Source organism: the organism of the source record quoted next, unplaced genomic scaffold, assembly GCF_019419815.1.
Source record: "Pyrus x bretschneideri cultivar Hongxiangsu unplaced genomic scaffold, Pyrus_bretschneideri_v1 Contig18, whole genome shotgun sequence".
Taxonomy (NCBI): Eukaryota; Viridiplantae; Streptophyta; class Magnoliopsida; order Rosales; family Rosaceae; genus Pyrus; species Pyrus x bretschneideri.
Window position 1 is genome coordinate 3,791,585 of NW_025999479.1, and position 55,247 is coordinate 3,846,831.

At 37.9% G+C, this 55,247-nt stretch overlaps 3 protein-coding genes and 2 pseudogenes across 3 annotated transcripts in view; 2 read left to right on the plus strand and 3 right to left on the minus strand.

Annotated features, from left to right (window-relative positions):
* Positions 1-2,069: 2,069 nt before the first annotated feature.
* Positions 2,070-3,836, plus strand: LOC125476238 (annotated as a pseudogene).
* Positions 3,837-7,284: 3,448 nt separating this feature from the next.
* LOC103955654 lies at positions 7,285-8,663 on the plus strand (annotated as a pseudogene).
* Positions 8,664-12,091: 3,428 nt separating this feature from the next.
* Positions 12,092-13,908, minus strand: LOC103955661 (40S ribosomal protein S6-like). Its single transcript, XM_048581843.1, has 3 exons — positions 13,025-13,908; positions 12,602-12,852; positions 12,092-12,409 (listed from the first exon to the last, which is right to left on the minus strand). Exons 1-3 carry the CDS (start codon positions 13,152-13,154, stop codon positions 12,239-12,241), a joined length of 552 nt encoding a protein of 183 aa, XP_048437800.1. The 5' UTR covers positions 13,155-13,908; the 3' UTR covers positions 12,092-12,238.
* Positions 13,909-23,376: 9,468 nt separating this feature from the next.
* LOC125476214 (serine/threonine-protein kinase SAPK2-like) lies at positions 23,377-26,031 on the minus strand. Its single transcript, XM_048582056.1, has 9 exons — positions 25,749-26,031; positions 25,581-25,655; positions 25,229-25,330; positions 25,013-25,066; positions 24,821-24,913; positions 24,646-24,738; positions 24,416-24,520; positions 24,211-24,309; positions 23,377-23,868 (listed from the first exon to the last, which is right to left on the minus strand). The coding sequence occupies exons 1-9, from the start codon at positions 25,866-25,868 to the stop codon at positions 23,590-23,592; spliced, it is 1,020 nt and encodes a 339-aa protein (XP_048438013.1). The 5' UTR covers positions 25,869-26,031; the 3' UTR covers positions 23,377-23,589.
* Positions 26,032-49,226: 23,195 nt separating this feature from the next.
* LOC125476175 (lanC-like protein GCL1) overlaps positions 49,227-55,247 on the minus strand; it is a 6,321-nt gene continuing 300 nt past the window's right edge. The window contains exons 1-5 of the mRNA XM_048581958.1: positions 55,150-55,247; positions 54,712-54,911; positions 54,075-54,186; positions 50,454-50,924; positions 49,227-49,853 (exon numbers count right to left, since the gene is read on the minus strand). The exon at positions 55,150-55,247 is cut by the window's right edge and continues 300 nt beyond it. Of these exons, the coding sequence (XP_048437915.1) occupies positions 49,512-49,853; positions 50,454-50,924; positions 54,075-54,186; positions 54,712-54,911; positions 55,150-55,247 (1,223 nt within the window). The 3' untranslated portion in view covers positions 49,227-49,511. The remainder of the gene's footprint in view (positions 49,854-50,453; positions 50,925-54,074; positions 54,187-54,711; positions 54,912-55,149) is intronic.

The window sequence follows — 55,247 nt, forward strand, 5'->3', positions numbered from 1 at the left end:
ATGCGACATGAACTGATTCAGGGGTGCTGATACAACTCATAGAGTTTCTAAATACATTAAGCTGCGCTGCCGTTCACGACGAAATGATCTTTTGCTTAAAAAGTTTGTAAAACATCTTTCGACAGTTCGATTTGTTTGGTTGTCGAATTTCTGTTTTCTTTTCTAATCCTGTGTGTAGTTTGTCACTTCCGGCTTGGCCTGTGGTCGTAGCCTTTTAGCTTATGCAGTGGTCAACCTTCCTACAGGCACGCACCGGCCAGAATTAATCTATCGATCTCTGTATAATCTCAGAAAAAAAATTGAAGTGTTTTTCAACTTGACGCAGCATACACTAAGGGAAAATGGAGCATTCAGCATAGAGTCACGAAGCAATACATTTGTTCATGAACAAATATATAAATAAATGAACTGAGGACTTATCACAACTTTAGGAATTCTTTTAAGGAAGGGATCTCCAATTTTTTATAAAAATGGGATTATTTGTCGGGTCCACACTAAACTTTAATGATTCGAACAGTATATTTTTCAAGTTGCACCTCATAGCAAAATATTAGTCAAATCGAAAATGTTTAAGACATCTAATTGGGTTCAAAAAAATTAACGAATATTTTGTTGTATAAAAAATAATGAAATTTTATCTTGATAATTAAATAAGCAAATAGTTTCGAATTGAATTAAATTTTTGCAAAAATGATCTATGAATCGAGACTTACAAAATAAACAGTTCGGATTGTTGAAGTTCAATGTAGAGTAAACCCCATACCTAATCTCTATTTTTTGAAAAAAAAATGAAGATCCCTTTTAAAGGGCCTGCACCAACTTTATGCATCTAAGAGCCGGAGAACTACTGCATCTCCCACCCTTCCTAGATCTTTTATCACAACTTTATACATGTAAGAGCTGGAGAATTACTGCATCTCCAACCCTTCCTATATCTTTTACATATATCACCAATAAAAATCCCCAGCCCCATAACTGGTACGAATCATTTTACCTAGTAAAATTCACGTAATTTTCGTCAATGAACCGCCAGTCACAACAATCCTCACATGCAGTCTTACCTGCACGTGGAGAGCCAAACATATAGATAGAGAGAAACGAAACACATTGGTGCATGCGAGGCTATAATACCGTGTTAGACAACCTTCAAGCTTTTACGCAATGAGCCGACAATATATATCCAACTTGAGAACAAACTCATATAATTACAGATAATATTATAATTAATTCTTTATTATTATTAAAGAATCAATCCATTCATAGTAAGATAAGAAATGATAGTAAAAAAGGAATTAGTGATTGTTAATCTTCTACTTTTAGCTCAGATGCTGTTGGGAGATGAATACTATAAATAATGCCGACTTCAGGAATAGTAAGCCGAAAGTGTGTCAACTGTGAACTGGGATACATATCCACAATTTTCAACGTGCTCCACTATTGACGATCTGGAATTTTTTTGAGATTTACTGTTTTGGATTGGATAAGGATTGAGGACCACTAAAGTGATTATTTATGAGTCGCCCATTTGTTCAAAACTTCAACTTTCTGAATTAGTATCTATTCTCTTATTTTCTTTATCATCCAAACCACATGCGATGCACACACTACATTTTTACATTAATATATTGTACGTCTCAGTTAAATTGTTGAATCAAACATGATTAGATAAAGTTTCGAATGTAAGCTAACTAGTTTTATATTTGATTCATTTAAACACAATGATAAGGCTAAGAAAATAAATTGAGATCAAATTCGTTATTCAATAGATTCAATATGATATTACATTTATAAGTAAAGAAAAATATTATTAAAATGTAGTATTAAGCGACTAAAATGACTTACTTGTAGTTCATGAAGTGGAGAAAAGGCTATCAAAACTTGTTTCAATATGCAATAAGCCGAGAAGGATTCCACCATTATTTTGACTTATCTTCGCAACCTTTCTGGATTAGTCCAATCAGTGACCATTCCAGTCAACCTCCAATTGAGTGTATATATATTTAAATCCTGCAGTTTCCATAAATTCAGGAGAAGAGCTGTTTTTTTTTTTTTTTTCATTTTTTTGGGTAGAAACGGAATGAATCATTTCACATCCATTGTTTCTTTCTACTAAATCTCTGTACATGCATATGATGCAGCCCACGAGTTTAAAAAGCACCCCACCCCCCACACAACTGAACCAATTACCCACCTGCCTACCAGTGACTAGTGCCTGGAGAATTCTCAATGTCTCCTCTCTTTTCACTTCTTCATCCTACTCATAATAACCGGGGCCACAGCGCAAATCCGCCCTGGTTATTACTCGGGAACCTGCCCGAAAGCCGAATCCATTGTCCAAGATGTCATGAAGGCAGCTCTGATCCGAGAGCCACGGAGTCTTGCCTCGGTCATGCGCTTACAGTTTCATGATTGCTTTGTCAATGTAAGTGGACCATAAATCACAACATTATTTGCTTTCTAATTGATTAGTCCTAATAGTTCGTTGTTAATGATGAATTAATTAACTTGGTATTATATCTCTATATTAGGGTTGTGATGCTTCATTGTTGCTTGACGACACACCAACCATGCTAGGAGAAAAACTAGCCCTTGCAAACATTAATTCACTGAGATCTTACGAGGTTATTGACAAAGCGAAAGAAGCCTTGGAGAAGGTGTGTCCAGGAGTTGTTTCTTGCGCAGACATTATAATCATGGCATCTAGAGATGCTGTTGCTCTGGTAATAAACTTTCTTATTATCTCCTATATACATAAACTTATTTTAAGTCCAACGTAAGTTTTAAGGTCCATTTGATTAGCTTTATCAACAATTGAAAATTTAATGCTACTTTGTTTGAGTTTTCAAAAGTTTACTTTTAGTTTTCAGTTACTAAAAACTGATAACTGAAGTAAAATGATTGCCAAACATGCCTCAGATTTTCACACACAGTGTTGGACTGGACTACAGTTAGTATCGTCTAATCCATATTGACCTCCGATGTCATGTACCAAGCGAACGATGAGAATCTTAACTATGATTGAAAGAAGTATAATTCTGATCTTATGTAACATGATTATGTAATTATTAGACAGGGGGGCCTTGTTGGGAAGTGAAGTTAGGAAGGTTGGATAGCTTAACAGCAAGCCAAGAAGCCTCAGACAACATTATGCCAAGTCCAAGATCCAATGCGACATTCCTCATTGACCTGTTTGCCAAATTTAATCTCTCTGTTAAAGACCTCGTTGCGCTTTCGGGTTCACACTCCATCGGCAAAGCTCGGTGCTTTTCCATCATGTTTCGGCTATACAACCAATCTGGCAGTGGCCGGCCAGACCCTGCCATTGAACCAAAGTTTAGACAAAAGCTAGACAAGCTTTGCCCACTAGACGTGGACCAAAACGTTACAGGTGACCTAGATGCTACGCCTGTAGAGTTTGATAACCAGTACTTCAAGGACTTGGTTGCCAGGAGAGGTTTTCTCAACTCGGATCAAACGCTTTTCACGTTTCCGGAAACGAGGGGATTTGTGAAGCAGTTCAACATCGATGAAGGAGAATTTTTCAAGGCATTTGTGGATGGGATGATAAAGATGGGTGACTTGAAGGTGGATCAGCCTGGGGAAGTAAGAAAGAATTGCAGGGTGGTTAATAGTCGTTCTTCTAATTTTCCCAATGAATTCTAGCTAGGGTTCTTGAGGAGATTGGACAGTCAGAAAACAAATAACATTATCATATATATGATCAATAATGCATCAATGTTGTAGAAAACTTTATGCTCCATCGAGGACATATCGTTGTCCTAGACTTTATAAAAAGAACTCAAAGTTAATTAAACAATTCCAACCAAAGTCTCACATGTGTTCCATATAATATATATTAACAAGGCAATCCTTTTTCGTATATCACACGATGAAGAATTTATCAAAACTAATCGACATTCGCCTATAACTCACAGATCGCTTTCTCACCAACAGAAATCAAATGGAATATTGCTGGATACATTAACAAAAAGGTTAAAAGCAATTACCACAAGACAAAGAAAGCCAAAAAGCTCGAAAAATTATAATGATGATATAAGTAGGACAAGGATACAGCTGACAAGTAAAAAAATCCAGGAACAAGAACTCATCCAACATAATTTCCACGACCTTCCTGTCGTTCTATCAAGACTCAACGCCATATAAACACTAACCGCCATTTCTGTGAAGTCTCTCAAAATCCAACCCTCACGCTCATTAAATAAATACTCCAAAACTTTAATTTGTAAATTAGGGTTTCAATAAAAAGTCTTCCAAAACCGTTTAATGTAACTTCGGTTCCGTTCGGTTTTCAAACCATGGAAATTGAAACTGAACCAAATAACTTCAGTTCAGTTCGATTTTTTCCAGTTACGATTCAGCTTTCGGTTCGATTTTTTGATTTTTGGTTTTTCGAACCGACCTCTACATGAGGCTCTTCTTTCTTGTATTTTGTCTGAAACAACTGCAAGATGTGAATAATTCAAACCTAAATAGTCTTAATAATGATATCCATTCCTATCATCATTGGTATCATTTGAAGATTAAATTTGCACAATTCTAATTAAATTTCATAGTATTGTTGACCCTAAAAGCTACACAATTTACGTGGTGCATAGGTCGAGTACAAAAAGTTTGCTACGTTCTTCTGTGTCCTTGAATATTGATGCGGCCATGCCAATTTCGCTCTAAGCTCCACAGACTAATACCTCTAAGTATGGTGGTATGATAAAATAAGCTTCTGACTTCTGAATCAACAGACCTCAGTCGTGGAAGGGACTACACATGACCTGAGTCCTAAAACCTAAAGACAAGATTATGCAGATCACTGTTAAGTTATGGATCCTCTGCACCTAGGTTCGGCAACTTCAACTATATTTTTGAAAGTATAAGTGCACAAAATTTGTATCAAACTGTAGGAGCAAACTATACGGTGAAAGTGGTTCGACTGCCTGAATGTCACTTGAGAATATACAGTCATATAGAACACTTCACTTTGCCAAGAAAGCTAATGAAGCTACCTCATTCAACGAAAGAATCCAAGACTCTTCGACAGCTGAGACTTAAGAAAGATAATCAGTAGAAAAAAAAAAAAAAGAAAACTTGATGTTTAACCAAGCTGTTAAGACTCATAAATTGAACTGATGCCACAACTCTAGTGTTGTTTAACCAAAGAGTCATCTACGCTAGTTGCCTATGGAAAACTTTGTTTAACCAAACTGTAATCGTCTGTTGGTCGTCCGCATATATATCAACCCAAATTTGTTTAACCAAAATGTATTTGTACTGACAAATAGTAGAGCAGTTAGTATTTTTCTCAAAGTGTGAGAGGTTTTGTGGAGAGCGTTGTGTGTTTAATGAGTTCAAGGTCATTTCAACATTGCAAATCCTCTTGTATATATACAAATGAATTCCTTGATGGCCAAGCCTACCGGGTAGCAAAATTCTACCAGGACTATGATTCATAGTAAATATCTAGATGCATTTAGCATTATCTTGACAAGTCCTTCGTTTGGTGAAACTCTACCCCTATCAAGTCTCATCCTTCGACTTGAACTAGGACTCTTAACTTAGTACCCTTATGTGTTTAATTCATACCTTATCCAATCAGCCAACAATTTTGACCCTTAGAATAATTCAATTAGAATCTTATCGAAATCATCTTGATCCTTCAAAAGTCCTACTTCATTAAGGACTCAACCGAAACGTAATCTAATCCTGAATTTCCAACGATCCTGCTTCTCCTAGGATTCGGTCAAACCACTAGCATTTGACTTTTGGGACGAGTTCTTCATCACCTGGGATGAACAGTTCAGTAATGGGCCGAGTCTTGCATCCTTCTTACCAAGTTTATTCATTCTCCGTCCAGAATGTCGTTGTTTGTATATTAAGGTACTTGAAGTCTTCTCTTGAAAATGAAATAAAATTACCAAGAATGATAGTTTGAATGGTAAAGGTTAATACATATGCATATTGAACTGGATCAATTGAATAAAGGTGGTCTGGTCATTTCATTTTTTAGGAAGAATCTTGTTATTTGGCAAAGCAAAATGAAAAAAGTTGGCTATATGAGAAACTTAATGAGATATTTGGTTTTCAAACAGGGATTTAATGAAGTTGTATTGTGACAATATAGTGGCATGCAATATTGCTCATAATCTAGCTCAACATTAAAAGTTATTGAAGTCCCACATATGAAGTCCGAATATCAACTAGGAGATTTACTTGCTAAAAGTAGTATCGAGCCAAGCATTTCACAGCTTACTTGTCAAGTTGACCATGACTGATATCTATTCACCAAGTTGTGAGAGAATGTTATGATAGTTGCGTGATTGATTTGTATTGATTTACTTTCTTTTATAGTATTCTATAATTAGTAAGATTCCTAATTAGTTATATTAGGTCTCTCTCTCTCTCTCTCTCTCTCTCTCTCGCTGCACGTGTGATTGTTATATATACCTCCAAATAATATAATCAGAAAGTTGTATCATGACATATTCCCAACCATTCATATCATCGTGAACAAAATAATGGTGGGAAATATTTGAGTTGTAATTTCAAAGGTTCAAACTTACCTAAGAAGGTATAATTCCCCTAAATGGTATACTGATAAAAATAAAAATAAAACTGTATTTTCTTGGTCGGTTTAAAAGGCTATTCTCGAGCCACTAGGTTTTATTCTCACCAATCACCAAAAACAATAAATTTGCAATTCGAATTTCAAACAGTAGTCTCTTTGGTTGGACTAGCATTTGGATGACTATTAGGTTCTACTTTAAATAAATTTAAACTAAGTTGTGAAATTTAAACTAAATTGTATCACCACATTTGGAGTCAAATATAACGTTATACTAACTTCTAATTTTTTATTTTTTTTATAGTTGGAGATAGCGTAATCTCTGTTTCTTGTGTTTGATGCTCTGAGCTGGTGAATCTGTTTGACTGTGGCCACTGGCAGGGTAAAAACCCCATAGCCCTTCCGAACTCGGAAGAAGTGGATAATCGTGACTTGCCACTAGTTGTCCCCCTTTTGGAGAAAAAAAAAAACACCGACACTAGGAAATAACGTTTCACATACACTTTATCTAGACATGTTTTATACGGTTCTTTTTCACCACACATATTTAATTATGGCTTTTAATTTCTTTCGATTTGTTCAATCAAATGACTAATTTAAAGTAAGGTGTCCAGAAAGAGAAAAACAGTGGGCGTTTAATTATTTCCCTTTTTCCATACATGCAAATGAGGCATCCAACAAGTTTATAAAGCCCCATGTGCAATTCTAATTTGAACCAATTTATACACAAATCTGCCTACTAGAGAGGATTGTCCGAAAACTTCAATGACTTCCCTCTTTTCTCTCTTCCTCCTACAGTACATAATAATCGGGGCCGCCGTGCAACTCCGACCTCATTATTACTCCGAAACATGCCCGCAGGCTGAATCTGTGGTTCGAGATGTCATGAAGGAGGCTCTGATCAGAGAGCCCCGGAGCCTTGCTTCTGTCATGCGCTTCCAATTCCATGATTGCTTTGTCAATGTAAGCAAAAACTAAATACACAAATACTATATTCCCTTTTGATCGATTTAACATTCATATAATATAGGGTTGTGATGCATCTATGTTACTTGACGACACACCAACCATCCTTGGAGAAAAACTAGCCCTTGCAAACATAAATTCATTGAGATCTTACGAGGTTGTTGATGAAGCAAAAGAAGCCGTAGAGAAGGTCTGTCCAGGAGTTGTTTCTTGTGCAGACATCATAATCATGGCCTCTAGAGATGCTGTTGCCCTGGTATTGCACTCTCTTCTATTTACACAAATCAAAATACTACTAATTGCTCGATTTAATAAATTTCTCTTCACAATGTTAGAAGATGTCTCAATCAAATCCCGCTTGTATAATCGACAATCTATAAAGATGTAATGACATAATTTGTGTTAAACAGACTGGAGGGCCTGATTGGGAAGTGAAGTTAGGAAGATTGGATAGCTTATCAGCTAGCCAGGAAGCCTCAGACAACGTTATGCCAAGTCCAAGAGCCAATGCAACCTTCCTCATTGACCTTTTTGCCAAATTTAATCTTTCGGCTGAAGATCTTGTTGCCCTTTCTGGGTCTCATTCCATTGGCCAAGCTCGGTGTTTCTCAATCATGTTTCGGCTATACAACCAATCCAACACTGGCCAGCCAGACCCCTCCATTGAACCAAAGTTTGCAGAAAAGCTAAACAAGCTTTGCCCTTTAAACGTGGACCAGAACGTCACCGGAGACCTAGATGCTACGCCTGTAGTGTTCGACAACCAGTACTTCAAGGACTTGGTTTCTGGGAGAGGGTTTCTCAATTCGGATCAAACGCTTTTCACATTTTCGGAAACGAAGGGATTTGTGGAGCAGTTTAGCAGTGACCAAGAAGAGTTTTTCAGGCATTTGTTGAGGGGATGATAAAGATGGGAGATTTACAGGTTGAGCAGGCTGGGGAGGTGAGAACAAATTGCCGGGTGGTTAATAGTCATCATCCTGCGATTGCCAACACATGCAAGAGAATTGAAGGAATCATAACGTTTGTATAAAGACATGAACAAATGAGACAAGTGTTTGTTTAAATGCCTTCAATGAATTAAATTTTGGGGTAAAGTACAAAAAAGTACCTCAACTATTGATGTCACAACACTTTCATACCTCATCTTTTAAAATTGACAATGTCATACCTCATCTTACGAATTTGTGCTAACGTTATACGTTCTGTTAGCTTGGCGTCAATTTCTCAATTAAATGCTGATGTGGCTTGATCCAGGGACCCATTTTCTATTAAAAAATAAATAAAATATTCTTAAAAACTAAAAAAAAAAATCATGTAATAATTTTTAAATATTAAAACAACAGTTAGAAAAAATGCAACCCAGAAAGAAGAAAAACAGGAAGAAGAAAAGGAAAAAAGAAAAAAAAAAAACCAAACCAAAGCAATTCCTCCCCCCCCCCCAAACAAAAAAAAACCCAACCCCTACAACTCAGAAAGAAGGAGGAAAAAAAAAAAAAAAAAAACCCGAACCAAACCCAGTTCCTCCCCCCCCCCAAACAAAAAAAAAAAAAAAAAAAAAAAAAAAAAAAAAACCAACCCCCTACAACCCCGAAAGAAGAAGGAGGAAAAAAAAAAACCCCGAACCAAACTCAGTTCCCACCACACCCCCCCCCCAACCAAAAAACCCAAACCCTGCCAACCCCAAATCCACCACTCCTACCCCATCACGAAGGTTTTCCAATTCCACCTCAACGGGATCTGGGTTTTTTTTTTTTTGGGTTGTAAGTAGTGGGTGCAGGTTTAGGGAAGACGGGAGAGGGGAAGAACGGAAGGGGGGTCGGAGAAAATCGCGAGTTTTTTTTTTTGGGGGGGGGGGGTGGGAGGGGGGAAGGAAGATAAATTGGTTTTTTTTTTTTTTTTTCTTCTTTTTCTGGGTTGCTGGAAGGGCTGGAATGGGAAAGAAGATGAAGATGGGGGAGAAGAAAGAGAAAAGGGGGGGGTGTTAGGGAAAGGGGACGTGAGGGTTTTTTTATTTATATATATATATATATATTTTTTTTTACTTGTCTTTATTATTTTAATATTTAAAAATTATTAAATGATTTTTGTTTTAGTTTTTAATAATATTTTATTAATTTGTTTAATAGAAGTCAGCATTTAACTGAGAAATTCATGTCAAGCTAACGGAAGGTATAACATTGGCACAAATTCGTAAGATGAGGTATGTCATTGTCAATTTTAAAAGATGAGGTATGAAAGTGTCGTAACACCAATAGTTGAGGTAGTTTTTTGTACTTTACCCTAAATTTTGATATTTCGTCTTTCCCATAAGGACATTGTTTTCTCATAAGCACATTGTTCCATTGTTCCACTTTTTTACTTCAATTTTTTTTTTTAAGCAAAACGATAGCATTTTATTGATAATTAAGAAGAAATATCATCAACAAGAATATCCTGGGGACAAGGATTGTCTGCCCTCCCACTTCCGATGCCCTCTTATTTTGTGTGGTCACGGTTAAGCCACGTCAATATTTTATATTTTTTTTCCTAGAGATAATATGACAAAAATGAATAGTAATATAAAATGTTAACGTGGCTTAACCTTGACTACACAAACAGGAGGGCACGGGAGGGCAGACAATCCTTGTTCATATCCTGGATAAATTACGGAAGTTGGTCAAACCAAGTACAATTTAAATTGATAATAAAATCCATCTTGGCTAGTCTATGAGCCACACCATTATCACCCTGACGGATTTGAACAAATTTAGCATGAGCCAAATCAGCTAAGATGCGAGGTCGGGAGGAGTTTTCAATCATGCTCTCGGTCATGGTCTCCACGATCAGCAAATATGGCAGCAGATTTTGTCGCGAGGAACTTGTCTCCGGAGATGTGCAACTCAGGCTGGGTGGTGACACCTTCATCTTCGCTTGTGGGTATTCTAAACAAAGATGGTCTTCCATGTCCTCCGTAGGGGGTGTTTTGTTGTGGTATCTGGGAAGACACTGAGAACCTTTGTGGCGGCGTTTGATGTTTCCCGTTCTTCCTTGTTCTTGTTTCTGGGTGTGTTGGGCACCCTTTTGTTTGTTTCTTGGCCTTGGGCCTTGCTGGTTCTATGAAGTACTTTCTACCAAAAAAAAAATAAAAAAAATCAGCTAAGACGCTTTGAAAAGAGTCATTCCTCTTTATGAGATGACGTGACATCAAATCACTATACAAATGTCATAATCTAAACTTCTGGGGTTGTATTTAATTGAGAATTTGGGGAATTTTATTCTTTTAATAAATTTAGGGTATTCAATCACGATTTTAAGTGATTGTCTGAAATTCAACGTGTATTTAATCAGAATTTTAAGATAGTTTATTAAAATCTTTTAGAAATTTGAGTGTATTCAATTAGGATTTTAAAAAAGTTTATAGTATTCCATCTGCATTCAATTAGGAATTTATTTTTTAAAAGTTGAGGAATTTGAGAGAACAAAGAGATTTCGTGGTGTATTTTAAGCATTAAAAAATCTCATCTCTCCCTCTAAAATTTCAAGAGAATTGAATAAAAAAATTCATAGAATCTCTAAAAAATGAATTAAATTCCATGGATTTATAAATCCATTAAAATCAAAATTGAATACATCCGGTCTCTTAAAAAGTATCATTTAATTTGAGACCGTTTCATCTGATTTTGAAACCGTTTGGTCAACTCTTCCTCTGTATTATGTCTAAACATCATCTCTAGAAAATTTCATTTAATTTTGAGATAGTTTCATTTGATTTTGAAACCACTTTGTCAAACAAGTTGACGATAGTAAACATTCTTTAGATTAAATGATTTTTTATAAAAACGACCTTAGCGTCATGATAAAGAACGATTCAAACTATGACAGTTGAGAGGTCTTAAGTTCGATTCTCATTAAAGGCAAATTTAAACCACATTATTGATAACTCATTGTAAAGCTAAGCCCACCTCCCTCTCCTTAGTGTAGATAATATCGTTTGTTCAAAAAAAAAAATATTGATACGTTGCCAAATAAGAACAAATGGCTTCAATAGTCCTGGACTACTAAAAAGATAGGAGAAATGAGCAGCGAAGCTGAGAAACTTTTCTTCAATCTTCACCTTATATTTCACGGACTAGTCCCAAACTAAAAAGTATTGAAGACAACCCCATTTTTTCTTCATTGTGCAGAAAGCAACATTTTTCACATATTCCTTGCTTGACCTTTTATTTTGGTGAATTCCATGTGCCAAGATATCACCATACCATATCAATACTCCCACATAACAGACGCAAAATAACACTATACCATAACACAATTAAGGGCCAACCCCCTTTCCTAAACAGAAATTTTCTTCTCGGCCACTTCTTATTTTTCAAAAATCAACGGCGGCCAAAGAGACCGATACTCTACATGGTAATGCAGCTACGGGTTCCCCACTTCGATCAGCTAAAAAAATGAACAAGGAGCATATGCTATCTAACGTTACAGTCATCTCATCTCATGCATACAGAGAATAATAACCAAGAGAGATTGCACAATAGAGGACAACTGAGAAACACCGAGAGAGACAATCAAACATGAATACCGCAACAAAATTGGAAATGTCAAACCACTTCAACATGTTCGACATCCATCGTAAACAACCTAAAATACCTTAAACCATCTATGATGCCCCTCCGCTCTTAACTCATTGATAAAAACCTCACATGCTCCAGCGATCTAAACAGTAACAGATGGCTTAGAAGCACTAGAGAGTCTTGATCTCCTCTTGGCTAAGCTCTCACTACAGCGCTCTCGCTGCTCCTTCGACCTTGAAGCATGGAGCTTTCGGTACTCTGCTACCTCTGACTTTGCCTTTGCCAGTCTCTGAATTTTGGGAGCTTTGCTCGTCTCCTTGCCGGCAAACCATAAAAAATTGCCGGCAAACCATAAAAAAATTAGAGAGCACTTAAAAATAAAATAGTGGCTCGTATCGAACTAATATTAAATATGAAATTTATATTGACTGCCTAGGTAGCAGAATTCTCTCCAAGTTACTTTAGTTCTGTTGAGTGGAACCAAATTTATAAACAGACAAAAAACCGACCCACCTTTTTTGTTTGTGAATGTTCTGCGGTAAGTGTTGACATACTTCCTCACATCATCTTCCTTGGTGAGGTTAAATAACTTTCGGATCTTTGATGCCCTCTTTGGACCTCTCATTCTTGGCTTTTCAACATCAGTCAGTCCAGGGAGGTCTGAGTCACCTTTTTTAACAATGACGATGCATCCACGAACAGATTTCCTTCTTCCTTCCCCATTCCTCCTTCCATACCCACAGGAGCATGGGGTTCCTAAGCAAACAAAATACATCAATCAGTTACATTGCCCAAAAGTTGAAACCAAGAGGTCTACAAATTAGCAATATAGAGGAAACAACCGGAATTCTCAATCAACTGCCCCCATCTCGCTAATCATCTCCCTCTCTCTATCACAGACAAATTGGTAGATTATAAAATAACATACCTCCATGGAGCAAAAGGCGAACACGGCCTGTGGTTAACACTCCTTGCTTCATACGAAAGCCTTGCTTGTCACAGCCTCCCATAATTTTAAAAAGGAAAAAACAAACGTAATAAGTATGCTTTTGTAACATGAATAGAACTTGAGATCTTGCAAAAGAAACATAAAAAAATTTAAATTTGACTCCATTAAAGCTAATTACTTTTTTTTTTTTTTTTTTTAATTTAGCTTATTTACCCGTATATCGATGTGGGCTTTTTTTTTTATTTTTATGTTCAATAATTCATATATGTTCTTCTCTTTTGTTCTTGGTAAGTCATTGAATCCAAGTGAAAACATATACAACCACATAACCAATTTTGGTTGTTTTTTCCTTTTATAATACAATTCATTTTGGGTTTTTTTTTTTTTTTAACAAACGATTTTATCTACCTGAATGGAGTGTGGTGTGTTTAGTCTCGCAATAGGCTAGTAATTATGTGGTTCAAATTCGCCTTTGTCGAGAATCGACCCAAAGACCTCTCACATACAAGTAAAGAGAAATAACACTAGATCATAGTACTAAGCGATTATTTTGAGGTTTTAGGAAGAAAAAAAAATCATTTTTTTCCATTTATAAACAGAATTACGGGCTGAATTTGGTAGGAGAGAGAAGTTAGCTTTTAAAAAACAAGGGTAATATCGGAAAAAGAATAATGAGTTTCGTAAGGCATTAAGAACTTAGTTTTAAGTGCTAGTGGAGTTCATGTGGTTTGATGTGTGGAAAAGGTAAATTGGAGACGGTAAGGGGGGAAGAATGAAGATAGCTAGCATTCCTCAATTTGAAAATAGCAATGCTTATTGAAAAAGAGAAGTGATTTCTTACACATTTTTAAGTGATTTTTACACACATCTTTTAACTTTTCATACATCCTTTTTTTTTAACCATTGGATTGAATAAATCAAACAAAATCAGCAGTCATGATTAAACAGGAATATGTAAGAAGTTAAAAATGGTGTGTATATTTATCCTTTCCCTCAATAAACTGATCATTTAAGAATCCCTGATAATTAATGTATTTTTATAAAATCCATGATAAAAGTCTCACGTGCTCCATTAAAATCTATGTAGAATTCAATCAAATCCACTTGGATTATATAGAAGTCAAGTAAACTCCCTAAAAAATATATTCACTGATTAATTTGATACACCCCTCTAAGATTTTAAAAAATAAATTTCCACTTGGTATTAGAGAATCCAAAGGTTTATTGTGAAAGATCTGAAAATTTAGATAGTGAATGCAAATAATTAAACAAAATGTTGGTGCGGCCAATAATTAATTAAGCAGCTGATTCAATCAACGTTCTCCAATTTACCACGAGCAACTAACCATTGGACTTGCAATAGCGATGTAAGAATAAATGCTTATTGATGAACATATGATTTTGTCCACTCTACTATACATGTATGCTTACATCCAAGCCAACAGAATATCAAAATTTACAGTTTTGTTCTAATACAAACCATATCGCGGCGCATGGGGGAATTCAAAACACAGAACCTCAGGTGCAAGAATAAACGCTTTTAAACGTTAGGGCCACAAGTCGTTATGAAAATTTTGCAAATTACAAACCTAAGAAGCAACAGCCTACAATGGAAATGCCAGTTCACACCATTGACCTAGACAGCAAACTTCTAAGCAAAGTAAAATATACATCACTCTCTAAAGAGACAGTTTTGTGGAGCCAAAAATAATCAAGAGGCGACACGTGGATTTTTGGGCAAAAAGGACAAAATTACCCTTGAGGAGCACCGGAATTCCTACGCGTGAGCAGTGGACAAACATCCCACAATCAAGTCAAAAGTGCCCAAAATAGGTAACAAATTCAAAGTTATTTCATCCATCCTCATCCTATATTTTCCACAAGATAATTATTTCATAACCTTCAAAACATTCCATATAAATTGAGTCAATTGGCTAATTAATGGATTTATTCCTAATTAATCCATTAATTACCAATTAAATCACTCATTTCACACAAAAATACCCCAAAGGGCCGGCCACCTTTTCTCAAGAGAGGGACCGGCCATGCACTATATATTCAACCTCCTTTCCTCTAAAAACCTAGGTCTTGACTCTTGCTAAACATTCAAAAATTCTCCAAACACTTTTCTCTTAAAATTCTAACTTTGGCATCAGAGGTTCTACAGCCAAGCCACCCCCCCCCCCAAAAAAAAATCATCGTGCGCGAGTGTGGTTGTTGGCCTTGACCAAATGTGTTATTTGTTTTGTAGGAGCAATTTTATCCAAGATCAAGGAGGAAGATATTTGCATCCACAAATTGGTGCTTTCATTAAGAGTTGAAGTACACACACTCGTAGAAAACTCTCGCATAAAAGGTTTTTCTCTATTGTTTCTTGTCCATTTGTATATTTTTCGTACATTCTTATTATTAGAATTTTATATTTGCAAAGATTCTTTGATAAAACATAAAAGAGAAATACAATGGCTAGAAATTTAGAAAATTCCCCAAGTGAAAATTCCAATATTCAAGAAATGGGACCTCGGCTATTCACAAGGCTATATGTGATCATAGGTGGAGCGGCACCACCGCTACGGGGCTCCACCATGGTAACCACCGCGGTGGCCACCACAGCCACCACAGGCCAAGCCGTGCCATCTAAGTAAGCCTAAGCCATGCCATCTAAGGCCCACGGCACCAAAACCACAACCCAAGCCATGTCACTCCAAGCCCAAAGCGTTGCCAAGCTGAGCCCTAGCCTCGCACCCACATGCGCCACACGCCGAGCAATCCACTCTCATGGCCTAGCCTGCTCTCACAACCCCGTCTGCTCATGTGGCCTTCCAAGCAGCCCAAATCGATCCAAGATTAGTTCAACCATCCCAGCTTCAAATTTTCGGACCGACGATCGAACTGGGAGCATTTTCACCACATTTTTCTACGAATTTGACATTTCCTAACTCAAATGTTGTGCCCGGAGTCTACCACACTTCCATTGCTCAAGGAGATGCATTCCTTCCAAGCTATTCCAACCCAAATGGAGAAAAACACTTGTCTCAACAAGTCATAAAGTTGACGAGCACCCTCGCACAGCTGACGACCTTGGTGAACCAGCTCTTACAGCACATCGAGATGCAACGTGACCCAAACGAGGTGTCTCGAAGTAGGACAAGGGCAAATAAAGAACCTCTCCAGCAACGTCCCAGCAAGCAGCCACTCGACCAGCCACGAACCGAGCATTCGGGCAATTTACTCCCGATTGGGCCCTCGTGATAGCGCATACTCCCGTCTTAGTGCGTAAAGGAGCCTGCACTCTCGACTAGGCCCACGGACGAGTGTACATTCACGATTGAGGTCACACTCCGATAGTCAACATGAGCAACCTTCTAAGCAAAATGTTCATTGGCAGCTAAGCCCGCAATGAGTATCATTCACCTTATATCGGAGTAAGCAGCGCAACGAACGGAAAGAAGCAGTCACTTAATCTAGCTCAAGTTCAACCAACAGCCTACGAAGAACTTGCTTGCCTACTAGGAACACATCACACACACTGCATATACGGCATAGACGAGCCAAACACATAGAAGAGCAGCCTAAACCAGCAAGTCACGACTAGGGGCAGCCGAGAGCTCCGCTACCCCAACAAAGGAAAATTCAAGAAGAAGTAGAGAGATTCTTGGATTGCGCAATTTCCAACGTAACGAGGTCACCAACAAGGCACTACGACGGAACATAACCAACATAAGCAGGTCACCCTTCAGAGACCGATCGAGCGGGCAGAGCCTCCATACCAGTTCAGCATGCCACATTTCACATCTTTCAAAAGGGATGAAGACCCGGACAGACACTTAAAACACTACCGAAGCCCAATGATCCTTTATTGAAACAATAACGATCTCATGTGCAAGATATTCGCAACCACTCTACAAGGCGAGGCGCAAGATTAGCTCTACACCCTGCCGCCACAATCTATCCGGAGTTTTGACGAACTTTCTTTGGTTTTCACCAAAGAATATTCATGTTATCACTCAATCAAAAAGAAGTCCGACCATTTGTTCAACGTCAAGAAAAACCCAAAAAAGTTGCTTCATGACTATATGAAGAGGTTCAAAGCAGAGAAGGCAAGGATAGTCGGATGCAACAACTCGATAACTAGAGCAGCCTTCCAAAAAGGACTTCAAGCAGACGACCCGCTATTCAGAAAATTGATCATGAAAGAAGATCTAACTCTAGCAGACTCTTTCGCTCTGGTAGAGAAGCATGTACTTTGGGACAACGCTCGCCAATACACATTCAAGGACTTGAAGAAGTATCCGACATCACCTCTCTACTATCCAAACTGGAAGTTAAAGAGGACTTATTCACATGTTTGATGGTATCTGAAGCAGCAATAAGCTCTACCATCATACGAGAAGAGCTGGGGGCCCGACTACCTGTATTCCATAATTCAAAAGCTCTACTCGATGTTATCAGAAATTTAAAAGCTAACTTTAGTGATAGTTGTTGCAACCCCAAAGCTCAAGTTTTACCTTTAAACGCATGCAGCCATCCTCATGACGCATTATTCTGCCCAATCCAGACACGTAACGATAAAGGTGTAGACCCTGGTGGATGTAAAGTTTTCTGACAAACGCAACAATTCGGCCCAAAAGACACGCCAAAGGCAAACGAACACTGGAAAGACATACTCAGAAGCAAGTTTCGTCCTCGTCGCCCCAAAAGATTCTACATAGAAGCAACATGTACCGGCAGTTGAGCACTACCTCCTACTGCGTATCACACGGCCCTAGCCGACCTTTGCTCCATAATTTAACTCTAGAAGAGTCCAATACCGGCAATTAAGCATCTTCTGCTACGTGTAACATTGCCCCAGCTCCACAACTCCCTACCATGCATTCACAACGCAATAGAGCAGCCCAACAACGTCCCAAAGCTAGCCGAGCCCGCCCTAGCCGCGCCTACTCTACCCGATGGAGACTTCTAGCATTTGCATGTCAATGGCTCATCTGACTACAAAGGTTCGAGAGCAGGCGTAGTCCTTGTCACCCCAGACGATTTAATACTTGAACAGGCGATCACTCTAAACTTCAAAGTACCCAACAACAAAACAAAGTACGAAACCCTACTAGCAGGCCTCCGAATGGCAAAAGACTCGACGGCAGACAGCGCTCACGTGGATGCACTAGCCAGCCTAAGCTTTGCCCTCGACCACCAACTCAAACGCTTTATCTCGGAGGAATATCTAGACAAGCCAAGCATAAAGGCAAAGCCAGCATCCGAGGTTTCATAGGTTCGTACAACTCCAAACTGGCAAGATTCCATTGTAGACTACCTAGTCAATAGCATATTCCCCACGAAAAGATTGGAGTCTAGGAAGCTGCAAATCAAGGAAGCACGCTACTACATGTGGAACGGCATTCTCATCCGAAGATTCTACACCAGACCACATCTCCGCTGTCTAGTGCATCTCGATAACTTGAAGGTTCTAAGCTCAATCCACAAAGGCATTTATGGAAATCACTCCGAAGGTCGATCCTTAATACATAAGGCTCTTAATGCAAACTACTATTGGCCTACCATGTACCAAGATACTACGGAGTTAGTACAAAAGTGCAACCATTGCCAACGCTACAAGCCGATACCAGCACTACATACCAGCGAGCTATACCTGCATACGAGTCATTGGTCATTCATGCAGTGGGCAATCGACCTGGTAGGACTTATGCCGCCTGCTACTAGGGCAGAGGCATGATGATCGTGGCAACAGACTACTTCACCAAATGGGTAGAAGCAGAGCCCAAGATGACCACAACTTAAACGGACATAGAGCACTTCATATGGAGAAACATCATATGCCGATTTGGCATCCCTCAGTCCATCGTCACCAACAACTGCCCACAATTCATGGGCAAAGATATGGCGAAGTTCTTCCAAAAATATGGCATCAAGTAACATATGTCCATGCCGAGATATCCTTAAGGCAATAGGAGGGCCGAAACATCCAACAAGATGATCCTCAACTGCCTCAAGAAATCCATCACCAACAAGAAGGGAAAATGGATAGACGAACTCCCCGGATGTCTTTGGCATTTGGCTTAAAAGTAATCATTCATCCCAATGTCATCAAGCCTACCAGCAGCAGACCATCACCCGCATCGCAGCCTACCAGCAGCAACTCCTTTCCAGCTACAATAAAAATGCCAAGATTCGACAGTTCCAACATAAAGATCTAGTCCTAAGAAAAGCCTTCATCACTGCCCACAGAGAAGGCTCCAAAAAGATGGATCCCATATGGGAATGTCCGTACAAGATCAGCAAAATAGGCGGCAAGAGTAATTATACCCTCGCCACCATGAAACGACAAAAAGATCGAAAAGCAGTGGAGTGCCTACAATCTGAGGAAGTGCCATGTATGACCTCTCACTACATCAAAGCCCGAAGACTCAAGCAGCTCGACGGGCACCACCAAACAAGCCGAGGATTATCCAGTTGTTATGCAGTTCCTACCTTATAGCTAAGTTCTCATTCGTTTCACTCATTTTTCAATGAAGAATTCAGAAGTAATCACAACTTGGCTTGGTTGTATGCTTACAACTGATCACTCATGCACTTCAAAAGAAGACCATGCATTTTTTAGGGACCCATCGCATGAATTGCGCCTCTCGAGGGACCAACCATGCTCTCCATTGCGAGAGGGTAAACCAATTCCCCAACACCCACATGGGTCAGCTCTCAAAGACGGGAGGATAAACTCTACACTCCGAATATCTAGACGTGGATGAGCCTGGTTGTCTAATATAACTAGATGCACGATGGCTTGTGTCGGGATTCCTAGAAGTAGCCACAATGGTCTTTTTCAAGGCTTAGCTAACTGAAGGATTTTGGGTCTCTTGGCCTAATCTGTGGGGAATCGGGCCCTAGAGACGGAAGGGGCACATTACGCAGTACATCCGATGAACAGCTACACTGGAACCCTAAAGCTGCTACCGAGTGCACTAAGGTAGCCTACGGTTTCCAGAAAACTGCCTACGGCTTGCCTGTTGAGCAGTAAAGCCACGCTAGACTTATACAACCGCACATTCTTGTGAAAGGTTAAACAAGCTAACATGCATATATGAAGCTTTATCCACTGCAGACATGTTACGCAGTAGATAAGCTTTACCTCTGCCAAGTGCGGAACAACTTACACCAAGTCCTAAAGTGTTGTGATACTTGCTGCGCAACCTACGGAATTGGAGAAAGCCAAAGTTAACAGCCTAGTGGTTACGCGGACTGGTCTGCTTCTATAAGTAAGGCATCCGACTGCCAACCTTATGGCTAACAACTTTGCAAAGTTTTACACCAACACTTACGGCTGCATAGGCTATGCGGGCCTGTCTGCTTATAGAAAAATAGCACGTCTGCCACTGGTCTATAAAGTCTAAAGGTTAGGGCATGAATAAAAGAAGCGAAGATGAAGAAAAATGAAGTATGTTTATAAATAACTTGCAAAGGCCGAAGGAGTTCAAGAAAAACAAGAGCTACAACAAAAAACAAAGAAAATCCTAAAGGCTACCTAGAAGACTACACTTCAGCAGCTTAGACATCCCACGAATACTCGGTCACCACACTTTCAGCAATAGCAACGCTCTTAGCAGCGGAATCATTCAGTGCTTCACCCCCGGCTGCCCTAGCTTGGGTACCAATTTCTTCAACTACTTCACCAATGGAAACCTCAAAAGTATAAGCAAGCAAGTCTTCCAGAGAAATAGAAAAGGTCTTGAAACCTCGAGCCCATCATTCTCACCTTTCAGCTGCTCATTCTCCTCGAGCAGACCAACACGGATGCGCTGCAGCTCATCCACTTCCTTCTTCAAACTTTCGTTGATCTTTAGTACACCTTAAAGTTCCTACACTTGGGGTTCAAGTCTATCAACGATTCTCTTGAAGTGGATCACTTGATTATAAGCAGAAATCAACTCTTCATCCTTTGCATAAGCAACAAAACGAAGATCAAAAACTGCAAACTCGAGATCTTGAATCTGAGGTATGTAACATCCAATCTCCTTCTCTGCACTTTCAAACTTAACTTAGATCGCGTCAAGCCTAGTCTTCAAGTCAACGATCTCTTGGCGAGCGGTATCAAGCTGCAGAGAAGTGAGGACAGAAATATTAGACCCCTTCAAAGCAACGAGCTCAGAGTCCAACCTCTTTATCTCCTCAGTCAGGGAGTAAACTTCAGCTGCCATAGTCTTCACCACCTCCTTGGCAGCCTTGCTATATATGCATCTTAGCAAGCAAAGTAGTCCTTCTATATTGGGTCGTATGCTTCACAAAGGAACTTGGGCGAACAAACCTTTCTAACGCCATCAACAAACTTGGCACAAGTGTCCATGTCTTCAAGCAGATCTAGTTTCAAGAGCACATAGATCTTAGTAGCTTCCCCAGAAGCAGGCTTAGTGGATTTCTCACAATTGTCCACGCAAGCAATCTTCTCATTCCTAGCAGGCGAATCAGTCTCAGCAGCAGAGGGAGTGGGCCTTAGCACCACTTTAGCAACAGAGTCCACCTTATCACTCTTCATATTAACAAGCTTTTCCGAATGAGAACCGAACTTAACTCCCAACGAACGTCTTTGCACAGACTTTGGCACTGGGGGCATAACAATACCTCTACACTGAGTAATACTATCAGCAATCGAATTAGCCATTCTCAACATAGCAGGCACCATAGGCTCAGATTTAGCAGCTTATTTTTCTTCCCATTGGAAGAAGTCATGTCAATCATAGGCCTCTCGACAACAGGTGGACTTTCACGAACAGCGGAGGAAGCCTTCAGTTTTTTCTTAACCAACATCTCTTGAGCAGACGGGGAAGATCTTTGCTTTCCACCTTCATTCACAATAGGCTCCACGATAGCGATCAGACGAGCTAAAGTATCCGCCTTGATCCTCTTTACCTTCTCTCTCGGGAGCATCGCACATTTCTTCTGACGAAGAGAACTAAGCAGCCAACGTTATTCACGCTACTTAGCAAAGGAACTCAACCCATACTAGCTTTTTTCTCATTTTTTTCTCTTAAATCAGTAAGCAGGAGGCCTGCATGCCCAGCATTCCAGCAGCCCATGAGGCCCTCAACCTCCTTATCTCTTTCAATCGCCGACCTGGCCCCCGTCAGGTTTAAGAGCTCAAATGACATAAACCATGCATCTCGTCTAGCACTGCGCCTCATGCGCCTCAATCCGCGGCCCTAGCCTCGCAAGCTGCCCTTGGCTCTAGCCAAGCCGAGCAGCCCAAGTAATGGTCCCTGCCACAACACCTTCTCGACCTATGCCGAGCCGGCTCCTAGCCCCGCCAGCCAACGTGCAGCACCACCTTGACGGCTGCCCCACGACAGCACTATCCAAGAAGAAGACAAGGAAAATTAATTTTTTTCTTACCTCGTTGCAGCGTGGAGAAGACGAAGAAAGCAACGAAAGACAATCCTTTGCACAGGCAAGATGTAGAAGATTACTAGAGGAGGGGAACAAATATCCTCTAAGCTCTCTCTCTTGTAGGGTATAATAAATCGCTCTCCAAAGTTGATTTAATAACCCACTTAAGGTGGACTTAAATAGGTTTTGAGAGAAATTTATTTCCCTTTCCTATAATGATCTAATTTCCTATTAAAGAGAGAATCAACATCAAAATAGAAAACAATCCTATGTTTCCTAAAGCCAGAAGATCTCTACACCTGCTGCCCTTTCTTACGAGCAGCCCAACAGGTGTGGGGGCATTTGTGGAGCCAAAAATAATCAAGAGGCGACACGTGAATTTCTGGGAAAAAATGACAAAATTACCCTTTAGGAGCACCGGAATTCCTACGCGCGAGCAGTGAACAAACATCCCACAATTAAGTCAAAAGTGCCCAAAATAGGTAACAAGTTTAAAGTTATTTCATCCATCCTCATCCTATATTTTTTACAAGGTAATTATTTCATAACCTTCAAAACATTCCATATAAATTGAGTTAATTGGCTAATTAATGGATTTATTCCTAATTAATCCATTAATTACCAATTAAATCACCCATTTCACACAAAAATACCCCAAAGGGCCGGCCACCTTTTCTCAAGAGGGGGACCGGCCATGCACTATATATTCAACCTCATTTCCTCTAAAAACCTAGGTCTTGACTCTTACTAAACACTCAAAATTCCCCAAACACTTTTCTCTTAAAATTCTAACTTTGGCATCGGAGGTTCTTCGGCTAAAGCCGCCCCCCCCCCTAACCCCCCAAATTCATCGTGGGCGCGTGCTTGGCCTTGACCAAATGTTGTGCTTGGCCTTGACCAAATGTGTTATTTGTTTTGTAGGTGTAATTTTGTCCAAGATCAAAGAGGAAGAAATTTGCATCCACAAGTTTGATTCCCTAATATATCACATGAAAAAAAGGCCTTATCTCCAACTGCTTTTGGGAAATAGCATTTGGCCTGCCTGCAGCTGCAAAATGCAAAGCTGTATATATGATCCAAACCGAAAATTCTACAATGATCTTGTGTATAGGATACACCCAAGCATACTGGAAAATCCCGGTACGAACTTGCACTCATAACGCACAAACAAAATCACCACTTGTCTCTATATCATCTATGTCAGCATCGTCTAACTCATCAAGATCCATGCTCCCAAGTAAATGTCCGCCATATTTGGCGCCAGTCGCAGCAGCTTTTCTACCTTCTTGAATTATTGCCAATATTTCTTCATTGCTTTGGGATGATGATTCATAATTTTGGTCGTTGTTTGGGAGGCCATTTTCCTCCATGAATTCTACTGGTATGTTTTTTAGAAACCATGGATGCTGCTTTATTTCAGGGATGGTTATTCTCTGCATCAAATTCAACGATTGACAATCAACCACGCGTGTGTCTCGACGATTGTTACTAGAGAATCACAATAAAGGGTATAAAGTATAAGGGACTCAAAAAGTGACAAAAGGTTTATCTATCTTTCTAGGCATGATTGTGAGCCGCTTACTCACATCAACGATAGGCAATTAAACATGTGCACAACGATGGCTGTTCTCAGTGAATCAAAACAAAAGAGTATTAAAGTGTAAACAATCAAGAGTTACAGTAGGTTTTCTGTCTTTCTAGGCGGGGTTGTCCTACATCCACGACTGACAATTAACGAAATACATACCGTTGATTGTGAGTGCACGGAAAAATACCTTTTCAGGGTTAGCAGTGAAGATTCGAGAAAGGAGATGTCTGCATTCCACGGAAACACGTACATAGCCCGGAATTGAATAGTGGACACTAAGAATCCTCTGCAACAAGCCAGTGTCAAATTAAAATCGTTAGGCGACAACATCGACAGGCATAGGCAATAGGCAAAACAAAAACAGTACAAGTAGCACAAGGATATACGTATACCTGAAGTGTTTTTCTGAAATTTCTTGGATCTTCTGGATCTTCAAAGGGATAAGCACCAACAAGCATGACATACAAGGTAACCCCACATGACCAAACATCCGCAATCTGAGATTCTCAAAGGATAATGAGTGAGAAAACACGGATGTTAGTTATGTGACCAAATTGTTGGTCTAAAATGACAAGGACAAGACCAAAAACAGAACATGAAAACCGGTCTCAGAAAATCTTACCTTCCCATCATACTCTTTTCTTGACAGGACTTCCGGTGCAATGTATGCCGGTGTTCCAACAGTTGATTTCGGTTGGGAATGCAACACAGATGACTATAAGATACAGAAGGAAAGTAATTACTAAATGAAATTGAAATTCACCGTACGAATTGCAGTCAATTAACTAGTTAGTTGCCTTGGAATAACCAAAATCGCAAATTTTGAGACGCGGCGCCGAGCTTCCATCCAGAAGAGTGTTCTCCAATTTAAGATCTCTGTGGCAAATTTGCTGCAGTAAAAAAAAAAAATTATAGTATCATAAGGTCAAGAATTAAAATGTTTACAACGAACAAATCATATCATGATTTTGATGGGTTGAGGATTTTACCATTGAATGACAATAACTGACTCCTGATATCAGCTGCTGAAAAAAATATCTTGCCTGCAGAATGCAGAAACCCATGTCAAGAATCGGATAGCCGAACCAAAGAAAAAGGAAAATTCAAAACAACTACTAAGATTCTTAATCATTTGCAGCTGAAGGAAGAAAGAAAAAAGAAGAGAAAAGAAAAGAAGTCATGTATTAATTTGTTCCAAATTTTACCTCGTCCTCGCTGAATCGACCAGCATTGCATATTTTTTCAAAAAGTTCTCCTCCAGCTGCATATTCCATCACAATTGCTAAATCGTTTGGTGTTAACAGCACCTACGTAAATTAACACACACACACACAGTAGAATTACAAGTTATTGACGAATAAAACAAGCATGAATATTTGACTTTAAACCAAGTGGAATTAAAAGCTAACGACAAAAGGTAGTCTGATTGTTCTCTATCAAAAGTGCTCCTTTTTTTTCAAGTTGCACACCCCACTAACGTAACTTGCAATTAACCTTTTTTCTTTTCACTGCAGAGATTAATTCCAAAACCATTTCACAAACAAGAAATTAATATACCTCTTTAAATCTTATTATATTTGGATGCTTCAAGGACCTGTGGTTCATAATCTCCCTCTGTACATGCTCATCAATCTATATAAAAACACATAAACCCAGTTGGATAAAACACAAACCCAGTTGGAAAACAGAGAAAATGAAAGGTGTGGAAATTAAATAACTAATTACCTTCTGGCCTCTCTCAATGAACTTGATAGCAAAGAGCTCGCCACTCCATTTGTCCTTTACCAGCTTTGCAACCCCAAAATTCCCAGACCCAATATCCTTCACTATCTCATACCTTTCCATTCCTTTCTTCTTCTTCTTCTTCTTCTTCTTCTTCTCTCTCTCTCTCTCTCTCTCTCTCTAAACTCTCTCTTTCTTTCTCTGAAATTGTTTGCAAGTTATTTTCTCTGCTTACATGGGGTTTTTAATTCTGTAAGTTCTCTCTCTCTCTCTCTCTCTCTCTCTCCTGCTCCAGTGGACACTGTCTAAATACTCGTCGTCGTGGAGTTTACAAAAGAGACAAGAAGATCCGAAACTCCACGTGTCAATTACGGAGTAGTCGTTATCTCCAGCAGACATGAGCAAGTTATAACGGACCACTGCCTATGTATATGTTGGAATTGGTACTCGCGCTTACAACTCTACGACGTGTCGTGTTGAGAATGTTATTTGGCAGCTGTCGGTGCAAACTTGGCGGGTAAAAGGTTTTGGCTACTCCCATCAGCTGGAAAGTTCCTGGGGTTTACGAGGAGAGGATAAGTTAACGAGAGGGAGGCTTGTGGGACCAAAAGGTGACGTGGAAGGTGAAGTGGGAAAGGACAATGAGATTGATTATAGATTTTTGAGTATGCTTAAAATACGGTTTAGTATTCAAAGTATTATAATTTTTGGCAATCTAAAATATCATAATATAATTATTTGAAAATGTTTTTACTTTTAAATTTTAATTAATTGTGTTATGACACTTACTTGATCGTGTTCTCGAAACAATAAAAGTTCATTTTTTTTTTTGGACAAAGAGAGAACACTTTCATTGAAAACTCAGATAACTAATAAGCAAAAAGGAGATAAGAACATAGCAACCCAACACAGGATAACTGAAAAATAAAGGAAAATACAAAGGTGACTCACCCAAAGCTAAGACAGGGAGGAGAGCATAGCACAATCTGATAGCAAGGCTTAGGTCCAATGTGCTAACCACACCTATCCCAGCCACTGTAAATTAAAAGGGGCAGGGAAGGCCATCCTTTGATAAAATATGAACTAGAGAAGATGGGGATCTAATGACCCAAACATCAGTACGCATCCCTCTTTTACACTGCGAAGCAACCCAATCAGCTACACCATTCACTTGATGCGGAATCCACCGCCAACCAATAGACTGAAAGCTATAGGAAAGATTCCAGATTTTGGTTAGAAGGGGAAAAATTAACCAATTCCCTAGCTTTAGATCTCCCTAGATGTTGGAAATAAGCTCTTGAGAATCAGATTCGAAGACTACATCGAGAAATCTGTTCTCAATTGCCTTGGTGACCACCAGTAAAATAGCTTTAGCTTCTCCTTGGAGAGCGGAGGAGGACAAGCAGGGCTTAGACATACCAGTGACAATAAAGCTTGTTGAAGACCTAAAGATGACACCCAATCCGGATTGGAAATTTTCTTTTGACCAAGCACCGTCAAAATTCGCCTTTAAAGTACCAACCGGAAGAGGGGACCAAGACAAGTGATGAGAAAGTGTAAATTGGGGGGTTGGTAAGTCATTGTTCCCTTGATGCAAAATTGCACATAAGAACTCCGAAGCTACCCAAGAGGCCTTAATTGCAGAAATCTCCAGTGTAGGATCCAACCAATTGAAAATACAGTTACATCTTATTTTCCGTATTTCCCAACAAATAAAGGAAGCCGTGGTAAAAACCCAAGATTGATTATTCGATCTATAACCCGTTACACTTTTTAAAGCGGTGAACCACTCATCAAAGGTTGTGATGCTTGATATGTCAATTCTATAGTTTAGAGAGCTCACAAACTAAACCTCAATGGTCCACGGGCAGAGGAAAAGGATATGCTCAACCGATTCCGGGAATTATCGGCATAAAGGGCATAACAAGGTAGGAGCAACTTTTCTATTGTAAAGGGCGACCATCGTAGGAAAACAGCAAGAAGCAACTCTCCAAAGGAAAAACTTGATCTTGGGAAGGTTTTTTCCAAAAGTCTGTTCCAATTTGGTGAGAGCTTTGAGATTTTCCTCTGCATGAAGCAAGTTCCATAGGTCGGGGAATGTGACAGGCTACATAACTAGATTTTACCGAATATTCCCCATTCTTTGTGAGATGCCATATTATACTATCCGGCGTTGTAGCATCATCAGAGCAAGTTAGCTCAATACTCTTGATAGTATCCGAAGTCAAGAGATGGTTAATCTAGGATGTGTCCCATGAGCCGGGAGCTTGATGAATGATATCCCTTACTAGCCTAGGAGCAGAGGCCGTGATCGTGACAGACAGTCAAATCAAGCCTTCCTCCGAATCGAGGAGCCATTTGTCCTCCCGGATTTTGACAGTATTACCATTCCCAATTTGCCAACGACCGCTCTGCAAAATAACTGCTTGACCTTCCAGAAGGCTACTTTATGCCCAAGAGGCATGGGATCCTTTCATTGCATGCATAGGTTCACCATTTGAAAAATATCGCCCTGTTAACACCCTCGCCCAGAACGAATCGAGCTCCTAAATTAAGCGCCAAAATTGTTTCGCCAGCAAAGCCTTATTAAAGTCCATGAAGCACCTGAAACCAAGACCACCCTCCCGATTAGGAAGACTCATGATTTCCCAACTCCTCCAATGGATCCGACACTTGTCTTCCTGTTGACCCCACCAGAAATTCACAATGAGCGCATCTAATTCCTTGTAGAAAGTTATTCGAAACAGAAAGCAGGTCATTGGATAAGTTGGGACAGCATAGGCCATTACTTTGATTAGGATTTCACGGCCTGCTAGGGACAAGGAATTAATCTTCCAAGATTGAATTTTTGTTGAATTCTATTTTTGGCAAAAGCCAAGGCCTCTTTCTTTGATCGGCCCTAGATCATAAGTAAACCGAGATACTTCCCCGAATCCGAAGAGTCGGGCACGTTTAAGACCTCTCCAATTTCGTTTCTAATATGCAGAAGGGTGTTGTTTGAGAAAAACATGGTGGATTTGTCATAGTTGATCTTTTAACCCGAGGCCTAGCAGTATGAGTTGATAATATGAAGAAAGGCATGGCAGTTTTGCGGAAATGCTTTTAAAAAGAAAAGAGAGTCATCAGCAAAAAATAAGTGGGAAATGGTGGGACTTCTCGGGGATAGAGATATACCATGAATGACACTTTCATTACAAGCTCTTGTTAGACCAGTTGATAGAGCTTCTATCACGAACAAGAAAAGATAAGGAGATAAGGGATCTCCTTGTCTTATACCCCTGAAGAGTTTAAACCTATCACCCACTTTGCCATTTATAAATACCGAGAACGAAATTGTGCGCACACAAGACATAATGAGGAAAATTAATCTATTGCAAAAACCCATTCTGATCATTACCTCTTCCAGAAAATCCCATTCCACTCTACCGTATGCTTTATTCATATCTACCTTGAGCCCCATCTCAAAATCATGCTTCGACTTGTTGTGCTTTAGGTAATGAAAAGTTTCATGTGCAATAAGGATGTTGTCTTGGATTTGTCATTTTGGCACAAAGGCACCTTGGTGGTGTGAAATAAGAGCTAAGAGAAAGGGCTTGATTCTGTTTGCAAGGATTTTGACAGTAAGCCATGTTGAAAATGGGACACTGTTTCAGGATTTGGTATTTTTGGGATAAGAACAATGGTTGTGTCATTGAGTTTGGGAGCCAGTAAGCCATGTTGAAAGAATTCCTGAGCTACACCGTTTATCACTTCATTGATGGACTGCCAAAATTTGTGGTGAAATATTCCTTAAAAGTCGTCCAGCCTGGAGCCTTTAGACCCCCCATTTGGGTTACAACATCTTTGATTTCATTCAATAAGATTGGTTTAGTGAGTGCTAGATTAATATCCTCAGTTACTACCTGTTGAATACCGTAGACAGCATCCTCCATATGCCTAGGTCCGTCCGTAGTGAATAAGGACTTAAAGTAGTACTCAAACTGATTGCAAATGCTCTTTTCATCTTTAATCCAACTATCATTGTCACTTTTGATTTTCAAGACTTTATTAGAAAGTCTCTGAATTGTGGTGCGGTGAAAGAAAGATGTGTCTGCATCTCCGTCATTTAGCCATTTGACTCTTGATCTTTGATACCAATAACTTTCCTCAATTTTCCAAAGCTCACCCAGTTGGTTTCAATCCTTTTCCTTATAGCAATTCGAGTGGCTTGATCATGGATACCATTGACTGTTTATAATTCTGTTAGGTTCCTATTTATTTGTTTCCTATTGTTTTTGAATTTGGAGATGCTCCATTTTGTCAGGGCTTTCCTACAGTTATTAAGTTTAAATAACCACTGCGAAGGCAAAAAACCATGACAATTCCCATTCCAAGATTTTGATACAACAGAGGCACAGTAAGGATCCCTAATCCAGTATGCTTCAAATTTGAAACGGTTTTTTTTTTTTGGGGGGGGGGGCGGGGGATACAAAGCGGGACAAGTGTTTATGATAAGGGGCCTATGATTTGAACCAACAAAAGGACCATGAGATAAATTAGTGTTAGGCCACAAATCTAACCAAGTATTATTTACTACTGCTCGATCTAACCTTTCTTCAATGAGCCCCCAATCCTCCTAATCGAGCTCCCAAGTAAATTGCGGTTTAGAGTAGCCCAAATCAATCAACTCCTTCATCTACATGAAGTCCCTAAAGAACCGCCTTCAATTTATATCCCAATCTCTTCCTCCACTTTTTTCATATGGCCACATAAGTTCATTGAAATCCCCTGCACACATCCAAGGCAGACCATTAACAGAAAAAGCTTTCGTATGGTTGTCCCAAAATGTACATTTGTTTTCGCACGAGGTGGACCATACATCCATGTGATATGTACCGTACTACCTGTAGATAAGTCTAGAACACAGGTATCAATGGCATTTATAGAAGAGGAAAGGATTTGAATTGACAAGAGATCTTTCCACCAAAGACTGAGCCCCCAGATTGTCCATTTGCTCCCACAAAAAAAACCATGTTGATAACCCATTGACCTACTGATATTATCAAGTCAATTACCTTTCATTTTCATTTCCGAGAGGAAGACAATGGAGGGCTTATTTTTGTGGATTTGCTTTTGTAAAACATCAATTGTTGAGGTCTGCCCAATTCCTCAGCAGTTCCAAGCAAAGTAGATCATGGCTAATTCGTGGCTATTTCAGGCCAACCACCTCCACCTTGGAGAATGTCAAAATCCTCCATTTCTGCTCCCATGCTTGCTTCCTCCGTAGATAAGGATGAAATCTTCATCATTTCCGTAATGCAAGTTTCATCAGAATCATTCCTAAAAAAAGTTATTACCTCCTCCAAGTTGACTTGAACTTCCACCATTTGACAGCCCTTTTGAAATCGCGTGATCATACGGTGGGATGCAAAGCTTGCATATTGACCATTGGTTTTCGGAACACTTCCTCGACCACTACCATGTTTGCTTCCCTGGATCGAATCTACCGGGTCTTGACTTTTCCCATCCGAGCCAATAAAGAAGTTGAGAGCGGACTTCAGTTTTTTAAAAGGCTATTGTGGGAGTTCATGGTAGGTGGGTGGGCCTCTTTTTTGCTTTCCTAAAGAAGTTGTTGGTGAAACAAAGGTCAAATGACAAAGAACAATACCTCTCACTCGGCTGTACTGGAGAGTAAAGGGTTTCTTCCCTGGAAAGAAAGGTCCAACATTGGCATTTGGTGTAGGTGCAGTATATGAGGAAAAGGCTTCCTGAGTGGGGTTGGTTAACAAGACCAAAGAGAGAGTTAATGGGCCGGTATTTGGAATGTTAGCAGCCAGAGTTGGTTAACTTGACTGTGGTGGTTCACTTGTGGTAGGCCGGGAGCTAGATAGGCTGGTGGGGGAAAACGTTTTTGCAAAAATTGCATTGGAAACATATGGAGAGTCAACTCGGTGTTGAGACTTGGGTTATCATTTGTTTTTAGGGAAGATGGGACATTCCTGACTTGTGTAGATGAAGAGAGGTTTAAAGTAGGGGCACCACGTGCTTCTTCATTAGCTCTAATTTGATTTGACATTAAGGTGGCACTGCCATACTGGGGAGTCTCAAAAGTCCTTCATTGTCTATCTAGGGAAGATGTCAGATGTAAGTTCCCACTCCTTGTCTCGTCCCTCGATCCAGATGTCCACCTTTTTAGGCTCGCAATAGTGCCGGTTAGGCCCAATGGTTTGCTGGTTAAATGAACCCGGTTTTGCCAAACTGGATCCATAAATATCCAACTATTGTACCAGCAGCCAGACGTTGGTTGTGGGTCAAAACTGACACAGCAATCATTATTGACGTCAGTTGTGGGCTCTTTGAGATTCATAGTAAAATTCAACCCTTGATGGCAGGCCATCATCTTTTGCCAGCTAGAACCCAATTGGGATAACCTTCCTAGCATCCAGCTGCATTCTTATTTGGAGGAAACCCCGTATCTCGTCCGGACAGAGGAAAGGGTTTTCCACCTGCAGAACTACCCCATAAGCTTCTCCAATAGTTTTGGCGTTTTCCACCAAGTATTGACCAAGGGGAACATCATGGAGTTGGACCCAGTATACAACCAAATGGAAGGGAATCTCTTCAAAAGCCTGATTAGTGGGGCATGCTTGGATTGTGCAACAAAAGCTCGTAACATTCTAAGGACCACCTTCAATGATTCTTGTACCTATCATTTAATCCAAAGTTATGACAGCAAAAGCAGTATCAAATTTGATAGAAACACGCATTTCGCCCATATTTGCCAAGCTTTCTTAAGGAGGCCAACAGATGCCCCTTGATTTGGAGGTTTGTCTAATATGATAAAAGCAGCTATACAAACCCCACTGGTAGCATCAACAAGGCCAAGGTTATTTTGAAGCTTAAGAAGAACGTTGCTTGCATCAGGCAAGTTGTCATCCATAGTTTGGGAACAAATAGCAAAAGAAACACAGTAATTATGATGGATGAAGTCAGGAGGGTCTGCTTCGATGCAAAGGAAATGTCTATTGCATGAAGTGTACTTTCTTGACCTATTATACAGAGGTGGAGGAGAGTTTTTGATGTGATGTGAATCGTATCGATAAGTACCAGTGGTTTCAAAAGTGATACAAACGACATCAATGGTGAGATATGTAGCCTGCAAAAAATTGATTTGATGCGACTTACATTCGTGAAAAGGTTTACGGCTAGATTAGGTGGTAGAGTTAAGCTAATTAAATTAAGTGGTGTGAAGGTTAGGTTTAAGATGTAAATCTGGATACACTGTTTGGGCTTTTGTTGGAAAATGGCATTGGCCTTGTTTACGGTGAAATTTGACATGGGAAAGAGGGAAAGTAGGGGCAATGATGGCTATGAACAGCGAAAAGATTCACGATAGGATGGGGGTATAAAGAGAAGGTGGCCAAAGGCGGTGAAAAGACGCCTGCAATAGGATGGAGCTAGAAGGACGGGCTGAGACTTGCTCAGAAAGCTGAGACTAGCTCAACTGAGCTCCCATAGAAGAGAGAACAATTAAAATTCATTTAAATTAGAGTAATGTTATTCATACCATGTTTTTGTACCACATTTTCATACCACCTTAGATGGCATTTGATGTGAACAACCATATCATTTGAATTAATCAGATTTTTTAATTTAGTTCATTATTTAATAAACTAATAATTAAGAAAAACTAGTTAGCTAACTGATGATTGTTGTTTACAAGGAGTCTTTCTCCTTCCTTCCTTTCCCTGGGTTTTGCAAATTTTTCAAATGATGTGGTTGTCCACATCAGATGCCACCTACGGTGGTATAGAAATGCGGTATAAAAATATGGTATGAATAACATTACTCTTTAAATTGTGGTGTGCAAATTTGATGGGTGGGACCCGACACTTTATATTGTGGTGTAGCTTCTAATTCTCTCATCTTTTTTGGGACTTGGATTTTGGGAATGATCTAGTAAGAATCACATTGGTTGGCATCTTTCATACATCATGCATGATCACCCCTACTCGTTGGTGGACGAATAGGTGATGCATTGAATTTAATTCTAAGAGTTAGCGTACTTTGAGTTTTTCATTGTCTAGGACTTGAATCAAGGAATTGTGTTTGTCTAGGTTAATTATGGAGGTGGAACATTGTGTTGAAGAATACATCAGAAACTTGAATATATTACAATCTATAAATGAATAGTTCTATTACGAATAATATCGTGATTTTGTGATGAAATTCAATACTGTGTAGGTGATTAAGCTGCAACGATTTGGGGGTGGATCACCCCAAAAACTAGCTCAAAGAGTTATACAAATAATTCAAGTCCTAGAGACTCTCATCATATTATCAAATAATTGAGTTTCAATCCAATCAAGAGAATTGTCAAAATAATGGTAACCAAGATCCATATTATAGCTCTAGTTGGCAATGTCATCTGCCACCATATTCTTCTCCCGATAAACATGCACTAACTTGCATTCGGCAATGCATATCATAAGTTATATGTGTGGAGCCAAAAATAATCAGAAAATTATGAAGGTGACACGTGGACTTTTGGGTGAAAATGATAAAATTACCCTTGAGACTCACCGGGATTCCCACGCCCATGCAACAAAGAATAACAGCTCAATCAGGGAAGAGTCAAAGGTGATCAAAATGGTATTTATTAAAAACCCTCTCATCACTCCTCATCAAATCCTCACTCAAAAGGTAACTCTCAATTTTCCTATTCAATTTAGGATTAATTGACAAATTAATTGCAAGATATTATTTCACATAATATCTTGCAATTATACTCATATTCCCACCATATATTTCAACCACACCCCTATAAATAGCCCCATTTTTTCCACCAAAAAGCTAAGTTCATTCTCTCCCAAAAATTCTCTAAACACTTTCTCTATAAAATTCTAACTTTGGCATCGGAGACTCTTCTGCCAAAGCCGTTCCCCATTCATTGTGGGCGCTTGAGGGTCTTGGCCTTGATCTTAGGTGTTATTGTTTTGCAGGTGCATTTTCATCAAAGAAGAACAAGAAAAACATTTGCATCCACAAATTTGTGCTTTCATTGAAAGTCTTGATTCACACGCTCGAAGAAGACTATCGCATTCAAAATTTATCATTTTCCTATTCATTTGTAGATTTTTTGTACGTTCTTATTCTTAGAATTTTTTACAAAGATTCTTTGATAAAATAAAAGAAAAGTAGAATAACAAGAAATTCAAAAACCACAACAAACGAAACTTTCTACATTCAAGAATTTGGATCACAGCGATCCACGAGGCTCAACGCGACGACGAGTGGAGTGGCATCACCGCAGCAACCACGGCAGTGACCTTTGGTAAGCCCACTACCCATAGTAAGCAGTCCCAAGCTTGTGCCACAAAGTAGCCAGCCCATATTCAACTAGCCCAAGCAGCTCCAGCAAATTGAAGCAGCCCAGACCTCCAGTGCGAGCCCAATACGCCCCAAGGCCAATCTGCGTTACTCTAGCCCACACGAGCCCGAGCCCAAGGTGAGCCGGCCTAAGCTGCTGCCCGGCGTAAGCCTAACGCACTCCTGAGCTGAGCCTAGGCTCAGCACCCACATGCGTTGTATACTGACCAGCCCACTCCCGTGGTCCAGCCAACTCTTGTGGCCTTCCAAGCTGTCTAAATCGGTCCAAGACGAGTTCAACTGTCCTGGCTTCAGATTTCTGGACCGATGATTGAACCGAGGGCATTTTCACCCCATTTCTCAACAAATTTGACATTTCCTAACTCAAATTTCGTGCTCGGAATCCATTAAACTTCCATTACTCAAGGAGATGCATTCTGTCCAAGCTCGTCTAACCCAAATGGAGAACACCACTTATCTCAACAAGTCATAGAGTTGACAAGCGTCTTCGTACAGCAGATAAAGAACCTCTCAGGCAACGTCCCGGCAAGTAGCCACTCGACCAGCCACGAACTGAGCGTTCTGACAGTGTACGCTTCCGAGGAGCGTGCACTCTCGGTTAGGTTCACAGACGAGCATACACTCACGGTTGGGACTACACTTCGATAATCAACATGAACAACCTTCTAAGTGAAGTGTTTATTTGCAGCTAGGCCCGCAAGGAGCATCATCTAACTCACATCGAAATAGGCAGCACAACGGACGAAGAGAAGCAGTCATTCAATCCGGCTCAGGTTCAACCGGTAACCTGCGAGGAATTCACTCGCCTGCTAGGAATGTTTGATTGAAATAAATAGAAATGCTGGTAGGATTTTAGAAACACTTTTGCCGCTCAAAACGAAAATAGTGTGTAAGTAGGTAAATCAAACATGAAATAAGAATTTCAGTTTTTAATGAAAATATTTTTGCTAAAACTAAAAGAGCATTGTTAATTTGTACAACCTACAAAAATTGCATGAGGGACAACATCTCTCCACACTCCAAGGAAGAGCCTTAACAAAGCGACTCGAATTATTTAACAAAACGACACCGGTCAACAAAAAAGAATTTTGAATCACGACATGGGTGCAAGTATAGTTTTGGTAGAAAACTTCAGCTGAATCAGCACTCTACTTCATGCAGCACTCTACTTCATGCATGCATGCATGTAGTAATTATGTTGGATGGTTTGATAAAAATACCTTTAAAAAGTGGTTACGTGGTCGCTCATATGACAATTTAACAAGGATATTTACAGATCTTTCACAGAATGACTAAGATGATTTATAGTGGACAGACTCAATGACCACTTCTATCAATTTTCATTGGCAGGAACCAAAGTAAGGGGTTGTTCAATTTCAAGACCATTGTAAGACCATATTTTCTACCACTCCGGAGTAATGATTCATATGGCACCCGAGCCCTCACCTCAATTCGTATCCTATTCATCCAACATTCATTCATGTATGAATAAGGTGATCCAGGCTACACAATGACAATCTAATTACATGGATCAGTTGACTCAGGGAGGTTACCAAAAGGGGTCCTTAACAAACATAATGATCAGAGTCCTAATAGGAGTATGTGGCCCGGCACCCTATAAGGCCCGTCACACACGAAGTCTTAATGGGAGTCTGCCCCCCATAAGGTCTAGTGGGAATGCATACACAGAGTCCTAATGAGAGTATGGGTCCTGTTGAGATATGCCCTAAAATCAATCTTTCGGGTTAATGTCTGAAATTTAGTTATATATAACACAATAAATGGGCAAAGTCACTCATTAGGATTGTCTCAATTAAACGATATACGTCCAAATAATGAAGCCATGTACAATGGATTGGTGGAAGAGATATGTGAATGTTCAACAAGGAATCTCTAATCCTCAGTATGATTCTAAGATATGATTTGGGAATCTTCAGCCGAAGTATCGAGCGTAATAAAGAAAGAAATTCTTATACGTCTCAAATAAATCACATAAGTTAGTATGATAACATTAGGGGTTTGACATAAAGTATCCATACTCTAGTAATGTGATTGAGAGTATTGAATTAGTGAAGGATTGAATTACATTGTAATTTCAACTGAATAGGTTCTCCAACCAAATTCTATTTTAGCTTAGATAGCCATGACATATTGCTAGATGTCACTCTTAGCTTGTGGGTCCCTCTTGATGATTAACTAAGTAATGGTCAAAGTAGAGGAAAAACTAAAAGTAAATTCTAGTACACTATGTGATTGTATTAAATATCAATCAAGTCACTGCCTCACTAATTAGAACCCAAAACGATCCAATACACTTGTGCAAAGATATAGCTCAATGATGGAGGTTAATTAAGTGATTTAGTTAATTAGAAAATCTAAATTAATTATGGAAGTGATGAAGATTGCTTTTGGGCTTAAAACTAGTTTGAGTTTTTTCAAGCCCGTTAGGCCTAAACCTATTGGGCTTTCACTTTAAGCATAAGATGACTTAAAGTAAGAAAGGCCCAAATAAAGCCCATCACTAAGGGGTCGGCTCTATGGTGAAGAGAGAGGGAGAAAGTCATATTTTGGTTGACTTATCTCTCCCTATATAAGGGGAAATAGAGGTAATTTTCACTTAGGGTTTTGAGTGTGGATATTTTCACGTAGGGTTTTTTAGTGTGGATGAAGCTTGGAGGGAAGTTAGGAGGAAGGAGTTCCAAAAGGAAAGGAGTTGGAGGTGTCCGGTCATTAGATTGGAGTCAAGATCCAAAGGTATAAAATCAATATTTCCCTTTGCTATTCAATATTACTTTTGATGCATCAAAGATTAAACCTATGCTTCTTGAAAGGGATTTGCATGACTAAAACTTTGATTTTTATGCTTACGTTGCTTATGTATGAAATTTTGATTTGTACGTGCTTACTAGTCATTAAAAAAATCCCACATAAATCTATATTTCCATTCACGTGGTATCAGAGCCAAAGGCTTATACTTTGGTTTATACTTTGTTATGCATGGTATGACTGCTCTGATCCATGCCTCTAACTGATTAGGGATTGTAGCATTCAAATTCATGTTGCGCATAGTCTGACTACTCCGAGCCATGCCTTTGATTCCAACTACTTTAACACTTCAAACAGTTGGCAGAGTGCCTAGAGATAGATTTTGGATACATTTATACAAGAACTTCGACTCCTCACAGTGTAAGAGACACTTCTTTCCCACTTAGAGCATTATGCATATCTTATCTCTTAGATATTGACTTGCTCATCGAAGAACCTACGCTGGAAAAACCCCAGCGCAAGGTTTCAATATCATTTCTTTGTTTATGTTCTTGCAGACTCACTCCGGCTACTAGAATTAAAGGAAAACTTTTCAATATGCTAAGTTCATTGAGCAACATATTACATGCAGTTAACAATTAAATTGTGGAAGCATGCTTGTATACACTCAAAAACAAAATTTAGACCAAGAAATTCGAAGTTAAGTAGTGTGGTGAACCAATGGCCTAACTGAATTCACAAAGGAAATTGAGATTTGATTTACCTTCGTAGATTCCTATTTGCATAAGCACAAGCTATTACCCACAAAAGAGGACCTTCATTACTTATTTGCTTATGGATTCCTTGCTTCTTTGCTCCAAGTTCCCAAAGTAGGGAACCTCTAAATTTCCACACCAAGGACAAGATTGATGAAGAGATGAGTGACTAAGGAAAAGGAAGATGCTAGTATCCTCTCCCTAGGGTCGGCTTGCTAGATTGAAAGAAAGAGTTTGTGTTCATTCTTTCCTAATGGAAAACCCTTGTAGGAAGAAAAGGCTAAATCCTTTTATGTAGCCACTTGCATCTAAGCGGCACAAATAAAATTAAGCCAATCCTCTATGTATGGCCTTTGAGCTGTTCGGCCTTTTTGGGTCCTAGAAGTTTATATTGTTAAACTCTTTAACTTGTTGGGTTTTAAGGTTCAAGGCGGGCATTAAGCCATTACTAACATAAAGCCCAATCCAGATTTATTTGCATTGATTAGTTGATATTTAATTAATCTACTCCATAAACAATTAAACCATTTAATTGTCCTTACTCAACTCCAATTTTTTTTTCCTTCAGTCTCTACCTTACACAATGTACGGTCCATTAAATTCAAATTAGCAAGGCAGTGGGCGATTAAAAATCTTACTAATCAATTGTGAATTGAAACATACTTTCAATTCTCCCATTAGTGAAGATTAGTGATCGCTAATATTTAGAGATTCCACAAGCTATGAGTGACACCTAACAGTATGTAATGGTTACCTAAACTAGACAGGTACAGGTGGAGAACCAATTTAGTTTAGGATTATAATGAAATATGGCCATTCTCTATACCAATACCCTTGTTTGTGTGATTACTTTGGATGTGAATTGAAACATACCTCGTAAATCATATGCATGTGCTATAGCATAGACTCTTAATCACACTGTAGAGTATTCTCCTTCAACAGTTTGAAGATTAGAGATCCCTTGTTGCACACTCACTCACCTTCAAGACTAGGTGGCTTAACCCCAACGATGTTGTGGACACTCTCAAATGGAATGCCTTTAACATAATCAAAAATTAAAGACCTAACCATAAAACAACTATGGTGTCTCAAGTCAAAGTACTACTTTGCATTATCCTAACTAGTGAGTTCTCATATGATATGAGTATGAAAACTCCTGGTTAATCTTGTTCAGTGAACTCACTCTCTATTAAGCACCTATATACTTGTATTGGTGCCATTCACACAAGTGACTCGAGACCAGTCACTTTCTGAAGAGAAGACGTAGTATGTACTGATCTATCTAAATTGTCAATGTCAGTTGGCAATTCTATGATCAAGTTAGTTTAAGAAAGAGAAAGGTCTCATGAACCTAACTTCATTAGATCACATTCTCTTAACTACATATTCCTTGGACTTAACGTTTAATGAGACGGTTTTAAACAATAATATTTGCCTTTACATTAAACTAGGTTAGTTTAATATGAGAAATGTTCATAAAGTATCATCTCATGATTGGTTTTAGGGCACCTTTTCAACAGGAATCACAATGGAATCACAAGCGCAAACATCGTTACAACAATTGGTACTCTTGTTAAGAGTTGAACTCATATTATCCTACAAACCACTCTACCCAAATCTATGGATGTTCAACACAAACAACCCACTCCAATTCCAACAACTATTTTGGCTAAAAACCCTATAAGGGGCACTTTGATCCAAGTCCAAAAAATTCAGTTGTTTTTGAATTGGGTCCAATTTTATTTGATTTTCTATTACACTTGTTTTGCCCTTGAAAAGATTTTTTTTTTTTTAATTCTTAAAATTTGAATTTTTAAAATTTGAATCTTCAAATACCTTTATCTACCCATTTTCTAATTAAAAACACATTATTACAAATCTTATAAATTTATGAAAAATTAAAAGAAACATTACCAGAGGTAGATAAAAAATAAAATAAAAAATTTGTGATGTATGTAGAATCTATAATAGAGGTAGACTATGATCAAAAACATATTGTATAGATAGATAATACAAAATAATCTATGATACATATAGACTATGAATAAAAACATATTGTATAGGTAGATAACACAACTAATTTTTGATATATAGGTAGATAAACACAAATAATCTTAGATAGATTATCAACAAAATATTTAATATATATATAGGTAGATAAATACAATTATTCATGATACAGGCACATTATAATATAAAAAGATTAAAAAAAAATAAAAAAAAAAAGGGACAAGTGATATAGGTAGATAAAAACCAAAAAAAATCATGAAGAAAAATGATATTGAGGGAGGAAACACTAGAGAAAATGCTAATTCGATGGAACTTCAAAGTTAAAAAAAAAAATTATAAAAAGGAGAATGAAGGGAAAAAAAAAAAAAAAAGAAGATGAGACGAAGAACCGAAGAACCCAAAACACAAAATTAACTAATGCAATTTCTTTTTTTTTTTTTTAAACCAATCAAATGTATATTGATCATTCTTATGGAAGGAGGAGGAGAAGAAGAATATTATGGAACAAGATTTTGGGCAAAATAATGCAGGAAGAGAAAGAGATTGAGAGGGAGAAACAAGAAAAGAGAAATGAACGGTTTGGGGAAGGAGAAGAAAAAAAGGAGATTTAAATCCCTAATCATATAATTAAGGATAAGATTAACATTAATCATAAACTTTAAAAAAAGAACAGTAATTAGGACAATGAATCACTAGACCTAACTCAAAAATTAAACAAAATTGGACTATAACTAATAATGGCTCATAAAATTAGACTCATATTAAGTTTCCCCCTTTTTTAACTACACCTCTATTAAAAAACAACCTCCCTAAAGTTATAAAAGTAGTTTGATCCCAACTCTATGACTTAATAGAAGGTTTGCTGTATTTGAACGACATCAGTATAATATAATAGATATCTTATAAGAGAATAAGAAAGTAATAGAAGTGTAATACTTATCACTCCCGTATTTTTTTTTTCTTTTTCTTTCCATTCAAATGTAACACCAACATACAAAAAGGTATTTTTTTTTCCTTAAACTTGTGACCTATCTTAAATATATTTAGTTGGATTTCCTTTAGCTTGGTATTATTTTTAAAATCGAAGTCCAACTTAGTATTTAATCAAAGAATAAGGCAGGCCTTGACGTAGGGCGAGGGGACTGTCTGGAGCGTCAAACAATTGGAGGCACCAAAAATATTAGGGTATTTTATATGAGTTTATGTTATATTTGTATAAATAGTAAACAGTTTGATCTATCATCAAAATATTTCTTCAGCAGCTGTGGTAAAAAATTAACAAAGAAATGTGGGAGGTAAAAATGATTGTGTGAGTAGTACTCTCCATCATTTTTAGTCCATATATATTAGAAACGAAAAAAAAATAGCAAATGAACAGCCTTCTCCTTTTTCAAGAAAATTAGTAAATGAACAATGCTTCCTTTCTAAAAAATTTAAATTTTAAACTTTCTTTCTTCATCTCATTAGTGATTTAATAGAAAACTGTTTCATGAATCATCAAATAAACATCCAAACTCAAAACTTTGTCATCTTTATTTTTGCAACCATGCTGCTATCAGAAGCTGTTAGTATTTTGCATTCAAATTAGGCTTTGAGTTGATAAATTGGAAATTAAAAATCAATGAAGATTTGATTTAGCTGATGAACAAAGAGAGAAGATGGAGTATTTTGCTCCTCTTCGATTCTATTGATCTGTAAAGAGGAATAAGCAAGGTGACCACGTATACAACATGACTCAACTCACGTGCACAATACGTGTACAACTGAAGACTCACAATTACTATAACAGATGTCATGCATCTAGCCTATGAGCTAGTTCTAATCTTAGTCATTCATTCCAAGCAAAACCAGAAGAACAAAAAGACCAAAAATTCAACAATTAAACAAAGTGTAATATGCACAAATGTTTATATCTTTTGTACGATTCCAGGGTTTTGAGTGTTAGAAGGTATTCATCTCTTACCCTATAGCTCTCTAATTTATTTTATTTTGACTTTAATCTTGGCATCGTTTATGTATTCAACTGTGCAATGTAGATCGCATAAGTTTTCTCCCTTCGGTTGTAATTGTTTTATTCCACATATTTTATAATCCTGATATTATCATTGTTATAATATTAATTAGTTTGTAAAAAGAATAATGTCTATTAATCAATCTACAAAGGGACACCATTTGAAATTTCGCACCAACCATTGAAAACTGAGGACCGGCCCTGTCAAAGAATGATGTGATCATTTCCTCGTGGTGTCTTTAGTTCTTCAACTTGAAAGGTTTAGTCCTTGTGATTAGGGTTTTGAGTTTGAGGACTAACAATCCTCTGTACTTGAGGAATTGTATTATATTTTTTATTAGTTTGTAATTGTGGAGTTGCATAATGCTTTTCTAGCGTTATTCATACACAAAGCACCCTAGTGTGAGGATGTATCGAATATCAGAAAGTTAAGGACAATTGCATGTGTTTATAAAAACTTGAACTACTCCCCTTACTGCACCTCAAATAATTCCTTCATCCAAACCTTCGCTTTGTTGGAAGAGTATCACTTCCCAATAATTGACCAATCCCAAAAGGAAAGTGAATAGAAAGCGAGAGAAGTGTGAAACAGACCCGCCTAACCCGCCCAAGCCCGCCTAGACACCTATCTAGATTGTGACTCACTTAAATAGAAAACAAATAACTTTCATTTTTTATTTTATTTTTTTCAATAAATTATAAGAAACTTGTTGAATACTTAAATGAACACACATTGTATGTTTATTCTCCATATTTTCATTATATTCTAATACTTCATAATATATATGTCATTCTATTTTATAGTTTATGATGAAATTATATTTATTGTAAGTATAAACAAATACTTATTTACACATGTCTAGGTTGTGACTCACTTAGACAGATAACAGATAACAGATAACTTTCATTTTTCATTTTATTTTTTTCAATAAATTATAAGAAACTTGTTGAATACTTAAATGAACACACATTATATGTTTGTTCCCCATATTTTCATTACATTCCAATACTTTATAATATATATGTCATTGTATTTTATAGTTTATGATGAAATTATATATATTGTAAATATAAACAAACACTTATTTACACAAAATATAATAAATTTACTTAAATTCGTCTAATCCACTTGGGCACTATACCCCACCCTGCGGTCCCGACTAATGTCTAGCATCTTTTAAAACCTTGACTATCCCCTCACAAAGCTTTTTTCTCTCTAACATCAAACACTTGTGCGTGCAGCCATCGCTAAGCTCTCACTATTTTACAATTCCTTGGTTTCTTATGATCTTTTGATTGGACGCAGGCTTGGTATGGACCAAAAGTTTAATTGTCGCTTTAACTTTTAGTCATGTGTTTTATTCTTTCTTTGTTTTCTAGCATCCAAGCTGTCTACGTAATGCACAACAGACAGCTATACATGCGCATGCAGAGATGTGGAAACTTTCTTTTCAGTTAGGAAAATATAAGGGAGCTGCTGCTGCTGCAGACATCCCTTTCGAGGAAGAAGAATGCAAACCTTTTCGGTTAAGGCATCAGTCCCATCATTTAGAATGACATGAACCCATAATTTAGAATGACATTTCAAGTCATTTTACTGCGGAATATATTAAGATGTCAGTGATAATCTTGTGTGTTTTGCTGACCAATGACCGAACAATTATAATTAGGATTAGCATTTAGCAAATTGTAAGAAGATTAAGACTCGTTTGGTAACAATTGATTTTCAATTTTTACTCTTTATTTTGGGTTGTTTTATACACATTTCACATTTTATTAATTACACCTTACATACTTAATATACCCCACATTTTACTTTCTAAATTAAAATTTAGAGTATTGTTATTCCCACCTCAGTATTTTATTTCCGCACTCTCTTTTTAATAAAAATTTTAATTACAAGTTTACTCATTTGTAAACTAACCGATAAGGACCTTAAAAGATGTATAATAATAAGGTGGGCTCGAAATTTTAACATAAGCCCTATAGGTTGTGAAAATAATAGACAATATGTACATCAATTCGTCAAAAAGACATAAAGACGAGGATAGAAGGAATTCTGGAAAGAAAAAGTATGGATGCCCTTTCCAATTGAAGGGTAAAGACGCTAGCAATGAAGGATGACTGTATATTGGTGAAAGTTATTGGAGTGTATAATCACATAAAAACAAAGTATTTTGAGGGTCATTCACTTGCTAGTAAATTTTCATCAGATGAGACTTTGTTGTTGGGGAAATAACATTCAATTTTTTAGAATAATAGTGGGTGGAGATATAGTACATTAGGGGTTATTTTAGAAATAATAGTGGGTAAGGAAATAGCATTTAAATTTTTTAACTTCGGATGAGGTTATAAGATGGGTAGAGAAATAGGACAATGAGATGAATCTAAGAGCTCTAAAAATTTATCTTAATACACCCCACATACTTTTTAATATTACCCCTACACTCACACTCCCCGAATATTCCCCACTCTCCATTCAAATCTCACATCAAACTCTTTGAGATTACTGTCAATTGGGAATTTAAATGGTATGCTCATATTCTCTATTCAATTGTGTTAATCGTTTTTTATAATATGGTATTTGAAGTGGTCATCCTAAACAAAAAGCAAGTTAATGATTGTAGTTGTTAATCCATATATCTCATCCGATGTAATTCATATTTTAATTTTATACATGTATTTTATCTTGATTTACTGATAAGTGTACTATTTTAATAGTAATTCAATCAATGAACAATCGAGAAGTAATACATCACAAGGTACCAGCCATATTTTCTTATAGGCCATTGATTGTGGAATTTTTTGAAGATTCCTTCTCTGAATCACTACTCCAGGATGGAATCAATGGGCTGCTCCTCCGATTCTCTAAAATCTTTTGGGTTAAACAGTTATTTCATACTAGGTAAACGAGTAATTTAATAATACTTCTTTTTATGTGAGATGTATCGAATATTACGTGAGGTGTTAGTTAAAAAAATCTTTATTTTCCTGCTTGTGATATGAAGAAAGAATATGAAAGAAATAATTAATTAAAAAGGATAATGAGAGGGAAAAGAAGATATAAAGAAAAATGCATAAAAAATAAAATGTTGATAGTGAAAACAGCTTGAAATAATTTTTTATTTTGAGTATCCATTTGTGCGTGGCTTTCTATCCTATTTCTTCTTCATCTATTAGACTATCCATCCTCCACTCTTCTTTATCCCTTTTTTCTACGCTACTTTGAGCATATCTCAAACAAAAATTTTAAAAAAAAATGATTACCAACGGGACCTTAATTAATTGCTAGTAAGATTTATATGCCTTGAGAAATTTCTCACAAGTAGCACTTCAAGAAAATTAGGTCATAAAGTGTGTGTGGCTCATTAGGGTAGAGAGTTAGATCCCCCACTTAGTACTACGATTTAGTAGTATTCCTCTTCATTAGTAAGTGAGAGGTCTTAGATTCGATTCCTATCAAAAACGAATTTGAATCACATTTTTACTAGCTCATTGTGAAGTTAAGCACACCCCCTCCTCATAGTGTAGATAATATCGATTGTTCAAAACTTAAGAGCAGAACGGCCTCATGTCCTTCTCTTAGAACTTGTAAGAAATATTTCATATTATCAAGATCCTTGAGCTAAAATATTATTAGAAGTGAGTCCTAAAGACTAAAGTTTTGTCCAAACTATATTTCTTTAAGATTAAACAGATGAAATATTATTTTTACTCCAGTTTAGTGGATATAAAGCTTCACTACACAGTAGACTATTGAGGACTTACCCAATTGCAAGAGGAGAAAAGTTTGTAAAGGAATTATATAGTGCTTGTTTGGATGTGCTTTTAAAATAACTAAAAGCGATTTTGATGAAAATGTTTTTGGAACCAATCTTTAATAAAACTGCAAGTAAATTATGGAAAAGCACTTAAAGTTCTTCTTGCAAAAAGCACTTTAAGTGCTTTTGGAACCAACAAAATATTTTCTCTAAAAGCGCTTTTAGCCATTTTAAAAGCACATCCAAACAAACTCACAATCATTTAGTTGTTTACTTACACGGAATAAGAATTCAAATCATTTAGATTTTGACTTTTGCATATACTAAAATATATGAATAAGAAATCGAGTAAATGCTAACTTCTCTTTAAAATCCGTAATCAAATACCTAAATATTAGGAAATATCAAGAATGAATCCATTATGAGAGACCAGGTGATCCGATTCTCTTTCCTTACATTTTTTATTCCTAAGTTTCTCCACCATTTTTTTTTATCTCAGTTACAATAATTGACATTTAAAATAAACCTTAACATTTAGTGATTTAGTGGAGTCGATAATCATCCGTGCATATACCTCCTCCAAATTCCAAAAGATGGTCATAAAAAAAGAATTTATCGACACTAAGTTTGTGGAGTCAAGGATCATCCATGACCACATATTCCTCCAAAATATCGTGAGCGTGGTAAAAAAGCAGGTTTATTAACGCTAAATATAAGCTGGTGGAAGAGTGATCCCTCAATGTTTGCAAATAACAAGTAAGCGTCAATAATAACTAATTCTTGAAAACAGGGAGCAACCGTACCTTTCTATATAATATTTCATTAATCAATTAAAACGAAGAACCTCATTTACAATTCTATGATTACAAACGCAACAGAATACCTCTGTATACAGTCAAACCCTTCGTAATAATGGCCCTTGTATATCTTTCTATCGAGCTATCAAGATTGCTGATACCCTAGGCCCAACTGGACAAAAGCCCAATGTCTTGTTGGCAATAGTGCCTGAATTTATGTACATTGATTTGAATTTTGGTCGCTAATATTAAAAATTAAGGTTTACCCGTCCTCTAATTTTGCTCAAGAACGTCGCATTAGTCGATTAAAAGTCATATACAAAACGTGGTAAGATTTTATCACAGATATAAGTAGAGGAGAGTTTAGAATTCTAACCTTGGGGAGTTCGAGGCAACATCTTTTTTCAGTTTATTCACTGAGGTATTTCATCAAACACTTGGTGGGCTTGTTGTCGTCAGACAAACCATGTTGTACACATGTCAATAGATATCGACATATGCCGAAGCAATCTGATGAGTGATATCGAAAGAATTCATCCAGCGTTGTCGACGCAACCTTTCTAAATATGCCTAGCAAGCATTACATCAAATACTTGACGAGCACGAAGAATCCATACAAAACATTTGGAAGATCCTTAGAAGACCTTCACATGGATATTTCTCGAGTGATCCTGAGACCACCCAGGTCTCAACATGCATCTGCCCTTGAGTATAAGATCCTAAATAAAGTTGAATAAAAAATGCGTAAATGCATGAGTAATTTCCTAGAATTGGACCCTTACACTGTTTCCTAGACTTGGAAGTCCATAGAACTACATATGGTCTATTCCTTCGTCAAAGCAAATATCTACTTGATTTATTGCAGAAACCTAAACTGGATCGCAGTGATCAACCTTTGCCAAATCCAACAGAGTATAGGTCCTTTGTAGGAGGTTTACAGTACCTTACTTGGTCACTAGACCTAATATCTCCTTAGCGGTAAATCAGGTATGCCAAATCATGCACTCTCCTATTGACATTCATATGCAAACAACCAAGAGGATTCTTCGATTGCTCAAAGGTACACTTTCTCATGGCATCTGGTTTAAAAAGGGATCTTTCAATTTGTCAGCCTGGTAAATGCAAATTAGGCTGGCTGAACCTTTGATGGGAGATACACTAGTGGATTCTATGTGTTTGTAGGCACTAATTTGATTAGTTGGGGTGCCAAGAAATAGGCCACAGTGGCTCGTTCATCTACTAAGGCAAAATGTACATCTTTGGCACACACTACAATAGAGATCACCTTGGATTTGAAAAGCGTTCAAAGATTTTAGCCTTCCTCTTTCCCACAAACCTACCATTTGCTGTGACAATATTTCTACAATTTATCTCAAGGTTCTAAAAGACGCTAGGCGCTAGTCGAGCGGCGAGCTGGGGCCTAGCGCCTAGGCGCCTAGGCGGACTAGGCGGATTTAACTAAATCCATTATATTTCATGTAAATAAGTGTATGTTTATACCTAAAATATATATAATTTCATTATAAACTACAAAATATAATGACACATATATTATGAAGTATTGGAACATGATGAAAACATTGGGAACAAGCATATCATGTGTGCTCATTTAAGTATTCGACAAGTCTTTTACAATTTATTGAAAAAAAATAAAATGCAAAATGAAAATTATCTATTTTCTGTCTAAATAAGTCGATGCTTAGGCGGGTCTGGGCGAGTGCCTAGGACTAAGCATGTGGAGATCGATTACCATTATATTCGAGAATTGGTTCTTGCAAATCTTGTTCAAGTGCAATATGTCAGCAGTCAAGACCAAATCACAAATATTCATACCAAATCCTTGTCCAAAAACAGGTTTCTGTTTCCTCAATCGAAGCTCTCCCGTGGAACCTTTGGTTTTTCCAAGTTTAGCTTGAGGGGCGTAAAGAAAAAGATGTCTACTCATGACAGTTGTCATTTCCTAGTCAAGTCATCAAAGCAGTTTATTACAGCTCTACGTAATTAGACAAGGGTTGTTAGAAATTCTTCTATAAATAGCGAAGTGCTTTACATATACATTTCTGTAAGTCTTGGAACACTTAACAACAAATGTCCTTTCCACAACTGATTCCTCTCGCAACAACGACGTCTTACAGAATTAATCTCACACCAAAACAAGCCGGGGCTTAATATTAGGGAGTTTAACTAGAGATTTCATCTTCTCACTTCTTACTAGAGTGCACATCTATATATACATGTCAGGATAGAATCATATATCCTAATAAATCTTATAACAATATGCAACTTTCAACAATTTCCTACAGTTCATAACTCGGAAATCTAGAATTTTCGGGTATATAAAGATCAAACCAGAGGCAAGCTGTTCCGGCAAGACCTTGAAAGAGAGAGTAGACATATTTGGCCCCATGTGTGTGTCCCGCAGTCGCAAACTCTCCGGCATTATGATACAAGAAGCTTGCAAATGCCTTTGCTCTCTCTTTGTATATGCTCTCTCCAGTCAGACGATACAGAGAAAGGAAGGCATAGGCATTCCCAGCCACACCATCAGCAAGTCCTACCTTCTTCAGTAAACCGTTCTTCCACACCACTTCTCCTGCTTCTATTGCGGCATCACGAAATTCCCGATCACCTGGAAACACCTGAAGAAAGTGAAGGACAACTGTTAACTCATTTGTCTTGCAGACAGACAGAAAATACACACATATAATGACCATCCTTTTGTGCTAGAAACAAACTTTGAGAATTTGGGATTATATAAAAAAGGTCAAGGATCAGAACAAACAATTCTCAGCACATCTTGCAGAAAATAAATTAGGTAATCGACTAAAGGGACTATATTTTCGACCCACATTTACTAACAAGGTGCTCTTTAAATGTTGTCTAAATAGAAAACACGCATTATTTCAATCAACTGTTAATTTATCTAATCTAAAAAACAATCGACTTTAGTTACCACATCAACTTCATTTGATCAATATTATGGTCAAGGGTTATGCACATCGACTTATAGTTAGTTCTCACGAATTTTGTTGTTTCTTTTTTTAATTCGGAAAATGTCATACATGATATTTGAACCAAGGACTTACTGCATCTAACAAAGTGAATACTAGGTCTCACTAAACCGAATGATCATTTGACATTACTACTCGCTCATCAAAATATATATCCAATTACTTTTACTACCGAATGTGAGAAATGCGTTGAGAAGAGTAAATTTACAAAAGGGCTGCCACACCAACCTGAGATGCCTTGCACAAGGTTATGGCCATGCCAGCTGCACCATGAGACCACTGCACAAACTTGTCTCTAGGGTTTCCTTCACTTGACGGGTAGTTTCCACTCTGAGGGAACCTATTAGCCATCATATATCTAAGTGTTGCCTTCACATCGTCAGCATCCTCTTTGCAAAGTGGGAAGTGAAGCAGCACTTGCAAAATTCCAGCCACGCCATTGGCTGCCCCCAAATACCTAGTCCCGTGCCACCTGAACATGAGCGGGCAGGACGGGTTATGAGATGCGCCTGCCCTACCACCAGCTAACACAGCATCCACAACAGGCATTAGAAGATTATTTGGCAACTTTTCTTGTCCAAGATACTTGTTTATGAACAAAGCTGCCCATAAAAACCCAGCTCTCCCGTAGAGAAGATCGTATGACATTCCAAAACCACCTTCCTCCGGCCCAACAGACAGGGCCTTCTCTTGTGCCACCTGTACATAGTCAACCAAATAGGTATTAGCGAGGGAAAACAATACAAGACCTACAAATGAAAGATTCTCTCATGTAACTAATTCATGACGTCATATTATTCATTGGCAACAAATCAATTCAAAGTAACCATCCAGCTTGAAAATACTTTCAAGAAATATGCTAATATAGCCTTGGACAAACTTAAGTAATAGACACGTAATCTCGACTTTTTTCAATATATAAGGTATCCTATCACTTTTGATGACATAATAATTAAGAGGCATTTAATCTCACTTTTCGTAAAATTAGTGTTTTGGAAAACGCGCATTGGGCCGCGCCTAGGCGGCCTTGAGGCAAGCTAAGGCGGGAGCAATTTTGCCTCTGCTTTGTCGGAGTCGGTGAAAAACTCGCCTAGGCTTGTTGGGGTGCACCTATGCTGCTAAGGTGTACTTTAGGGCATTTTGAGGCAGCCGAAATCTTGCCTGAAATTTTGGCAATCCTGAAGTCGAAGCTGGGCTCTGGTGCAGCGACTGCCCTCTGGTTTTCTTTAGTTGCAGAGGCGGTATCTTCACGAAGAAGATGGCTACGAATAAAAGAAAAGTTTTTTTTTTTTAAATACTTGGCTCAATTTACAACACTGTTTTGACCCAATTTTTTAAATCTTTTGGCCCAAAACGATGCCGTTTTGGATAAGTCTTTTAACTTTTCACGATTGGCCCAAAACAACGTCGTTTTGGCCAAGTCTAATTTTACTTTAAAAAAATTATAACCCCGAGCCTCTTTCCCCATCCCAATACCCGACTCCCATCTTCCCAATCACAGTTGACACAATTCCATCCCCAATTCCACAAATCCTCAATTCTCAATCCCATTCCCATATTTCAATTTTACCCGAATCTCATACTTCAATTTGTTTCAAAATTCTCCACACCAACATAATTTGTTTCAAAACTCAAGTAAGTTTTTTAGTATTCTAATCTCAATTTGGTCTTGAGTGCTTGTTCGATTGTTGATTAATTATTTTACAAGTATTATATTATATATATTTATAAAAAAAAATTAAATCTTGTGAGGCTTCGCCTCACACCTCACGCCAAGGTGGAAGCTATCCATGAAACACCTCCGCCCTTTAAAACATGAGTTTCATGTGTTTTTATTAGAGCCAAGAAATAAACAAAAGTTCAACAAAAGGAAAATGTGAGTATATTTTGGCAGGAAGCTTTTGATCACATTGGTCGCCAACTTGGTGGAAGGATTGGGTATTATCTTTGGCACTATTTGAAATTCATCGTAAAGTCGTATGGCGTCCAACCATCAGTTAAAATCACATGAACTTCTGAAATCCAAAGCCATACAACAGCAAAACCGCAAATATCTTTCCACCTATCTACCTAGGTCTAGGTCCACACGAGGAAATTTCAACTATAATTTCAGGGTTTTGTTACTAATATTCTAAAATTATCATCCTGCACTCTTTTCATTGGTTCGAGTTTTTTTTAATAAGTTTGTAGTAATGTCACTAACAACACCGTGATTTTATCTTAAATTTAATTTGAATGAATATGTGTGAATCCTACCAACCACATTTGGCGTAGTGAGGATTCCTTAGTGAAAGCACTAAGTAAGTCCCCAAATCATTATTCATTAGCTTTCCCATGAGAAAGTCCATGACTAATTCCTATAAATACAATGATAAGTTACAAGAACACAACCCAAAAGAAAAGGAATAACTTTGTTTAGACTTTACGAGGCAAGTACGCATCCTTTTCACAAGTAGACGCTCCAAAGTCCAATTAATTAGAGAATTAATTAAAACAAAGTAGGTTAAGGTGATAAGGTTGTATAGCAAGTTGGGTTCATTTTCGTACAAGTAACATATATGACTTTCGTTGGTTTTGGAGAAGGAATATATATTTAAAATTTTGATGACAATAAATCACTTGATGTGTGCGTGTGTGTGTGTGTGTATTTTCTAAGAAATATACACATTTCTTAACAAAAGCCGACAATTTTTTTTCTTTTTGAAGGAACCACAAAATTAAAGCAAACAGTGTGGTGGGTTGATAATCAAAAAGTCTCAGAACCATGACGAAACCTGATTCTGATACCATGAAAATGAAAGATTAAAGAGAATAAAAGCATCATTCTTTAGTAAAGTATCACATGGAAAGCATATTCCCACATATCTTGTACGTTAAGTTAGCACTTTAGTTCTGTTTGAAAATTATTGGTAATCTCATGACAACGACGACCCGATATTTGAGAGAAATCCATGATATGATTGTGAGATAGATTACTTGTGTTTTGAGAGAGAATAGATTACTTGTTAAAGTGAATGGCAAGTTTTCATGATTTTTCAAGTAACTCAACTTGACAGACTAGAAGATTTAAACAATAATACTTGAATGTAGGGATCTCGACTCACAATGAATTCACATAATAAAAAATTAAAAAAAAAAATGAAAAAGTTGTTAATTACAAAAACTATTTTTTATTAATTAATGCGGGAAGACCATTTGAGCTGATGAAATTTCCTTCTCATAATCGTTCTGGTTTCTTATTTTTAGGTCTTGCACTTTTCTGTTTTCTTATGTGTAAATAAAGGCAGCAGAAACAATTTTCTTACCCATATTTTGGCAAAAGCATGGCACTCAAGAATCAAAATGATTCAAGTTCCTATTCCTTGCAAGTAAACCTACATTTAAATGTTTAAATCGACACTATTTGACATTTGACATTGCTCATGGACTAAAATTAGGCTTCACAATTTCTTGCACAAGTAATCCAACACGAAAATAACAAGTATGATACGAAAACGATACGAACAAGACTCTAGTCATTAGGCACGACAATTTATTCCATGCCCCGTTAACCTAACACAGAATGACACAACGAGCTAACAAATTGAGTCGTTATCAAGTCGCTTGTTAAGAACTCGTTAAAATAAGGGGCTTAACGCGACACGACTTGTTAAGATAACGAAAACGTCACAAACAAGATAAACACGACCCGTTTGTCAAGTTTAACTAAAATTGCTAATTAGACTACTTTTCATATTTGATATTTCTCGAGGTATCAACAAAGTATCCAAATAACAAATATAGGTGATAGAAGGTTTGACAATACTAAAAAAAGCGACAGAATGGCAAATATCAGTTAGAAATAAATACCTCAAGAAACAGGTTCAAATACAGGTTACGTCTTTCATGGTCCCCAATCAAATTGGCCACCACAGCTCCTAGGGCGTACACTCCTCCTCTACCACATAAAAAAGTCACGTGCCTGCACAAAAACAAAATTGCAAATCGATCAAGACTCACTGCTTAAAATATCCTTTTGCCACTAATTAGTGTTCGATAGGGATATCACACTCTCGTTTTCTCTTCCGCTACCGATATTTTTTTGTATGTTTTATTCTCTTTTGATTTATTCTGACCGCAAATAGGCATAAAACTAAAACACACTAGATGAAGTAAACCATATCACTTTCGCCTTGTACAACGTCTTTTCTGACATTTAAGCTCCAACAAATCACCTAACTTATTGACCTTTGTTAGTTGAAAAATCACCTTCTTGCTTACTACATTCAAGTTTTCTCATTTTCTAAGCGTATTGTAGCATGAGATACTAGAACAATACGTGTTATACGAGAGCAGCTTAAATGCAACGGAATTATGAAAACAGCAAGTCTAATAATACAACGGAATTACAAAGACCTTGACATTTTGTAGACCACAATGTGTCACGTAATTGCTTCCTCCATTCCGCGTAGGTTATAATCGATTTGTTCGGGAGAAGAATTATTACCTGTTTGACGCACTTGCGACAGCCCGGCACTTGTCGACGATCTCAGCGCACAGCAGCAAGTCCTGCCGGTTACCCGCGGCCTCGTACGACCTCAAGCACGTAAAAGCCGTACCAAGAAGACCCGTATAAACTGTCGGATCCAACACCATACCCGTAGGCGTACCCGAATCATGTCCTCCTTCCCACGTAGCCTGCACCACCTATATCCCCCCAAAAAAAATAATAACTAAAATTTGGAAATAGCAAACCGTCGATTGTTCGGGTGGTTATCTCCTTCCTCTCGTATTAATATAGAATATCATTTATAATTTTTAAAAAAAAAAAAAAAAAAACTCGGAACTTGTAAAGTAAGGTTTTAGTTCGTTAATTAATGATGGAGCAAATTAAGCAAGATTAAGCTAAAAATAAATCATTTGAAGAGTTCAGGTAAATGTAAACCTGATCCTTGAGAGTCACCGCCGCTCTGAGAAAAGTCCCGCTCGAAGGTGACAAGTTCGGAGCCGCTGGATCGACCAAATCCAGACGTTCGTTGTCGG

Bases quoted from the DNA above. Each gene is read 5' to 3' on its own strand.
- LOC125476214 (XM_048582056.1), bottom strand. From the start codon at position 25,868: ATGGAAAGGTATGAGATAGTGAAGGATATTGGGTCTGGGAATTTTGGG. The intron at 24,739-24,820 runs GCAACTAACTAG...TGTATCTTATAG, and splicing joins GCGATTTTGGTTATTCCAAG to TCATCTGTGTTGCATTCCCA. The intron at 24,310-24,415 runs GTATACGTATAT...GGCTTGTTGCAG, and splicing joins ATTTCAGAAAAACACTTCAG to AGGATTCTTAGTGTCCACTA.
- LOC103955661 (XM_048581843.1), bottom strand. From the start codon at position 13,154: ATGTTACAAAAGCATACTTATTACGTTTGTTTTTTCCTTTTTAAAATT. The intron at 12,853-13,024 runs GTATGTTATTTT...TTGTTTGCTTAG, and splicing joins TCGCCTTTTGCTCCATGGAG to GAACCCCATGCTCCTGTGGG. The intron at 12,410-12,601 runs GTTTTTTGTCTG...GCCGGCAAGGAG, and splicing joins CAAACAAAAAAGGTGGGTCG to ACGAGCAAAGCTCCCAAAAT.